We start from the raw sequence: 72,089 nt of genomic DNA on the forward strand, positions 1-72,089 counted from the left end.
TCTTGAGATACCATAGACACGTATACAATGTTTCGACCTATCATGTCGACACATCTATATATATTTCGGAACAACCATAGACACTCTATATGTGAATGTTGGAGTTAGCTATACAGGGTTGAGGTTGATTCCAAAATATATATAGTTTGAGTTGTGATCAATACTGAGATACGTATACACTGGGTCGTGGATTGATTCAAGATAATATTTATCGATTTATTTCTATACATCTAACTGTGGACAACTAGTTGTAGGTTACTAACGAGGACAGCTGACTTAATAAACTTAAAACATCAAAATATATTAAAAGTGTTGTAAATATATTTTGAACATACTTTGATATATATGTATATATTGTTATAGGTTCGTGAATCAACCAGTGGCCAAGTCTTACTTCCCGACGAAGTAAAAATCTGTGAAAGTGAGTTATAGTCCCACTTTTAAAATCTAATATTTTTGGGATGAGAATACATGCAGGTTTTATAAATGATTTACAAAATAGACACAAGTACGTGAAACTACATTCTATGGTTGAATTATCGAAATCGAATATGCCCCTTTTTATTAAGTCTGGTAATCTATGAATTAGGGAACAGACACCCTAATTGACGCGAATCCTAAAGATAGATCTATTGGGCCTAACAAACCCCATCCAAAGTACCGGATGCTTTAGTACTTCGAAATTTATATCATATCCGAAGGGTGTCCCGGAATGATGGGGATATTCTTATATATGCATCTTGTTAATGTCGGTTACCAGGTGTTCACCATATGAATGATTTTTATCTCTATGTATGGGATGTGTATTGAAATATGAAATCTTGTGGTCTATTATTATGATTTGATATATATAGGTTAAACCTATAACTCACCAACATTTTTGTTGACGTTTTAAGCATGTTTATTCTCAGGTGATTATTAAGAGCTTCCGCTGTCGCATACTTAAATAAGGACGAGATTTGGAGTCCATGCTTGTATGATATTGTGTAAAAACTGCATTCAAGAAACTTATTTTGTTGTAACATATTTGTATTGTAAACCATTATGTAATGGTCGTGTGTAAACAGGATATTTTAGATTATCATTATTTGATAATCTACGTAAAGCTTTTTAAACCTTTATTGATGAAATAAAGGTTATGGTTTGTTTTAAAATGAATGCAGTCTTTGAAAAACGTCTCATAAAGAGGTCAAAACCTCGCAACGAAATCAATTAATATGGAACGTTTTTAATCAATAAGAACGGGACATTTCAAGTAAGTCATAAAGCAAGCACGTATTAGGCCAACAGTTTAAATCATGTATAACAATAAGTAGCATGGCAATAATAACTAATCGTACAGAAGTAGCATGCAATCGAAAGCAAGTAATATCATACAGTAGTGAAATCATGTAGTAGCATACAGCATATAGCAGTAACAGTAAGCAGCAGCATGCAGTAAGTTCAGCGGAAACAAGTAAACTAGCAAGTTGTAGATTAGTCCTATTAGTGAATCCTACTCGGGTCGGTCTTAGACTCACTAATGCAACCTAATTCCCTACAACCAATGCTCTGATACTAAATGTGATGCCCCGTACAAAACCATCGTGTACGAATCATCAACAACATGATCATTACAAGGTTAAGTACTATATGCTGTAATAAAAGAAGTTGCATTCACGATAAAAAGGTGATGTCATAACCGACATCAAATGTTTTACACCAACAGTATGCTTCTACGAATAGCAAGCATGAATAAATGTATGTAACCCTTAGGTCGTTACAAAACATAGTTTCAAATGTATTAAAGTTTGAATGCAAGATAAACAGTTCATGCGGTGATAACACTAGAGCAGCGGGTGTCTACGGCAAGACTAGCACGACAGCGGAAGCAAATAACCTTAAGCACCTGAGAAAAACATGCTTAAAAACATCAACACAAAGGTTGGTGAGCTATAGTTTAAGTATAACAGTAAGTAAGGTAGGCCACGAGATTTCAGTGCTACAAAGAGCGTTTCAAAATAGTATGATAAAGTATATGTTAACCGTGGGCACTTGGTAACTAACTTAATGTTTATACCCCCTGAAAGTACACTTGGAAAGTGCGTATGTTTACGAAGTATTAAACACTCGTTAAATGCTAGCGCTACTAGCCCGAGTGGGGATGTCAAACCCTATGGATCCATATCTAAGATTCGCGTTCACCGGTTCAAAAACCAATGACTAAACGTTACCGAGCTAAAGGGAATGTTTCTGCCGTTATATAACCCACACATATATGAAGTTTAAGTACTCGTGCCTAGTATGTAAAACATAAAATCCGCATGTATTCTCAGTTCCCAAAATAAGTTAAAGTAAAAAGGGAATGCTATAACTCACAATGATAAAGTAGCGGTAAAGTATGACTCGGAAAGTAAGCAAGTAATGAAGGTTGTCCAAACGGGTCCTAAACCTAAGTCAAATAGTACTAAGTCAGTAAATCGGCCGAAAAGGTTTAAAAGTATGTAAATAAGGTCTTAAAGGTCATCATCATTCATCATTTAACAAAAGGTGTAAAGTAAGTTTCGTTCGTGAAAAGAGTTTAAAACAAAAGCTGACTTCGATCAGTCACCACGGCCTCTACCCTTACTGACTGAAGGTGAGACCAGTGGCCATGGCACCGTATATGAGTCCTTTAAGTGTGGTAAAATTTACAGAAGCAAACTCGCCTTCGTTTGACCGTGGCGACGGTCTAAGTGCGAGTAGGTCAGAAATTTCTGCACAACGTTAAAAGGACATAGTGACGATCGGAGGGCCATAAATCCTAAACCGTAACTCGGATTAAGACTAGTCCTATATGAAAAATTATCTACTCGAAAAGATCTATCTGAAAATCAAGGTTACAGTAGCCCAGGAGTACTGGTATGTTACAGGACCAAGAAAACAATAGGCAGAAGACAGAAAATAGAAAAATAGTGGGTTCCGGTGGTCTTGGTGCTCGATGCTTATCACGGTTCTCATCCTTGATGCATATAGCTTCAAGTGTACAACTCGTTGATGTGTTTTCATAATTTTCACCAAGGTTTGACCATCATAACCTAAGTGTAAGTCTAAGACATGAAGCGCAACTCACTTAAGAGTTGTATGAAGTTTGAGGAACCAAAGTTACATCAAAGTCTTAGATCTAACACATGCAAGAACTTTAAAACTAATAATAAGTTACAAACTTGAAAGTAAACTAACTAATCAAGATCTTAAGATGTAGAACATAGTTCTTAGTTAGATCTTGAAGATCCAAGACCCAAAAGTCTAGATCAAGCATAAGTATACAAAGTTATAATTATAGAAAGCTTACTTACATGTTCTTGAACTTTTAAAGTTAACTCTAGTTCAAGAAAGTATGAGATCAAGACTAACTTGTAGTACTTGACCATTTAACCAATAACATGAAATTAAAGTGCATAATATGAAGACATAAACTAAGTAAACAAGTAAATAAGTTCATGGGTTGCATACTTTAAAGATTCAAACCAAAGTTTGATCTTTAAGAAAGTAAACTTTAAAGTTTACTAACATGAATTACAAGTATGATTTACAACATATGAAACTTAAATCTTTTGAAACAATAAAAGTAGAATCATAAACTAGTAAGTTTATGTTCTTGAGTGTTCTTGTAAAACAAGATAAAAGAAGAATGAAACTAGTAAGTTTGATTCTTGAAACTAGTAAGTAAATAATAAATAACAACTAGTAAGTAAGTAACAACAACAAGTAAATAACAACAACAAAGTATGATGATGATTAAGGGAGGTATATGAATCGGTTTTTACAAGAAAAGAAGAAGAGAAAAGTTGCTCAAGTTACTTACAAGAAAGAGAGCAAAAGAGAGAAAGAAATGAGAGAAAAGTTGAGAGGATTTTTGCAAGTAAAGTGTGTGTGTAATGAATGAAGGATACAAGTGAACAAGTAATACAAAAACAAAAGAATGTTGAACACCCTCACCCATGCTAGCCCACGACCAGTAGAAAAAAAGAAGAGGGGGGATTAATTCAATGGTTTCTTGCATGTAATTGTCCTTAAAGGTGGTTACTTGAGGTGTTGGTGTTGGAACAAGGTGCAACTAGATTCTTTGTACATGAAACTAACTAGTTAAGTCATAATGTGGTACTTACAAGTGTAAATATGGGCTAGTTAATCCAATAAGGTGTAGGGTGGGCTTATAAGTCTATATTCTTGAGTCCATTAACATTAAACAAGCCCAAGTTCCAATAATTAACAAATAAGTCCAATTAAAGCCCAAGTAATTAACTAATAACCATAGTTAATTAAAATGATTAATAAAACTTAATCATGAATGTAAATAATACTTGAAAATATTATTCGTGTAATGTACGTGTGTCACAAAGACGTTTCGGGCACTTAAAGTCAAGTACGGGCAATCATGGTAACAAGTAAATGTAATAACATACATTCGTTTAATCACACGTATTAATAATAATAATTATTAATAAATAAACGTTGGAAAATCCAGGGTCGTTACATACCGTCATCATGTGCCATGTTACACGACTCTTACATTCTACCCAATCTCCAAACATATTAAGAACATATCTTCATGATAGTTCTATCTTTTTGGATATTCTAGTAATTTGATAAATCAAGATCGTGCCATTACGATTACCTTCTTAGAACATTAACTATGTTCATCCAAAACTCCATACCTACGAATTATGGACCATTATTCGCTTGACTTAAAGTCAGGAAGGAAAAATAAAAGCATGAAGCTCCAAAATATAATGGAGAATAAAAAGCCCGATAAAAACCCCGAAATTACAAACCGTGTATATCAATGCGTATAGCAATATAAAGACACGGGAGAATGAAAAACACTATAACCCCAAGGTAATAGTAGAAGAAAATAACCTCCTCTGGTGGCAGATGAAAAAGAAGAATGAAGGATACGATAGCCAATAAAATATCAAGAATCGGAACTGGATTAAGCATTTTCAAAATCTATTAGGAAGTATGAAATAAGAAAGAAGCTTATAGGAGTGGTGAAAATAAATGAAACGGAAGAGGTCAATTTATAGTAAAATATCAGACATAGCAATCGAGGCAGATTACGCATTTAATTAAAGAAGATCTTAATCTCCTTACTTTACGAAGAATCAAATCTTATTTAGATTATGAAGATTTTCTATTCCTTAAATTCTGGAAATTAATCGTTAATACGTCAAAAGTTAAGATGAATCTCTATTCCCTCATTTCACTTTATTACGATAACTTCTCTCGTACGCTTCGAATAGTCGGATTGTTTTATCCATATTATTCAACGGTGATAAAACTCTATTTATCAACACATATACGTCATGAAAACTTTTTTATTGTTAATCATGACGACCTCACTCAAATTTTGGGACGAAATTTCTTTAACGGGTAGGTACTGTAATGACCCGAAAATTTCTGACCAAATTTAAACATAATCTTTGTATGATTAACATTTCCGACACAATAAGCAAAGTCTGTAAAAATGAATCTCAAAATTTTTGAACTACTTTCATATATTCAAATACCTTTCGGTTGTTCTTGACGATTCACGAACAATTATATGTATATAGATACATATATATATACTATAACTTAAAAACATAACAATGTATTAATTGTTTGATACCGTACATTAAACTTATTGGTTTAAATATTTATTTGAATATATATGATAAGTTGGAATATTAATTATGTGAATAACTTGCGACGTATATTTAAAACGTGTTTATGAATGTTGAAAATATATATTAACTTGGTCATAAAACGATTTGTTATTATATATATATTAATAAATAGCGAGACAATGATTTATAGAAGTAAATGACCAAAACACTCGAAAGTTTAAGATACACTTTGAATGATATAGTTTATTGATAATTTAAGACTATATTTTGACAAAGGTACGAGTCACAAAACGTAAATTGCGAGTTTTCTAAGCGTACGAAAATGCGTTCGAGAAACCGGAACCGAGACATAAGTCGAGTGACAACGTATGAGACATCGGAACGAAAATTACAAGTCAACTATGCACATGAATTTAATATAATATATAATTAATTATTTAAATTATATATATTATATATATTATATAATAATATGTCGACAAACAAGAAAACAAAAACATTTTGAGCTGGATCAGGTAGCCATGCGATCGCATGGAAAATACACTAAAAACCCATACGATCGTATGGGCATCAGATTCCAAAAAGTTGCTTATAAAAGGCCAGTTTCTGCTCGAGTTTTGTTTACACATAAACTACTCCCTCTGTAATATTATTATTATTTATTATTTATATTAATATTATTAATATTAATATTATTATTATTATTATTATTATTATTATTATTATTATTATTATTATTATTATTATTATTATTATTATTATTATTATTATTATTATTATTAAGATTAAGATTATTATTTATTTTATTATTATTAGTAGTATTATATTATTATTATTACTAATTATATCACTTAAAATACTACGACGAGGTCATGAGCGTGTCACTTTCAAAATGGGTTTTCAAGCAGGATAGAGCTAAGGAAACTATGGGTTATTACTAAAGAGGTTTGGATATTGTTCAAGGGTTTTGCTCGTGAGTCAAACTAGTATTTACCATCTCCGTTGTGTCTACGTACTTTCCTACAATATTGAATCACAATATTGATACGTAAGCATTTATATCTTATCTATTATATATTAATAGTGTATCCCTGACTAGTGCTCGAGTATATAGGATTATGCATGCTAGTACGATTAATTTTGTTGTTAAATAGTTTATAATAGATCACGAATTTAATACATATATTACTGATATAAGGTATATGATATGCATGTTTTTGGAAAGCTGGCGAAAAATCAATAACTTTTCATTTAGAGATCGCGTAATTTCGATGAACGAATTAAAAGATATGGACAACTGAATTATGATTAACATTAATTGAAATTGCTTTTGAATCTGAAATTGATATTTAAACAACTTGTTTATAAGATTGATAATTTGGATTTTCAAATATTACTAGTCGAGTAAATGAATTTCTATATAAGGCACGTCTCAATTTGTTGAACAATTGTCAAAATTGTCTGTTTTATCATATTTTAAAGCTTTATAAAACTATAGTCTAATTATTCAAGAATTGGGAAACCATGTGAAATGTTAAACTATTTTCGATTACCATGATCATGCAAACTATAGTATAGATTTTAAAAGATCATATTGGGTCAGGTTGACTTTTTGAAATGACTTTTAATAACTTTTGTATGTCAATCTCGAGCATTAAGATTATGATACACTATGACCCAACCTAGCTTATTAGACATGTATTGATCAACATATGTTCAATAGGTTGAGATCTACGGTTAATTTTGCATTCCGAGTTTCGGTCACTTTTTGGTAAATGACCTTATGTGCTGGTAAGGTGAGTTTCATTTGCTCCCTTTTTAATTGCTTTTGCAATCTATATTTTTGGACTGAGAATACATGCACTTTATTTTAAACGCAATGGATACAAGTACATACTAAATCCTATACTGAGTTTGAACCGAAAATCCCTTAGCTTTGGTAACTAGTAACTGCCAGTTATAAGAACTGGTGGGCGCGAGTAGTAGTATATGGATCCATAGGGCTTGATATCCCCGTCCGAGCTAGACCACTAGCCTTTTAACGGACGTATGCTATTTGAGAAGCGTACACGTTAGTTTGCGTGTATTATTAAGATGATTATACAAAGGGTACAAATTATATATACGTTAAGTTTAGTTACCAGGGTGCTCTGTTACGTAGAATCATTTGATAAACGTTTCTGGAAGAAACAACTGAAATCTTGTGATCCACCTTTACATACGATTTATGTGCAATATTAAAACTATGAACTCACCAACCTTTGTGTTGACACTTTTAAGCATGTTTATTCTCAGGTTTCTAGAAGTCTTCCGCTGTTCGCTTATATGTTATACAAGCTATGTGCATGGAGTCATACATGCTTTATTCAAGAAAACTTTGCATTCACAAAATCATCACCGTGTATCTTATTTTGACTGCATTGTCAACGGATGTAGTATTGTAAACTATTATATACGGTAATTGCCTATATGTAGAAATCATCAGATGTCGAAAACCTTGGATTTATATATTCATTTATGGTGTGCCTTTTTAAAAGAATGCAATGTTTACAAAACGTATCATATAGAGGTCAAAACCTCATTATGAAATCAATGAATGATGTATTCGTCCAAAGTGGATTTGGAGCGATCACCACACATGGCACTCAACATATGATCAGTCCTATGCAATAGGTTTATGTTCGATCAAATGGCGTCATCTGTGGATCCATAAATAGAACTGCATAAGAAGTTTGTTTGTTACGAACGATTCACTTTCAAGCTTCTGATATTTTTATGGTTTGTTCCTGTAACAGGTACTAAGCTATGGGAGGTGGAAACAAGTCTGGTAAAGGTCAGTCCCATCATTAGGCATTCAGCCAGACCGGACCAAAAAACTAGGAGAAAACACCTACTTCATAAAAGAAACCTGATGCAGGGGTAGATAAGTCCTCTGAGAAAGCAAAAAAGTCGTCAGACACCGTCCCACCGGTATTTGAAGGGGTTCCGCCTAAGAAACCTATGTATTGGATGTTGGGTGATGAGGACGACGAAGAAGACGAAGAAGCTGGATATGAGAAGGGAACCCCAATTACAACGGTGGGGTCCATCCCGACATATTCAACGCCAAAGTCAATAGTTAACACTAGGCGGATCATGACATCTGTAAGTGCATGCGAGTGGTTTTACAAGGAAAATATCGAGCTCAGTGAGTCGACGAATGTTAAAACTCCACTTGATAACATGCGCTTCTCGCGAGATACCTCACCGATTCCGAAGCTTTCTACTTTGTTTACCCCAAGCAGCTCATCCGAGCGCGTCCACAATTCTGCGAGCGAGAATAGAAAGAAAAGTCAGGAAAGTCTGCTTAACATCTTGGCTAGAGCTGCGCCAGATGAGTATGCCCAGGCATTCAACGTGCCAAACTGGGGCTAAGAAATCTTAAACAAATTTTATACTGGGATGATGGGTCGTAAAGTTAAACCTTTTATGGAGGTCGAACCTGTTAATGAAAACTTCGCACCTCACATCGCTAATTATGTGCCCGCGTCCCCGCCATTTATCCTGTCAACTATGGGATGGTATGATGGCACGACAGATCCCGATGACTTTTTACAAAGATACGAAGGGACTGCCTGTGTGCAAGCATGGAATGATGAAATCAAGTGTCTTGAATTTCAAACTTTACTTCAAGTGGTTGCGAGGGAGTGGTTCAACAATTTGTCATCTCCTCTTGTCAGCTTGTATAGTGATCTTTGTGCACGTTTCCTGCTAAATTTCCATAACATCCGCGCTCAAAAGAGGACGCATGTAGAATGTCACGATATTAGGCGGGGGCAAGAGAATCTCTTGGTCAGTTTATTGATGCTATACAAAGGAAGTGTCTAAGATGGCGGGTTTGCCAGAAAGCCAAAAGGTGTCTGTGTTTATTCATGGGCTCTGCAGGGAAAGGCATCTTACCCTGTGGCAGCACCTGTGCATGAAGGTCCCCGACACTTTAGCAGAAGCAATTAAAGAAGCGCACGAGCATATGCGTGTGAGGGAAGATACCAATCGGCACGGTACAAAGTATCATGATGGGAAAAGTGGCAGAGATGACGATTCTCATTAGGGGTCCACCAATGGGTCAAAGTGTAAGAGTGACAATTCTGGCCAGGGTTCTGGCTCGTCAAAGAATAATAATAAGTTCCGAAGATCAAACGTTGGAGCCGATCAAGGGAAGGGGCACTTTCCAAACCAGAACTTCGCAATTATGCGTGAGTTGAATAAAACACCGAAAGAAATCTTGGCTACTGAACCTATTTGCTTAACGTTTTCTAAGCCTGGTAAGATGTCAGAGTACGCCAGGCGCGATAAGTCGAAGTTCTGTGAGTTCCATAATGATTATGGCCATGAAATTGATCGGTGTAAATCTTTCATTGAAAAGGATATAGAGTGCCTCAGGAGAGGCGAGCTCAATCATTTAAAACCTACAAAGAAGCAGGGATCTTCTTCGCAGAATCAAGCGCCTGATAAGGTCCCGCCAACTCCAAAAAAGAATACTGGCCAGAGCGCTGATAAAATGATCAACATGGTGCATGCATGGCACACGAAACAAAGGCGAAAATCCGAATAGTTAGAGGAGTTGGAGATAGAACCAATATCTTTCCCGCCCATGCAGACTGTAGATTCGTCACATGCACCGATTATTTCAAGGGGCACGTTGTTGACTGTGGATATAATGTTAAGAGATTAAATGTTGATACGGGGAGCAGCATTGATGTTATGTACGAGCACTGCTTCAGGCAGCTACCTGAGGAGACCAAATCAAAATTACACGCACTAACGACTGTGCTCTCTGGGTTTTCTGGGGAGTCGGCATGGCCGTTGGGGTGCATTGAACTCGAATTGGAATTAGCAGATGATAATGATCCCTCTCGCTCTCGAGCTGCGCCCATTAAATTTTGCGTGGTACGCTCTTATTCTTGTTACAATACGCTTTTGGGAAGAGTTACTTTGCAAAAGTTTGGTGCGGTGCCTTCAACAGTTCATGGTAAGATAAAATTCCCTACCAAGCAAGGAATAGAACCATCCGAACGGAGTCTGGAAGGGCGCTTTGTGCATCCATCGCACCACCGGAATCGCTTCCTACCAATGATGAACAAATGCGAAGCTGCTCTATTATCGTCAATCCAAAGCACCCAGAAAAGCGAATTCAAATTGGGGGTAGCTTATCCAACAACATTTAAGTCAAGTTGCAGAATATGCTGATAACCAATGTGGATGTTTTCTCATGGAGTAAAGAGGACATGACGGGATTACTTCACGAAATATCAGAGCACAAGTTAAATGCTAGCCCAAGTTTAACTCTGGTGCGACAGAAGAAAAGGCCTATGGCCCCGAAAAGAAACGAGTGGCTGCGAATGAAGGTAGAAAAGCCGGTGAATGCAAACATACTTAGGGAGGTGAACTATCAAACTTGGGTAGCAAATCATGTCTTAGTCAAGAAATCTGATGGTTCATGGCGCATGTGTATTGATTTCAAGGATATTAACAAAGCATTCCTTGTAATGCTAAAAACGAACATATATTTCATAGCATTATCCCTCAAGAAAGACAAGCTTTTAGTTGCAATTGTTCTATTTACAAGTGATATTCGTTTAAATAATAAAAGGTGAAGACAAAAGATAGATTCGACGTATTGAAGACGCAAATGACCAAAAAGCTAAAAAGTACAAAGTACAATTAAAGTGGTTCAAATTATTGGTGAGAAACGTCTCAAAATTACAAGAGTACAAGCCACAAAACGCAAAATACAAGATATTAAATTGTACGCAAGGACGTTCGAAAATCCGGAACCAGGACCAGAGTCAACTCTCAACTCGCGATGCAACGGACTAAAAATTACAAGTCAACTATGCACACAAATATAATATAATATTTAAATAATTCTTAAAATTATTTATATATTATATTATTATTTAAAAACCGTCGGCAAGAAGCAAACAACAACATGTGAACTCTCCCAGCTGGCCATGCGATCGCATGGCCAGAAAGAAGGAAAACCATGCGATCGCATGGCTCCTGTAGCAGGCCACACTCCTATAAATTTCGCGTGTTTTGGCCAGTTTTAATACATCTTTTTCTCTTCATCTATCAACGTACATATATATATATATATATATATATATATATATATATATATATATATATATATATATATATATATATATATATATATATATATATATATATATATATATATATATATATATATTAATTTTAATTTTAATTCTAATAATAAGGGAATGTTAGCGAATGTTGTAAGGGTGTAAGTCGAAATTCTGTCCGTGTAACGCTACGCTATTATTAATCATTGTAAGTTATGTTCAACCTTTTTAAATTAATGTCTCGTAGCTAAGTTATTATTATGCTTATTTAATGCCGAAGCAATCGCGATGTTGGGCTAAATATTAAAATTGGGTAATTGGGCTTTGGACCATAATTGGGGTTTGGATAAAAGAACGACACTTGTGGAAATTAGACTATGGGCTATTAATGGGCTTTATATTAACTAAACTATACCTCGTTAATTTAATATATAGACTTATAATTTGACGTATTTATATATAACCACATACGCTTGACTAGGTACGGTGGGCGAGATATCTATAAATACCAATAATTATTCATTTGACCGGACACGGAACTGGATTAATAGTTAATAGACTTGTTGAAACAGGGGTGAATTACATACAAGGGTAATTGGTGTAATTGTTAACAAAGTAATAAAACCTTGGATTACACGCAGTCGATAACCTGGTATATTCATTAAACAAAGTATTAAGACCTTGTTACAATTTGAATCCCTAATTAGTTGGAATATTTGACTTCAGGAATAAGAATAATTTGACGAAGACTTCCGCATTTTATGATTATGACTGATGGACTATTATGGACAAATCTGTATGAACATATTGAATAATCCAGGACAAAGGACAACTAACCCATGGTAATAAACTAAAATCAACACGTCAAACATCATGATTACGGAAGTTTAAATAAGCATAATTCCTTTACTTCATATTTAATTTCCTTTATTTCATATTTAATTGCACTTTTAATTATCACACTTCAATTTATTGTCATTTTAATTATCGTACTTTTTAATTATCGCAATTTTATTTACCATTATTTTATTTATCGCACTTTAATTATTGTCATTTACTTTACGCTTTAAATTAAGTTATATTTATTTTTAATATTTTACATTAGGTTTTAACTGCGACTAAAGTTTTAAAATCGAAAAACTGGTCATTAAACGGTAAAAACCCCCTTTTATAATAATAATACTACTTATATATTTATATATTTACAAATATAGTTTTAAAAAATATAACGTTAAACTTGGCTAGTTCCCTGTGGACGAACTGGACTTACTAAAAACTACACTACTGTACGATTAGGTGCACTGCCTATAAGTGTTGTAGCAAGGTTTAGGTATATCCACTCTATAAATAAATAAATAGCTTGTGTAAAATTGTATCGTATTTAATAGTATTTCCTTGTAAAAATATAACTATTTTGTATACACCTCTACGCACATCAAGTATTTTTGGCGCCGCTGCCGGGGAAATAACATCGCCGAAAGCGCAACGCTATATAAAAAAAAAAATTTATTAAGTTCTTTGTATAAAAATATACGTTTTAAATATTAAAAATACAAAAATATAAAAAGAAAAACAAAATCTATATATTTGTTTTTAAGAGTTGTTAAATATATATAAAGTTAAAAAGTATTTTTATTTTAGTTTTTAAAATTAAATTTTTATTTAAGTCATATATATATTTTATATAATCTAAAAACAGAAATATATATATATATATATATATATATATATATATATATATATATATATATATATATAAATCAATCAGGCCGAGAACTGTAGCAGTCCAATTTTTGAACCGGATCCGAGGCTCATGCGATCGCATGAGATTTTAACTATCAAACCATGCGATCGCATGGCTTGATTTGACCCGCCTGGTAACCTCAGCCGACAGTTTAGGATTTTAATTATATATTAATTATTAATAATAACCTAATTAGGGTTTAATTAATTTATAGTTTATTTTAGTTTTAGTATTTAATTTGTATTTTTAGTTTTAATTAGTTTTAATAAATTATAAAATTAATACTTTTATAAAATAAATAATATTAAAATAATATTTTTATAAAAATTGTACTTTTTACAACTTTAAGTTTATTTTTTATATTTTGTATCTTTTTATTTGTTTTAGCGTAATATCTTTATTTTTCGTTCATATTTAGTTTTAAGTCATAGTTTTTGCCGTAGTTATTTTTATTTCTAGATTTTTAGGATTTACCGTAAAATCCCTTAAGTACTCTTTCTTTAGACTAAGATTTAGGTGCTTTAGAATTTTGCGACGCCGTTTTTATATTTTAGTACCTTTTTAAGTTATTGCCATTTTGGATATAGTATTTTTTTAAGCTTTAATACTTTTAGACGCAACTTTTAATTCTTAGTTTTTAGACTTTTAAGTTTCGACGCGCTACGTTCTTTTTATTAATTTTTGACCTTTTATTTTTCGACGTTTTTTCGACGCGCTCTTTTTCTTTCTCATTTCTCGACGCTTTAGTTTTTAGGACTTAGAATTTTCTATTTCTTCTCTAAAATTTCTTTAAATTTCAATGAAAAATTATTTTAAGCGGTTAAATTGATAGACATCCAAAATTTTCTGCTTCGTAGTAATAGTTGAATTTGTTAGTGGCTGAGTTGTGAGCTTCCGATTTAAAGGGTTCTGGCTCCCTGCTACATCGTTTGGCTATTCGAAACGTGGGCAAAAGCAGAAAAGTCTATTAATTTGATAACTTATATAATTTTTATCTTTTATAACTAATAGGATATTCAGTGAATGCACCGAGCAAAACGTTCATCACCTTTTATACGTTCACCACCTGTAACTCGATCAAGACATCTAGCCAATATTGTTGCCGTTGATTTTTCTTTAGAATCGTCATCCAGTCAACCAAGTACTCCAATTCAAATTTTCGATAATCCATTTTTTGAACCCGACCTCACACTTGAGAATCCGGAAGATATTCAGGGACAATTCAGAGATCATGAACCATTAATCTTTCCTCCGGAACCACCAATCATTCAAACAGAGAATGTAGAGGAACAACCCATTAAATCAGAATCCTCTAGTGATTCAGATTCAACAAATTCAATAATGGAGAATCTGGAACCTCTAAGTATGGAAGACTGAATGAGAGCTAAACGCACTGGCCAAGGTCACGCAATTACTCAACCTGACATTAATGTTCCAGATTATGAAATCAAAGGACAAATCCTACACATGGTAACTAATCAATGCCAATTTAGTGGTGCGCCGAAGGAAGATCCAAACGAACATCTTCGTACATTTAATAGGATCTGTACTCTATTTAAAATAAGAAAAGTGGAGGATGAATAGATATATCTCATGTTATTTCCCTGGACTTTAAAGGGAGAAGCCAAATATTGGTTAGAATCATTACCTGAAGGGGCGATTGATACATGGGACGTTTTAGTTGAAAAATTTCTTAAACAATTCTTTCCGGCATCTAAAGTCATGAGACTTCAAGGAGAAATTGTTACATTCACACAAAAGCCAAACGAAACTCTATATGAAGCGTGGACAAGATTTGGAAAGTTATTAAGAGGATGTCCGCAACATGATTTAGACACTTGTCAAATAGTACAAATATTCTACCAAGGATGCGACATCACTACAAGAAAAGACATCGATATAGCAGCTGGTGGTTCCATTATGAAGAAAACCGCAACTGACACTTACAAAATTATTGATAACACTGCTTCCCACTCACATGAGTGGCACCAAGAAAAAGATATCATTAGATCATCTAAAGCAGCTAGAGCCGATTCTAGCCATGACTTTGATTCCATTTCTGCAAAGATAGATGCTGTCGAGAGACGAATGGAAAAGATGACTAAAGATATTCACTCAATACGAATTAGTTGTGAGCAGTGTGGAGGACCACATTTGACAAAAGATTGTCTCAGTATTGAACTAACAATGGAACAAAGAGAGAATGTTTCATACATAAACCAAAGGCCTGGAAATAATTATCAGAATAATTATCAACCGCCAAGACCAATCTACAATCAAAACCAGAATTATAACCGAAATGTTCCATACAACAACCAACAAGGTCCTAGCAATCAGCAAGTATCCAATAATACTTACAATCAGCAAAGACCTATTTTTCAAAATAAACCACCACAAATCGATGATAAAAAGCCAAATTTAGAAGATATGATGTCGAAGCTAGTTGAATCTCAAACGCAGTTTTTCACAGCTCAGAAACAAACTAATGAACAAAATGCTCAAGCATTTAGAAATCAACAAGCTTATATTCAAAATTTGGAACAAGAAGTAAGTAACCTAGCAAGGTTTATAGGTGAAAGAAAACCGGGAAGTCTACCTAATGATACAAATGCTAACCTCCGGAATGAAACAGCTGATGTGCGTAGAGGTGTATACAAAATAGTTATATTTTTACAAGGAAATACTATTAAATACGATACAATTTTACACAAGTTATTTATTTATTTATAGAGTGGATATACCTAAACCTTGCTAAAACACTTATAGGCAGTGTACCTAATCATACAGTAGTGTAGTTTTTAGTAAGTCCGGTTCGTTCCACAGGGATCTTAGCCAAGCTTAACACTATATTTTTTTAACTTATAATTGTAAAAATACAAAAATATATATAAATATAAGTAGTATTATTATTATAAAGAGGGGGTTTTTACCGTTTAATGACTGGTTTGTCGATTTTAAAACTTTTAGTCGCAGTTAAAACCTAATGTAAAATATTAAAAATAAATATAACTTAATTTTAAACGTAAAGTAAATAATGATAATGAAATTGCGATAAATAAAATGACGATAAATTGCGATAATTAAAAAGTATGATAATTAAAAGTGCAATTAAATACAATGACAGTAAATAAAAGTGCGATAATTAAAAGTGCAATTAAATATGAAATAAAGAAATTATGCTTATTTAAACTTCCGTAATCATGATGTTTGACATGTTGATTTTAGTTTATTTTCATGGGTTAATTGTTCTTTGTCCTGGATTATTTGATATGTCCATACGGTTTTGTCCATAATAGTCCATCAGTCATAATCATAATATGCAGAAGTCTTCGTCAAATTATTCTTATTCCGGAAGTCAAATATTCCAACTAATTGGGGATTCGAATTGTAACAAGGTCTTAATACTTTGTTTAATGAATACACCAGGTTATCGACTGCGTGTAGTCCAAGGTTTTACTACTTTGTTAACAATTACACCAATTACCCTTGAATGTAATCCACCCCTGTTTCAACAAGTCTATTAACTATTAATCCAGTTCTGTGTCCGGTTAAATGAACAATTATTGGTATTTATAGATATCCTACCCACTGTACCCAGTCAAGCGTATGTGGTTATATATAAATACGTCAAATTATAAGTCTATATATTAAATCAACGAGGTATCATTTAGTTAATATAAAGCCCATTAATAGCCCATAATATAATTTCCACAAGTGTCGTTCTTTTGTCCAAACCCCAATTATGGTACAAAGCCCAATTACCCAATTTTAATATTTAGCCCAACATCACGATTACTTCGGCATTAAATAAGCATAATAATAACTTAGCTACGAGACATTAATTTAAAAAGGTTGAACATAACTTACAATGATTAAAAATAGCGTAGCGTTACACGGACAGAATTTCAACTTACACCCTTACAACATTCGCTAACATACCCTTATTATTATTAAAATTAAAATTAAAATTAAAATTAATATATATATATATATATATATATATATATATATATATATATATATATATATATATATATATATATATATATATATATATATATATATATATATATATATATATACGTTGATAGATAGGAAGAGAAAAAGATGTGATGTTGTTCAACAAAACTGCAAAATTTATAGGGATGTGGCCAATTACTATTCACCATGCGATCGTATGGTTTTATAACTGCCAGGCCATGCGATTGCATGGCCTGCTTTTCCAGCTCACATGAGCTTGTTTGCTTCTTGCCGACGGTTTATAAATATATATATAATATATAAATAATTTTAATAATTATTTAAATATTATATTATATTTATGTGCATAGTTGACTCGTAATTTTTAGTCCGTTGCGTCGAGCGTTGAGAGTTGACTCTGGTCCCGGTTCTGGATTTTCGAACGTCCTTGCGTACAATTTAATATCTTGTATTTTGCGTTTTGCGGCTTGTACTCTTGTAATTTTGAGACGTTTCTCACCAATAATTTGAACCACTTTGATTGTACTTTGTACTTTTTAGCTTTTTGGTCGTTTGCGTCTTCAATTCATCGAATCTATCTTTTGTCTTCGCCTTTTATTATTTAAACGAATATCACTTGTAAATAGAACAATTGCAACTAAAAGCTTGTCTTTCTTGAGGGATAATGCTATGAAATATATGTTCATTTTTAGCATTATCAAATATTCCCACACTTGGGCGTTGCTTGTCCTCAAGCAATATAGTCTTGAAATAAAAATACTAGAATCACTTCTTTATTCTTCACGCTTTGTACATCAGTGATTTCTATACGGCGGTATGAACAATGGTAGTAACGATGTGGTTTGCAGTCCCACATGACTATGAAAATTTATATCCTTAAGAAAATTGGATTTTTATGAAAACATTTGATCTTTTGAAAATTTAATCTAGTTTTTACCCTAGATAAGTTTTCCGGAATAAGCCTTCACCGGTGTTTGCAAAATGTTTTTGTGGGTTTGTTGGGTTTCAGATTTGAAAATTTTAGCTCAAAACTTGCGGTTTAGTGTCACCCACTTGCTAACCTTGTATTGGGAAAGCAACACGTCCAGTTTACTTGCTCCGTATATTACCTTTCGTTAAACTACCGTCCGGTTGTAAAATAAAGCGTTGAACAAGCAACTGTTAAGGCAATGTCCCCTGACATGCTTTTAATTATGGTTTATAACGTGTCGGATGCAATTACTATCCTTGGTAGAAGCAATAGTAAAGCTCACCCTATAGTTTTTTGGTCTGGCACAAGGTCATGTCTTTGACCATGCTATGCAACCACCATTCTTACAGTTGACACCCGATTTGGTTCAGGTGACCTAATGAATTCCAGGTGAATTCCTAGGATTTTACGTTCAATGGTAATGATCGCATTGAAAATGGGTTTTTAGAAAACAAATCGGTTTGTAATTTTGATCAAAATATTTTCTCGTTCAAGCTCGAGTTTTGATATCATTGAATTCCATGAGTTTGTAATTCTCAATCTTTAAAAGTCAATCTCTAGGATTGAGTAATATCAGTCTTAAAAGCTGATTTTTAATCTTTTAAGGAGATTATCCTTTTCTGGGGGTCTGATTCATTAGTCTTATCAAGCTAATTTGCACGGCGCCCTCCCCATTTTACGAGACAGATCCTCTCATGGTTAGGATAAGTCTGACCACTTGTCGACCCTGTTTGATGCTGAGGTCCGTGGATTTCCAGCTGATTTTCGAGAAAACTTTTCAAGGTTTTTCGTAGACTCTACAACTGGTCTGGAATACAACTTCCTGACCTAAATCAAGAAGCGCGTGTCTTTTTCGGAAGACTTTACTTCCTTTTAATGATAGAATTGATTTATCGTGCAGATCCATCTTTCTTTCAAATATCTTACAATTTACCGGGTAAAACAGTTAATTTTGTCCAAAACAAAAGTATCTTCAATTATTTGTACAAAAATATGTGATATATGTTTTAAATAACTTGGTAAATTTTTCCCACACTTGCCTTTTATTTTCCTTTCTTTGCCTTTTTATTGTCCTCTATTCTATTTTAAATGAATTCTAACATTTTGGGTTGTTTCTCAATTTATGTCCTTTCCGAGGTAACAATAATTTCGGTGTTAACACCTAGTTTTATCATTCATAAATATGTATAAACATGATTTTGAATTCATTTAATTGAAAATTTTGAAAATTTTACTAGAATTGGGTAGTCAGTATATAAGACTAGGGTTGTTCTTTATTATCAGAGAGCACTAGATTCTAAGACAACTACTGTGTTACTAGTATTTTTAATGGTAACCAAGTGTTTAAGTCAGAATTTTTTTTTTTTTTTAATCCGAAAGAATTTAACCCCTTCTCACACTTAAGATCTTGCAATGCCCTCATTTGCAAGAAATCAGTAACAATTTAAATTATTGAGGGTGATTAGCGTAGAAAAATGATTAAATTTTACCAAAGTTTCCAAAAATATTGGCATTTGTTTGCTGAATGATAAATGGTGCACATCATTTGTTCATTCCGTCTTGTTGTTACATCACATTTGTTTTTCGTTTTGTCGTCAAAATTAGTAGCTTTTGCTGAACTTAATGCCAGTCTTTGAAAATGCGCTGTTTTACCCTGTTGTATACAATTGACAATATACATACATACAAATAACATGCATGGTAATTTGAAATGGGACTTAAAATCCCACTTTCAAATCAAATATGAAATATTAGTACAACATAATAAAAATATTAAACATTACAATAAAAGTATCAATATTTGTATGTTTAAACATAAATAAATAAAAATAATAAAAAGATAAAAATCATAAAAATAACCAACGGAACTATATCAATCTGGATAGGGGTTCCAGTTCATGTCATCGGTCGGGTTCCATGGTTGGTGATAGGTGTACTGGTAGGCCTGGTTAGGGTCGTAGAGAGTATATGGTAGTCTCATCTCGGGCTGATGTGGAGGATGGTAAACAGGTCGGGTCGGTACGTAGTGTTCCTGAGGTGATAGCCGACTCATGATCTGACGCTGATGATAGTCCCATCTATCATGCTGTCATTTCCTGGAATGCTCGTACTCATTCCGGGCTTGCCACTGCTCGTACCGTCTATGTCTCTCCTCGTTTGTCATTTCTACCTCATCTACACACTGGTAGACGTCAGTCATAGCCTCCCTAATGACATCCCTAATGTCATCCGCTTCCTCCATTTCCTCATCTGAACCTCTCTCTACCTGTGGATGACGAACAACATAGGGTATTGCCTGATTGCGTCTGCTCTTTAAAACCTTAGCACCCTGATAGACCCTCAATCCTAAAGGCTTAACCTGTTCCCTACATTCTAAAAGTGGACCCCCTTGATCCCTATCTACACCCAAATACTCTCCAATGAGAGTAACAAAAATACCTCCTCCTATTATTCCCCCTGCCTGTATTCCTTCTACCATCTTAGACAAATAAAAACCAACACAGTAAGGGATTTTAACAAAGCCTCTTGGGTCTCGAATACACTTTAGGTAAAATAAATCATGTAAGGTCATTTTCTCCTTGTTGTGACCTCTCTGTGTAATCGAGTTAGCCAGAAATTTATGAATTATACGAAGCTCGACTCTATTAATACGTAAGTAGGTATGTGTTCCTGCCCGCCCAAAAACATTAAAATCTGACATACGCCTCCAGACAGCGTTATCATCAAAATTCCTATCTACCCTTTCACCATGATAAATCAAATTCATACAATCAGGTAGTAGCAAATCAGCGGGCGTATATATCTGTAAAGCCCTGGCCATGTCCAGCATGGACATCATGTACATCCTACGGCCAAGTATAAATCAAAGAAAACTTCTATCATCTAACCTATCTACATCTGCATTAAGTGAAATAGTACTCATAAGCTCAATGCACCATTCCTTATATACAGGCCTACGAATGGTGAATAAACGTTCCCAATCGGGAAAAGAAGAGCTGCCATACCTTTGGATCAAATGCTGTCTAACTGAGTTAACTAGTTGGACCCTTTCCAAAGGCTCCCAATCGATTACCCTTGGCACTTCTACATTTTTCGGTATCAGTTTGAATTTGTTACTTTGATATGTTGGGTAATCTTTCCAGCTTCGATCAAATCTTAGATTGGGATGCAACTGTTCTTCATGAATCGTCGGATGTTGTACTATCAGATGCATCGAAAATACTACGAAGGCATCAACATATTCTTGATGCGGATGATAATAAGGTACGTGTTGATCAGGTTGTTGTTGTTGTTCCTGTTGTTACTCCGGTTCATATTGCATTTCAGGTTCAGGTTCTGGAGTAGGTTGTCTAGATGATGATGATGCACCATCAGTATTAGTAAATCTATGCAAAACACATTAAACACAAAATTTGTGCATCCAAATATGCATTAGTGTTAGCAAAATAACAACTTGAAATAATTACAATAACATGTTTAATCAAAATTAAACTTATACACATTTTCATAATTTTAACAATTCTACACTTTTTCAAATAAGTATATATGAAAATGTTTACAAAGTTCATAAGCATTCAACTCAAATAACATGTTAAAATAACCATTACTAGCAATTAAACAAGTTTCAAATGGCATTTATATCAATTTAGTCAAGTTCATGAATTTTATACCTAAAAAGTCCACTTTAATTCTCAAAAATCATATTTAGGATCAAAGTTTGGATCATTTAGCTTCCTAAACATGTTACACTACTTAATTTAGCAATAATTCATGAAAAAAATTGGCCATAACCTGTTTATATCAAAAAGCCCCAAATTGCTCAAGAACACAAACCCTAGATTTTTAAAAATTTTGAAGTTTTTGGCTTCAAATCATGTTAAATAGCATCAATCTAGGTTATACATGCATAATATACTAACAATTTAACTCTAATTACACTAGAAATTAACAAAATCAAATTAGAAAAAATATAGCTCAAGAACACTAAAAATCAATTTTAAAGAGGTTTAGGGATGAAATTGTTACCCTTCTTGATAAACTTCTTATCAAATTCATGATTAGAGCGGATTGTAGCAAGAAATTTGGTGAATTTTGGTGAAAGAATGAAGATTTTAAGGTGTATGTTCGTGTATTTGTGTGTGTTTTGTGTGCAGAGCAGAACTCGCTGGGTTTTATGATCCTGACCAGTTTTTTTATCCCCATTCGATCGCATGGCTTACAAGGTCTATTAACTATTAACTAGCAAAAATGTTTTGTGTGTTTTGAATGTAATCCACCCCTGTTTCAACAAGTCTATTAACTATTAATCCAGTTCCGTGTCCGGTTAAATGAACAATTATTGATATTTATAGATATCCCGCCCACCGTACCCAGTCAAGCGTATGTGGTTATATATAAACACGTCAAATTATAAGTCTATATATTAAATCAACGAGGTATCATTTAGTTAATATAAAGCCCATTAATAGCCCATAGTCTAATTTCTACAAGTGTCGTTCTTTTGTCCAAACCCCAATTATGGTACAAAGTCCAATTACCCAATTTTAATATTTAGCCCAACATCACGATCACTTCGGCATTAAATAAGCATAATAATAACTTAGCTATGAGACATTAATTTAAAAAGGTTGAACATAACTTATAATGATTAAAAATAGCGTAACGTTACACGGACAGAATTTCAACTTACACCCTCACAACATTCGCTAACATACCCTTATTATTATTAAAATTAAAATTAAAATTAAAATTATTATTAATATATATATATATATATATATATATATATATATATATATATATATATATATATATACGTTGATAGATAGGAAGAGAAAAAGATGTGACGTTGTTCAACCAAACAGAGAAATTTATAGGGATGTGGCCAGTTACTATTCACCATGCAATCGCATGGTTTTATAACTGCCAGGCCATGCGATCGCATGGCCTGCTTTTCCAGCTCACATGAGCTTGTTTGCTTTTTGCCGACGGTTTATAAATATATATATAATATATAAATAATTTTAATAATTATTTAAATATTATATTATATTTATGTGCATAGTTGACTCATAATTTTTAGTCCGTTGCGTCGAGCGTTGAGAGTTGACTCTGGTCCCGGTTCCGGATTTTCGAACGTCCTTGCATACAATTTAATATCTTATATTTTGCGTTTTGCGGCTTGTAATCTTGTAATTTTGAGACGTTTCTCACCAATAATTTGAACCACTTTGATTGTACTTTGTACTTTTTAGCTTTTTGGTCGTTTGCGTCTTCAATTCGTTGAATCTATCTTTTGTCTTCACCTTTTATTATTTAAACGAATATCACTTGTAAATAGAACAATTGCAACTAAAAGTTTGTCTTTCTTGAGGGATAATGCTATGAAATATATGTTCATTTTTAGCATTATCAACAGCTAAAGCCATTACCACAAGAAGTGGTATTACACTTAAACCACCTGAAATACCTGTAATTTTTAATGACACTATTCCTACTCCACAAGAACCAAAATCTGAGCAAGATAAGGAAACAGAACCGATAGTTGAAAAGGTTAATGAAGATAACACAGTTAAGGCAAAACCTTATGTTAAACCATACCAACCACCACTTCCTTACCCGAGTAAAATGAGAAAAGAGAGACTTGAAGCCGAGCAATCCAAATTCTTGGATATGTTTAAACAAATAAATGTCAATCTTCCTTTCATTGATGTGATTTCAGGAATGCCTAGATATGCTAAATTCTTGAAAGATCTAATCACAAATAGAAAGAAAATAGAAGAACTCTCGGTTGTTACTATGAATGCTAATTGCTCTGCAGTACTGTTGAATAAGATACCAGAAAAATTATCTGATCCAGGAAGTTTCACAATTCCATATTTTCTGGGTAGTCTTAGTTCAATAGAAGCATTGGCAAATTTAGGTGCTAGTATAAATCTAATGCCGTATTCACTATACGCTAAACTAGACCTTGGAGAATTGAAACCAACACGAATAAGCATATAACTAGCCGATAGATCAGTAAAATATCCTAGAGTGATAATGGAAAACATGCTAGTTAAAATTGGTACTTTAGTATTTCCAGTAGATTTTGTTATTCTGGACATGGAAGAAGATTCTCGAGTTCCTCTCATATTAGGAAGACCATTCTTAAACACGGCTAAAGCAATAATAGACGTGTTCGGTAAGAAACTGACCCTAAGTATAGAGGACGAGAGTGTTACCTTTTCTGTTGATAGAGCCATGCAACAACTGCAATCTGCAGATGATACATGTTATTATATTCAAACTATAGATTCACATGCAGAATTGTTAGAAGAATTTCCAGAATTACAAGGAACAGGAGAATGTTCTTTAGGAGAAGGAACTGAACCAATTGATGAAACTGAAATGTTAGCTACACTTATGGCTAATGGATATGAACCTACAACAGAAGAAATTCAAATGCTAAAAGAGGAAGACAGATATCGATATAAATCATCGATAGAAGAATCACCGACATTAGAATTAAAGCCACTTCCAAACCATTTGGAATACGCTTATTTACATGGTGAATCTGAATTACATGTAATAATATCGTCTTCTCTTACTGAAAATGAAAAATCTCAACTCATTTCTGTGCTAAAATCTCATAAACCAGCTATTGCATGGAAGATTCATGATATTAAAGGCATAAGTCCTTCATATTGCACACATAAAATTCTTATGGAAGAAGGTCATAAAACGTATGTGCAATACCAAAGAAGACTAAATCCTAATATACAAGATGTTATTAAGAAAGAAATTATTAAACTGCTTGATGCAGGTTTAATTTATCCAATCTCTGATAGTCCATGGGTAAGCCCAGTTCAATGTGTACCTAAGAAGGGTGGCATGACTGTCATCACAAATGAGAAAAATGAGCTTATTCCTACTAGGACTGTAACATGATGGCGTGTTTGTATTGATTATAGAAAATTAAATGACGCCACCAGAAAAGATCACTTTCCTTTACCTTTCATTGATCAAATGTTGGAAAGATTAGCCGAAAATAGTTACTATTGTTTTCTTGACGGTTTTTCCGGATATTTTCAAATTCCAATAGCACCCGAGGACTAAGAGAAAACCACATTTGTGTGCCCTTATGGTACTTTTGCTTACAAACGCATGCCATTTGGACTTTGCAACGCCACTGCAACCTTTCAAAGGTGCATGATGGCGATTTTTCATGACATGATAGAAGAATGCATGGAAGTTTTCATGGATGACTTTTCAGTCTTCGGTGATACTTTTGAAACATGTCTAGTTAATCTTGAACGAATGCTTATTAGATGCGAACAATCAAATCTAGTACTTAATTGGGAAAAATGCCATTTCATGGTTAAAGAAGGCATCGTTCTCGGTCATAAAATTTCAAAAGAAGGAATTGAAGTGGATAGAGCTAAAGTAGATGTAATTACTAAACTTTCACATCCTACCAATGTTAGAGAAGTTAGGAGTTTTCTAGGGCATGCCGATTTTTACTGACGTTTCATAAAATATTTTTCTAAAATTGCCACTCCTATGAATAAACTCCTAGAAAAGGATGCTCCATTCATCTTTTCAGATGAATGTATCAAATCTTTTAATATTCTTAAAAAAAACTCACTAATGCGCCGATCATGATAACTCCAAATTGAAATCTACCATTTGAACTAATGTGCGATGCAAGTGATTTTGCAATGGGAGCCGTTTTAGGACAAAGGATTGAAAAACGATTTCAACCTATTTATTATGCTAGTAAGACGTTACAAGGAGCACAAACAAATTACACAACTACTAAAAAAGAACTCCTTGCTATTGTTTTTGCTTTTGACAAATTTCGTTCATATCTCGTTCTAGCTAAAACGGTGGTCTATACCGACCATTCTGCTCTTAGATACCTATTTTCGAAACAAGATGCCAAACCAAGATTAATCCGTTGGATCTTACTCTTATAAGAGTTCGATATTGAAATCCGAGATAAAAAGGGAGCAGAAAATCTCGCCGCCGATCATCTTTCTCGTCTTGAAAATCCTGAATTAGAAGTTCTAAATGAATCAGCCATACAAGACAACTTTCCTGATGAATATCTATTGAAGATAGATTATAATGAAATTCCATGGTTTGCAGACTATGCAAACTACTTAGTATGTGGATTCCTTGAAAAAGGATTGTCGTACCAAAAACGAAAGAAATTCTTCAGTGATATAAAACACTATTTCTGGGAAGATCCACATTTATTTAAAAGTTGTCCTGATGGAATAATACACCGATGTGTATTCGAAGATGAAGCCAGTCAAATCTTAAACCATTGTCACACAGGACCAACAGGAGGGCATTATGGGCCTCAACTTACAGCAAGAAAAGTTTACGATGCTGGATTCTATTGGCCTACAATTTTCAAAGACGCACACCTTCTTTGCAAATCCTATGATGCATGTCAAAGAGCCGGAAAAATAAGTCAACGTGATGAAATGCCACACAATGTCATTCAAGTATGTGAAGTATTTGACATTTGGGGTATTGACTTTATGGGTCCATTTCCAAAATCTCATAATAATCTCTACATTCTCGTTGCCATTGATTATGTATCTAAATGGGCGGAAGCACAAGCTCTCTCGACTAACGATGCACGAGTTGTAGTCAACTTTTTAAAACGTCTTTTTTCAAGGTTCGGAACACCGAAAGCTTTAATAAGTGATCGGGGTACTCATTTTTGTAACAATCAACTTGAGAAAGTTCTCAAAAGATATGGAGTAACTCATAAAATCTCAACCGCTTATCATCCACAAACAAGTGGACAACTTGAAAATACCAACCGAGCTTTAAAACGTATTCTAGAGAAAACCGTAGGATCAAATCCGAAGAAATGGTCCATGAAATTGGAGGATGCACTCTGGGCTTTTAGAACAGCCTACAAAACTCCAATTGGAACCACACCTTTTAGACTCATTTACGGAAAAGCATGTCATCTTCCAGTAGAAATTGAACACAAAGCATTTTGGGCTTTGAATACATGTAATCTTGATTTGCATGAAGCCGGTGGTCTACGGTTAAGTCAACTAAATGAATTAGAAGAATTAAGACATGAAGCATATGAAAATTCATTAATCTATAAGGAAAGAACGAAGAAATGGCATGATAAAAGAATCAGAAGTTCAAAAGAATTTAAGGAAGGAGACAGAGTTCTTCTTTTCAATTCACGATTCAAGCTATTTCTTGGAAAATTGAAATCAAGATGGTCTGGACCATTCATAGTCAAAAGAGTTTTCCCGTACGAAACAGTTGAATTAATAAATTCAAATGGGATTGAATTTAAGGTTAATGGTCACAGAATTAAACATTACATACATGGTCCGATGGAAGTTGACAATGAAGTCAATCATAATTTCACCACTCAAGAAAACCCTCAAAATGAAAACATAAATATGTTATCAACAACATATGAAAAATCAAAATTGGTAAATAGGGAGGATTTAAATTGGAGTGATGAAGAAGAATTCCTATATAAACCTCCCATTCCAAGAAATGAAGAAAAAGAAGTTCAAATAGAAGTGAAAGAACCAAGAAAAGAACATCCGAAAAAGGTTAACAAACCAACTCGACTTACTAAAGTAGGAGAACCGGGTGAATTTATCATTTCTTGCTTGCTTAATGATGGTGCTACATATAATGGACTCGCAGATTTAGGAGCAAGCGCAAATATTATGCCTCTTTCCTTATACAAAAGATTAGGTATGGGTAAATTAAAACCAACTAAAATAGGTGTTCAATCATTTGACCTAACCATTAAACACCCGGTTGGAATAACAAATAATTTACTTGTTAACGTGGGAAGTTTGACCTTTGTTGCAAACTTCATAGTGATTAATATGGAGGAAAACCTTGATATTCCTCTAATTTTAGGTCGCCCATTTTTAGCAACCACCGAGGCGTTCATTGATGTAAGAGAAGGTAGAATGACACTTAGGGATGGTGATAAATCGATCACCTTTGTTAACCGAAAGTTTAGATCTCCACCAACCAAAACTATTAGACCAATAAAAACACATAAGTGTAGGGAAGATGAAGAAACACTTAATGATGATCCGATCACAAAGAACCCCATTGATGATACGAAATTAAATGAACCCGTTTTTAACAGTTCAACGAAGAAACTTTATAAACGGATTCACGATGCTAGGATTAAGGGAAACTTTAAGTTATGTAACCGATTAGTATCCAATTTATCGCCAAAAGAAAAGGCAATGTTAGTTGAATTTGTGAAAGTTACAGAGGAAATCAACAAATGGATTGAAGCAAAAGTCAGAGATATACAAGTTATTGATGATCCAATTGAAAATAACGTTAATCACAATTTCAACACCACATCTAACTAAGTGTGGGGAGGTTCGAATCTTTTTAGGGTAATATGTATTTCTGTTAGAGTTAGATATTCTATTTTCGTGTAGTTCTCGAGAATGGAATCCGAATGGTCTTTCCCTAGCAGACCCTAAAGAACTAGTCTTCTCCCCCCATTCTGAAATTTTTATTTTTTTAGGTTTTACGAGATGAAGAATTCCTTTGATCTGAACCATGGTCTAATGCTACATGCTATGATAACTAAACGTAATAATGACACACTTCCGAGTGAACTGATATCATTCATAAGAGCCAAAATGGACGGAGTAAGAAAAGAACTCAGAAAAGATCATCATAAGATACATTTTGGAAAAGGAAAATCAAAATCCGCAACAAAAAGAAGAGCACGACACCTTGAAAGATGTTATAAATGCGGAAAATGGTCACACGAAGGTAAATGTTCAAATAATCAAACATATCAAATACCGAATTTGTTACTCTATGCAGAGAAGGACCGTTTATATGTTTAGAAGAAAAGATATTGAAGATTCGAGGTTATGCTTACGTAGCTATGGAGAACCAAATCACACGACTCTCCTATGAGTAAGCTAAAGCAGGTCTCTGAGAATTCTTTCTCACAGGTAAGTATGTACATTTTTTTTTATTGCTTTTAACCTTTTGATAATAAACGCTGAATCATTCGCTATAAAGTATTAAATTGATATTCAATAAAATTAGGTATGCGTAACCAAAATTATTGATATCATACAAAAATTTATTACATCACTGCGAAATTTACCGTTTATTCTTAAGGTATAAATACCTTTAATCAATCAACCCAAAATATTTCAAAAATTCGCTAGGAGTAAAACTAGGTCGTTGAACCGAAATTACTTTACCGAAAAGAGGGGCGTATATTTTTGATAATATTTGATTGATTAAAGTGGGATAAAAGACCAAAAAGATTTTTAATTTTTAATTTTTACCATGTTTTTAAAACTAGTATATAAATATTAAATTAATATTGTAAACTTTTTAAAATCAATATATTTAAGTTTGTAAATATTTGAAAAATTAATATTTTTAATATAAGTTTGTATGTATAAAAACAAAAATATAATATAAATTTGGTGTGAATTTTTAATTTTAATAATATGATTTTTTTATTTTATGTATTTTAAATTTAAGTTTGGTGTGAATTTAAAAATAAAAATTTACTTTATTTTATTAAGTTAAAAATATGATTTTTAAAATTCGTCGTGAGTTGAAAACTAGGTCGTTGAACCGAAATTGCTCTACCCAAGGGAGGGACGAGAACTTTTATTATCATTATTTTTAATCATATTGAATTAAAGTATGCCAAAAACATTAAAAAAACCCAAAAATCTTTACTTTTAAAACCGCGCTTAAAAATGACAAATTTTAAAATTTTTTCGAGAGACGAACTAGGACAATGATCCGAAACGCTCTCACTCCTAAAAAGAAACAAATTTTTAAAATTTAATTAATTATTTGTTTTAAAAAGTATAAGGTTTTTATAAAAAAAACAAAAAACAAAAAAACAACAGTACCCGGACCCCATGCGATCGCATGGGGTTTGGCCTGTATATCCATGCGATCGCATGGGAGGAAAATACTGGGCAGATCAAAAAGGCCACGAGCTCTCTGCTCTTCACACCACCACACACACAAACACCCGAAAATTCTCCCAAATCACCTCTAAAATTCGCATTTTTTACCATAATTCGTCAAATTTCTCGCTCTAATCATGAATTTGATAAGAAGTTTATCAAGAAGGGTAACAATTTCACCCCTAAACCTCTTTAAATTTGATTTTTAGTGTTCTTGAGCTATAATTTACCTAATTTGATTTTGTTAATTTCTAGTGTAATTAGAGTTAAATTGTTAGTATATTATGAATGTATAACCTAGATTGATGCTATTTAACATGATTTGAAGCCAAAAACTTCAAAATTTTTAGAAATCTAGGGTTTGTGTTCTTGAGCAATTTGGAGCTTTTTGATAAAAACAGGTTATGGCCGATTTTTGTCATGAATTATTGCTAAATTAAGTAGTGTAACATGTTTAGGTAGCTAAATGATCCAAACTTTGATCCTAAACATGATTTTTGATAATTAAAGTGGACTTTTTAGGTATAAAATTTATGAACTTGATTAAATTGATATAAATGCCATTTGAAACTTGTTTAGTTGCTAGTAATGGTTGTTTTAACATGTTATTTGAGTTACATGCTTATGAACTTTGTAAACATTTTCATATATGCATATTTGAAAAAGTGTAGAATTGTAAAAATTGTGAAAATGTGTATAAGTGTAATTTTGATTAAACATGTTATTGTGATTGTGTTAATTAGTTATTTTGCCAACACTAATGCATATTTGGATGCACAAAATTTGTGTTTAATGTGTTTTGCAGAGATTTACTAATACTGATGGTGCATCATCATCATCTAGACAACCTGCTCCAGAGCCTGAACCAGAAATGCAATATGAACCTGAACCGGAGCAACAAAAGGAACAACAACAACAACCTGATCAACACGTACCTTATTATGATCTGCATCAAGAATATGTTGATGCTTACGTAGTATTTCCGATGCATCCGATAGTAGCTCACCCAACGATTCATGAAGAATAGTTGCATCCTAATCTAAGATTTGATCGAAGCTGGAAAGATTACCCAACATATCAAAGTAACAAATTCAAACTGGTACCGAAAAATGTAGAAGTGCCAAGGGTAATCGATTGGGAGCCTTTGGAAAGGGTCCAACTTGCTAACTCAGTTAGACAGCATTTGATCCAAAGGTATGGCAGCTCTTTTTTCACGATTGGGAACGTTTATTCACCATTCGTAGACCTGTATATAAGGAATGGTGCATTGAGCTTATGAGTACTATAGCGTTAAATGCGGATGTAGATAGGTTAGATGATAGAAGTTTTCTTAGATTTATACTTGGCCGTAGGATGTACAGGATGTCCATGCTGGACATGGCCAGGGCTTTACAGATATATACGTCCGCTGAATTACTACTACCCGATTGTATGAATTTGATTTATCATGGTGAAAGGGTAGATAGGAATTTTGATGCTAACGCCGTCTGGAGGCGTATGTCAGATTTTAATGTTTTTGGGTGGGCCGGAACACATACCTACTTGCATATTCACAGAGCCGAGCTTCGTATAATTCATAGATTTCTGGCTAACTCGATTACACAGAGAGGTCACAACAAGGAGAAAATGACCTTACATGATTTATTTTACCTAAAGTGTATTCGAGACCCAAGAGGCTTTGTTAATATCCTTTACTGTGTTGGTTTTTGTTTGTCTAAAATGGTAGAAGGAATACAGGAAGGGGGAATAATAGGAGGAGGTATTTTTGTTACTCTCATTGGAGAGTATTTGGGTGTAGATAGGGATCAAGGGGGTCCAGTTTTGGAATGAAGGGAACAGGTTGAGCCTTTAGGATTGAGGGTCTATCAGGGTGCTAAGATATTAAAAAGCAGACGAAATCAGGCAATACCCTATGTTGGTAATCATCCTCAGGTAGAGAGAGGTTCAGATGAGGAAATGGAGGAAGCAGATGACATTAGGGATGTCATTAGGGAGGCTATGACTGACGTCTACCAGCGTGTAGATGAGGTAGATATGAAATACGAGGAGAGACATAGACGATACGAGCAGTGGCAAGCCCGGAATGAGTACGAGCATTCCAGGCAATGACAGCATGATAGATGGGACTATCATCAGCGTCAGATCATGAGTCGGCTATCACCTCAGGATCACTATGTACCGACCCGACCTGCTTACTATCCTCCACACCAACCCGAGATGAGACCACCATATACTCTCTATGACCCTAACCAGGCCTACCAGTACACCTATCACCAACCATGGAACCTGACCGGTGACATGAACTGGAACCCCTATCCAGATTGATATAGTTCTGTTCGTGATTTTTATGATTTTTATCTTTTTATTATTTTTATTTATTTATGTTTAAGCATACAAATATTGATACTTTTATGAAATATTTAATATTTTTATTATGTTGTACTAATATTTCATATTTGATTTGAAAGTGGGATTTTAAGTCCAATTTCAAATTACCATGCATGTTTACATTTGTATGTATGTATATTGTCAATTGTATACAATAGGGTAAAACAGCGCATTTTCAAAGACTGGCATTAAGTTCAGCAAAAGCTACTAATTTTGACGACAAAACAAAAAACAAATGTGATGTAACAACAAGACAGAATGAACAAATGATGTGCTCTATTTATCATTCAACAAACAAACGCCAATATGTTTGGAAACTTTGGTAAAATTTAATCATTTTCCTACGCTAATTGAAATGCCCCGTTCTTATTGATTAAAAACGTTCCATATTAATTGATTTCGTTGCGAGGTTTTGACCTCTATATGAGACGTTCTTCAAAGACTGCATTCATTTTAAAATAAACCATATCCTTTATTTCATCAATAAAGGTTTAAAAAAACTTTATGTAGATTATCAAATAATGATAATCTAAAATATCATGTTTACACACGACTATTACATAATGGTTTACAATACAAATATGTTACAACGAAATAAGTTTCTTGAATGCAGTTTTTACACAATATCATACAAGCATGGACTCCAAATCTTGTCCTTATTTAAGTATGCGACAGCGGATGCTCTTAATAATCACCTGAGAATAAACATGCTTAAAACGTCAACAAAAATTGTTGGTGAGTTATAGGTTTAACCTATATATATCAAATTGTAACAATAGACCACAAGATTTCATATTTCAATATACATCCCATACATAGAGATAAAAATCATTCATATGGTGAACACCTGGTAACCGACATTAACAAGATGCATATATAAGAATATCCCCATCATTCCGGGACACCCTTCAGATATGATATAAATTTCGAAGTACTAAAGCATCCGGTACTTTGGATGGGGTTTGTTAGGCCCAATAGATCTATCTTTAGGATTCGCGTCAATTATGGTGTCTGTTCCCTAATTCTTAGATTACCAGACTTAATAAAAAGGGGCATATTCAATTTCGATAATTCAACCATAGAATGTAGTTTCACGTACTTGTGTCTATTTTGTAAATCATTTATAAAACCTGCATGTATTCTCATCCCAAAAATATTAGATTTTAAAAGTGAGACTATAACTCACTTTCACAGATTTTTACTTCGTGGGGAAGTAAGACTTGGCCACTGGTCGATTCACGAACCTATAACAAATATGTACATATATATCAAAGTATGTTCAAAATATATTTACAACACTTTTAATACATTTTGATGTTTTAAGTTTATTAAGTCAGCTGTCCTCGTTAGTAACCTACAACTAGTTGTCCACAGTTAGATGTACAGAAATAAATCGATATATATTATCTTGAATCAATCCACGACCCAGTGTATACATGTCTCAGGCTAGATCACAACTCAAAGTATATATATTTTTGGAATCAACCTCAACCCTGTATAGCTAACTCCAACATTACTGCATATAGAGTGTCTATGGTTGTTCCAAATAATATATATATACATGGGTCGATATGATATGTCAAAACATTTGCATACGTGTCTATGGTATCCCAAGATTACCTAATATATTTGAATACATGTATAATACAATATAAGTTAGCTAGGATATGATTTGTATAGATTTGTTAAACATTTCCCGTAGCTAAAAAGATCAAAAATATCCAATCTTGTTTTACCCATAACTTCTTCATTTTAAATCCGTTTTGAGTGAGTCAAATTGCTATGGTTTCATATTGAACTCTATTTTATGAATCTAAAAATAAAAAAGTATAGGTTTATAGTCGGAAATATAAGTTACAAGTTTTTTTGTAAGAGGTAGTCATTTCAGTCGAAAGAACGACGTCTTGATGACCATTTTGAAAAACATACTTCCACTTTGAGTTTAACCATGATTTTTGGATATAGTTTCATGTTCATAAGAAAAATCATTTTCCCAGAAGAACAACTTTTAAATCAAAGTTTATCAAAGTTTTTAATTATCAAACCCAAAACAGCCCGCGGTGTTACTACGACGGCGTATGTCCAGTTTTACGGTGTTTTTCGTGTTTCCAGGTTTTAAATCATTAAGTTAGAATATCATATAGATATAGAACATGTGTTTAGTTGATTTTAAAAGTCAAGTTAGAAGGATTAACTTTTGTTTGTGAACAAGTTTAGAATTAACTAAACTATGTTCTAGTGATTTCAAGTTTAAACCTTCGAATAAGATAGCTTTATATGTATAAATCGAATGATGTTATGAACATCATTACTACCTCAAGTTTTGTGGATAAACCTAATGGAAAAGAGACAAATGGATCTAGCTTCAAAGGATCTTGGATGGCTTGAAAGTTCTTGAAGTAAAATCATGACACGAAAACAAGTTCAAGTAAGATTTCCACTCGAAATAAGATTGTTATAGTTATAGAAATTGAATCAAAGTTTGAATATGAGTATTACCTTATATTAGAAAGATATCTTACTGTAATTAAGAAAGATTTCTTGAGGTTGGATGATCACTCTACAAGATTGGAAGTAAGCTAGCAAACTTGGAAGTATTCTTGATTTTATGAAACTAGAACTTGTAGAATTTATGAAGAACACTTAGAACTTGAAGATAGAACTTGAGAGAGATCAATTAGATGAATAAAATTGAAGAATTAAAGTTTTGTAGGTGTTTTTGGTCGTTGGTGTATGGATTAGATATAAAGGATATGTAATTTTGTTTTTATGTAAATAAGTCAAGAATGATTACTCATATTTTTGTAATTTTATGAGATATTTCATGCTAGTTGCCAAATGATGGTTCCCACATGTGTTAGGTGACTCACATGGGCTGCTAAGAGCTGATTATTGGAGTGTATATACCAATAGTACATACATCTAAAAGCTGTGTATTGTACGAGTACGAATACGGGTGCATATGAGTAGAATTGTTGATGAAACTAAACGAGGATGTAATTGTAAGCATTTTTGTTAAGTAGAAGTATTTTGATAAGTGTATTGAAGTCTTTCAAAAGTGTATGAATACATATTAAAACACTACATGTATATACATTTTAACTGAGTCGTTAAGTCATCGTTAGTCGTTACATGTAAGTGTTGTTTTGAAACCTTTAGGTTAACGATCTTGTTAAATGTTGTTAACCCAATTTTTATAATATCAAATGAGATTTTAAATTATTATATTATCATGATATTATGATGTACGAATATCTCTTAATATGATATATATACATTAAATGTCGTTACAACGATAATCGTTACATATATGTCTCGTTTCAAAATCATTAAGTTAGTAGTCTTGTTTTTACTTATGTAGTTCATTGTTAATATACTTAATGATATGTTTACTTATCATAATATTATGTTAACTATATATTTAACCATATATATGTCATCATATATTTTTTACAAGTTTTAACGTTCGTGAATCACCGGTCAACTTGGGTGGTCAATTGTCTATATGAAACCTATTTCAATTAATCAAGTCTTAACAAGTATGATTGTTTAACATGTTAGAAACACTTAATCATGTAAATAACAATTTCATTTAATATATATATAAACATGGAAAAGTTCAGGTCACTACAGTACCTACCCGTTAAATAAATTTCGTCCCGAAATTTTAAGCAGTTGGAGGTGTTGACGTATCTTCTGGAAATAAATGCAGGTATTTCTTCTTCATCTGATCTTCTCATTCCCAGGTGAACTCAGCTCCTCTACGAGCATTCCATCAAACCTTAACAATTGGTATCTTGTTTTGCTTAAGTCTTTTAACCTCACGATCCATTATTTCGACGGGTTCTTCGATGAATTGAAGTTTTTCGTTGATTTGGATTTCATCTTACGGAATAGTGAGATCTTCTTTAGCAAAATATTTCTTCAAATTCGAGACGTGGAAAGTGTTATGTACAGCCGCGAGTTGTTGAGGTAACTCAAGTCGGTAAGCTACTGGTCCGACACGATCAATAATCTTGAATGGTCCGATATACCTTGGATTTAATTTCCCTCGTTTACCAAATCGAACAAAGCCTTTCCAAGGTGTAACTTTAAGCATGACCATCTCTCCAATTTCAAATTCTATATCTTTTTTTTTAATGTCAGCGTAGCTCTTTTGTCGACTTTGGGCGGTTTTCAACCGTTGTTGAATTTGGATGATCTTCTCGGTAGTTTTTTGTATTATCTCCGGACCCGTAATCTGTCTATCCCCCACTTCACTCTAACAAATTGGAGAACTGCACTTTCTACCATAAAGTTCTTCAAACGACGCCATCTCAATGCTTGAATGGTAGCTGTTGTTGTAGGAAAATTCTGCTAACGGTAGATGTCGATCCCAACTGTTTCCGAAATCAATAACACATGCTCGTAGCATGTCTTCAAGCGTTTGTATCATCCTTTCGCTCTGCCCATCAGTTTGTGGATGATAGGTAGTACTCATGTCTAGACGAGTTCCTAATGCTTACTGTAATGTCTGCCAGAATCTTGAAATAAATCTGCCATAATAGAGATTGGTATTCCATGTCTGGAGATGACTTCCTTCAAATACAGTCGTGCTAACTTCTCCATCTTGTCATCTTCTCTTATTGGCAGGAAGTGTGCTGATTTGGTGAGACGATCAACTATTACCCAAATAGTATCAAAACCACTTGCAGTCCTTGGCAATTTAGTGATGAAATCCATGGTAATGTTTTCCCATTTCCATTCCGGGATTTCGGGTTGTTGAAGTAGACCTGATGGTTTCTGATGCTCAGCTTTGACCTTAGAACACGTCAAACATTCTCCTACATATTTAGCAACATCGGCTTTCATACCCGGCCACCAAAAATGTTTCTTGAGATCCTTGTACATCTTCCCCGTTCCAGGATTTATTGAGTATCTAATTTTATGAGCTTCTCTAAGTACCATTTCTCTCATATCTCCAAATTTTGGTACCCAAATCCATTCAGCCCTATACCGGGTTCCGTCTTCCCGAATATTAAGATGCTTCTCCGATCCTTTGGGTATTTCATCCTTTAAATTTCCCTCTTTTAAAACTCCTTGTTGCGCCTCCTTTATTTGAGTAGTAAGGTTATTGTGAATCATTATATTCATAGATTTTACTCGAATGGGTTCTCTGTCCTTCCTGCTCAAGGCGTCGGCTACCACATTTGCCTTTCTCGGGTGGTAACGAATCTCAAAGTCGTAATCATTCAACAATTCAATCCACCTACGCTGCCTCATATTTAGTTGTTTCTGCTTAAATATGTGTTGAAGACTTTTTTGGTCGGTATATATAATACTTTTGACCCCATATAAGTAGTGCCTCCAAGTCTTTAATGCAAAAACAACCGCGCCTAATTCCAAATCATGCGTCGTATAATTTTGTTCGTGAATCTTCAATTGTCTAGACGCATAAGCAATCACCTTCGTTCGTTGCATTAATACACAATCGAGACCTTGCTTTGATGCGTCACAATAAATTACAACATCATCATTCCCTTCAGGAAATGACAATATAGGTGCCGTAGTTAGCTTTTTCTTCAATAACTGAAACACTTTCTCTTGTTCATCCTTCCATTCAAATTTCTTCCCTTTATGCGTTAATGCAGTCAAGGGTTTTGCTATTCTGGAAAAGTCTTGGATGAACCTTCTGTAGTAACCAGCTAGTCCTAAAAACTGGCGTATGTGTTTCAGAGTTTTCGGGGTTTCCCACTTTTCAATAGTTTCTATCTTTGCCAGATCCACCTTAATACCTTCTTTGTTCACTATGTGACCGAGGAATTGAACTTCTTCCAACCAAAATGCACACTTTGAAAACTTAGCGTACAATTCTTTCTTCCTCAATACTTCTAACACCTTTCTCAAATGTTCACCGTGTTCTTGGTCATTCTTTGAGTAAATAAGTATGTCATCAATGAAAACAATGACAAACTTGTCAAGGAATGGTCCACACACTCGGTTTATAAGGTCCATGAACATAGCTGGTGCATTAGTTAAACCAAACAGCATGACCATAAACTCGTAATGACCGTAACGTGTTCTGAAAGCAGTCTTTGGAATATCATCTTCTTTCACCCGCATTTGATGATATCCGGAACGTAAGTCAATCTTTGAATAAACAGACGAGCCTTGTAGTTGATCAAATAAGTCGTCGATTCTCGGTAGTGGGTAGCGGTTCTTGATGGTAAGTTTGTTCAACTCTCGGTAGTCGATACACAATCTGAATGTACTATCTTTCTTCTTGACAAACAAAACAGGAGCTCCCCACGGTGATGTGCTTGGTCGAATGAAACCATGCTCTAAAAGTTCTTGTAATTAGCTTTGCAGTTCTTTCATCTCGCTGGGTGCGAGTCTGTAAGGAGCACGAGCTATTGGTGCAGCTCCTGGTACAAGATCTATTTGAAATTCAACGGATCGATGTGGTGGTAATCCCGGTAATTCTTTCGGAAATACATCGGGAAATTCTTTTGCGACGGGAACATCATTGATGCTCTTTTCTTCAGTTTGTACTTTCTCAACGTGTGCTAGAACAGCATAGCAACCTTTTCTTATTAGTTTTTGTGCCTTCAAATTACTAATAAGATGTAGCTTCGTGTTGCCCTTTTCTCCGTACACCATTAAGGGTTTTCCTTTTTCTCATATAATGCGAATTGCATTTTTGTAACAAACAATCTCTGCTTTCACTTCTTTCAACTAGTCCATACCGATTATCACATCAAAACTCCCTAACTCTACTGGTATCAAGTCAATCTTAAAGGTTTCGCTAACCAGTTTAATTTCTCGATTCTGACATATATTATCAGCTGAAATTAATTTATCATTTTCTAATTCGAGTAAAAATTTACTATCAAAAGGCGTCAATGGACAACTTAATTTAGCACAAAAATCTCTACTCATATAGCTTCTATCCGCACCCGAATCAAATAAAACGTAAGAAGATTTATTGTCAATAAGAAACGTACCCGTAACAAGCTCCGGGTCTTCCTGTGCCTCTGCCGCATTAATATTGAAAATTCTTCTGCGGCCTTGTCCATTCTTGTTCTCCTGGTTCAGGCAATTTCTAATAATGTGGCCCGGTTTTCCACATTTATAACAAACTACATTGGCATAACTTGCTCCGACACTACTTGCTCCGCCATTACTCATTCCGACACCATTTGTTCCTTTCGTTCTGTTAACCCATGGTCCGTAGACCTCACACTTCACCGCGCTATGACCATTTCTTTTACACTTGTTGCAAAATTTGGTGCAGAACCCCGAGTGATACTTTTCACACCTTTGGCATAGCTGCTTCTGATTGTTGTTGTTGTTGTTGCGGTTGTTATTGTTATTGGAATGATTGTTGTAGTTGTTGTTGTTGTTGTTCTGCTATTTGTTGTAGTTGCAATTGATGTTGCGATTGTTGGGACAGTTGTTGTTGTTTTGGTGACTCTTATCACCGTTTTCCTCCCACTTTCTTTTGACTAGCTTCACGTTAGCCTCTTCGGCTGCCTGTTCTTTAATTCTTCCCTTAATCTGGTTCACTAGTTTGTGAGCCATTCTACATGCCTTTTGTATGGAGGCAGGCTCGTGTGAACTTATATCTTCTTGGATTCTCTCCGGTAACCCTTTCACAAACACGTCGATCTTCTCTTCCTCATCTTCGAACTCTCTCAGACACAATAGGCACAATTCTGTGAATCGTCTTTCGTACGAAGTAATATCGAATCCCTGTGTTCGTAACCCTCTAAGTTCTGACTTGAGCTTATTGACCTTGGTTCTAGGACGGTACTTCTCGTTCATCAAGTGCTTGAATGCTGACCACGGTAGCGCGTAAGCAGCATCTTGTCCTACTTGTTCTAGATAGGTATTCCACCATGTTAACGCAATACCTGTGAAGGTATGCGTAGCGTACTTCACTTTGTCTCCTTCAGCACACTTACTTATGGCAAAGACCGATTCAACTTTCTCGGTCCATCGTTTCAATTCGATTGGTCCTTCGGTCCCATCAAATTCTGAAGGTTTGCAGGTAGTGAATTCCTTGTAGGAGCATCCTACACGATTTCTTGCACCGTTAGCTGTATTGCTGGATTCAGAGTTATTGTTGGTATGTAGCGCGGCATGTACTGCGGCTATGTTTGAAGCAACAAAGGCACGAAATTCCTCTTCGCTCATATTCAAGGTGTGTCGAGTAGTCGGTGCCATTTCCTTCAAAATAGTTAAATGAAACGAGTTAATCATATAGAATATCAAGAGTAGTCAATAGTATTTTGTAGCGTAATATGAACTTATTTATAAAAGCTCTTTCTTCATATTAGCGTTTTATACTCTTTAATTCGGGTAGTACCTACCCGTTAAGTTCATACATAGTAGCTAACATACCATTTCAACTACTACAATTCTATATGAAAAACTAATCACAAAAAAATATATATCATATTCAAACCTTTATACAATAACTTGCAAACTTACAATACCGCTATTTTACATATAGCATGAAATATAGCACATAAAACTTTGATACAAAGTAGTTGCGAAGATAATTCTAGTTAATAAATAAGGCGTTCAGCAAAGGCAATAAATAAACGTAATTCATACGTCCAGAAAAAAGTCATGCATTCTGGTTTTACTAATACCACTTCCCATTCTTGGTTTTGTGGAACATAACCGTTGTGACCGATAGTAAGACAATGTGTTGTAACGTCGTCAAAAGGATGAAGGTTACGTAATGTCCAACAGTCTCATAATAACCTAAAAACCTCATTTCTTACCCCAATTACTGACTTCGTCACTTGTGGGAACGTTTTGTTTAATAGTTGTAGCCCGATGTTCTTGTTCTCACTTTGGTGAAAAGCAAACATTACTAACCCATAAGCATAACATGCTTCTTTATGTTGCATGTTAGCCACTTTTTCTAAATCACGAAGTTCTATATTCGGATATATTGAGTCAAAATAATTTCTTAACCCGTTGTGTAAAATAGCATTTGAGTTCCCCGCAATATATGCGTCAAAGTAAACACATCGTAACTTATGGATTTCCCAATGTGATATCCCCCATCTTTCGAACGAAAGCCTTTTATAAGCCAAGGCATTCTTGGAACGTTCTTCGAATGTCTTACAAACTGATCTCGCCTTAAATAGTTGTGTCGAGGAATTCTGACCGACTCTAGACAAGATTTCATCAATCATGTCTCTGGGTAGGTCTCTTAAAATATTAGGTTTTCTATCCATTTTGTGTTTTTATACTGTAAAATAGACAAGAGTTAGATTCATAAAAAAAATACTTATTAATACAAGAAATTTTTACATATATCATAAAGCATAAGCACACTATATTACATATATTATACCACACGAATACAACTATCTTATTCCGACTAGCTCATTTCTTCTTCTTCGGTTTTGGTTCGTTTTGCCAAGTTTCTAGGGATATATGATGTTCCCCTAATACGAGCCGTCGTTTTCCACATTGGTTTAGAAAAACCTGGTGGTTTAGAGGTTCCCAGGTTATTGTCACAACTTAAGAAATACGGGTGTTGACGATACATATAAAGTTCATCGGGTTTGGAATCAATTTTCTCTATTTTTATGTCCTTTCCCTTATTGTTCTCTTTTGCCTTATTAAATTGTGTTGGGGTAATTTCTATAACATCATCGGAATCCTTGTCGGGATCCGATTCATCGGAGAATTGGTAATCCTCCCAATACTTTGCTTCCTTGGCGAAAACACCATTGACCATAATTAACTTTGGTCGGTTGGTTGAGGATTTTCTTCTACTTAACCATTTTATTATTTCCCCCACTGGTTCTATTTCTTCTCCCGATTCCGATTCTTCTTCCGGTTCCGATTATTCTTCCGGTTCCGACTCTTCTTCCGGTTCCTCTTCGGGAACATGTGAATTAGTCCACGAATCATTCCAATTTACATTTGACTCTTCATTATTATTAGGTGATTCAATGGGACTTGTTCTAGAGGTAGATATCTATCACATAATATCAAACACGTTAAGAGATTAATATATCACATAATATTCACATGTTAAAAATATATAGTTTCCAACAAAATTTGTTAAGCAATCATTTTTCAAGTAAACATGGTCGAAGTCCAGACTCACTAATGCATCCTAACAAACTCGATAAGACACACTAATGCAAAATTCTGGTTCTCTAAGACCAACGCTCTGATACCAACTGAAATGTCCCGTTCTTATTGATTAAAAACGTTCCATATTAATTGATTTCGTTGCGAGGTTTTGACCTCTATATGAAACGTTTTTCAAAGACTGCATTCATTTTAAAACAAACCATAACCTTTATTTCATCAATAAAGATTTAAAAAAACTTTACGTAGATTATCAAATAATGATAATCTAAAATATCCTGTTTACACATGACTATTACATAATGGTTTACAATACAAATATGTTACAACAAAATAAGTTTCTTGAATGCAGTTTTTACACAATATCATACAAGCATGGACTCCAAATCTTGTCCTTATTTAAGTATGCGACAGCGGAAGCTCTTAATAATCACCTGAGAATAAACATGCTTAAAACGTCAACAAAAATTGTTGGTGAGTTATAGGTTTAACCTATATATATCAAATCGTAACAATAGACCACAAGATTTCATATTTCAATATACATCCCATACATAGAGATAAAAATCATTCATATGGTGAACACCTGGTAACTGACATTAACAAAATGCATATATAAGAATATCCCCATCATTCTGGGACACCCTTCGGATATGATATAAATTTCGAAGTACTAAAGCATCTGGTACTTTGGATGGGGTTTGTTAGGCCCAATAGATCTATCTTTAGGATTCGCGTCAATTAGGGTGTCTGTTCCCTAATTCTTAGATTACCAGACTTAATAAAAAGGGGCATATTCGATTTCGATAATTCAACCATAGAATGTAGTTTCACGTACTTGTGTCTATTTTGTAAATCATTTATAAAACCTGAATGTATTATCATTCCAAAAATATTAGATTTTAAAAGTGGGACTATAACTCACTTTCACAGATTTTTACTTCGTCGGGAAGTAAGACTTGGCCACTGGTTGATTCACGAACCTATAACAAATATGTACATATATATCAAAGTATGTTCAAAATATATTTACAACACTTTTAATACATTTTGATGTTTTAAGTTTATTAAGTCAGCTGTCCTCGTTAGTAACCTACAACTAGTTGTCCACAGTTAGATGTACAGAAATAAATCAATATATATTATCTTGAATCAATCCACGACCCAGTGTATACACGTCTCAGGCTAGATCACAACTCAAAGTATATATATTTTTGGAATCAACCTCAACCCTGTATAGCTAACTCCAATATTACTGCATATAGAGTGTCTATGGTTGTTCCAAATAATATATATACATGGGTCGATATGATATGTCAAAACATTTGCGTACGTGTCTATGGTATCCCAAGATTACATAATATATTAGAATACATGTATAATACAATATAAGTTAGCTAGGATATGATTTGTATAGAATTGTTAATATTTCCCGTAGCTACAAAAATAAAAATATTCAATCTTGTTTTACCCATAACTTCTTCATTTTAAATCCGTTTTGAGTGAATCAAATTGCTATGGTTTCATATTGAACTCTATTTTTGAATATAAACATAAAAAGTGTAGGTTTATAGTCAGAAATATAAGTTACAAGTCATTTTTGTAAGCGGTAGTCATTTCAGTCGAATGAACGACGTCTTGATGACCATTTTGAAAACATACTTCCACTTTGAGTTTAACCATGATTTTTGGATATAGTTTCATGTTCATAAGAAAAATCATTTTCCCAGAAGAACAAATTTTAAATCAAAGTTTATCATAGTTTTTAATTATCAAACCCAAAACAGCCCGCGGTGTTACTACGACGGCGTATGTCCAGTTTTACGGTGTTTTTCGTGTTTCCGGGTTTTAAATCATTAAGTTAGCATATAATATAGATATAGAACATGTGTTTAGTTGATTTTAAAAGTCAAGTTAGAAGGATTAACTTTTGTTTGCGAACAAGTTTAGAATTAACTAAACTATGTTCTAGTGATTTCAAGTTTAAACCTTCGAATAAGATAGCTTTATATGTATGAATCGAATGATGTTATGAACATCATTACTACCTCAAGTTTTGTGGATAAACCTACTGGAAAAGAGACAAATTGATCTAGCTTCAAAGGATTTTGGATGGCTTGAAAGTTCTTGAAGTAGAATCATGACACGAAAACAAGTTCAAGTAAGATTTCCACTCGAAATAAGATTGTTATAGTTATAGAAATTGAATCAAAATTTGAATATGAGTATTACCTTATATTAGAAAGATATCTTTCTATAAATAAGAAAGATTTCTTGAGGTTGGATGATCACTCTACAAGATTGGAAGTAAGCTAGCAAACTTGGAAGTATTCTAGATTTTATGAAACTAAAACTTGTAGAATTTATGAAGAACACTTAGAGCTTGAAGATAGAACTTGAGAGAGATCAATTAGATGAAGAAAATTGAAGAATGAAAGTGTTTGTAGGTGTTTTTGGTCGTTGGTGTATGGATTAGATATAAAGGATATGTAATTTTGTTTTCATGTAAATAAGTCATGAATGATTACTCATATTTTTGTAATTTTATGAGATATTTCATGCTAGTTGCCAAATGATGGTTCCCACATGTGTTAGGTGACTCACATGGGCTGCTAAGAGTTGATTATTGGAGTGTATATACCAATAGCACATACATCTAAAAGCTGTGTATTGTACGAGTACGAATACGGGTGCATACGAGTAGAATTGTTGATGAAACTAAACGAGGATGTAATTGTAAGCATTTTTATTAAGTAGAAGTATTTTGATAAGTGTCTTGAAGTCCTTCAAAAGTGTATGAATACATATTAAAACACTACATGTATCTACATTTTAACTGAGTCGTTAATTCATCGTTAGTCGTTACACGTAAGTGTTGTTTTGAAACCTTTAGGTTAACGATCTTGTTAAATGTTGTTAACCCAATGTTTATAATATCAAATGAGATTTTAAATTATTATATTATCATGATATTATGATGTACAAATATCTCTTAATATGATATATATACATTAAATGTCGTTACAACGATAATCGTTACATATATATCTCGTTTCAAAATCATTAAGTTAGTAGTCTTGTTTTTACATATGTAGTTCATTGTTAATATACTTAATGATATGTTTACTTATCATAATATCATGTTAACTATATATATAACCATATATATGTCATCATATTGTTTTTACAAGTTTTAACGTTCGTGAATCACCAGTCAACTTGGGTGGTCAATTGTCTATATGAAACCTATTTCAATTAATCAAGTCTTAACAAGTTTGATTGCTTAACATGTTGGAAACACTTAATCATGTAAATAACAATTTCATTTAATATATATATATATAAACATGGAAAAGTTCGGGTCACTACGCTAATCACCCTCAATAATTTAAAATGTTACTGATTTCTTGCAAATGAGGGCATTGCAAGATCTTAAGTGTGGGAAGGGGTTAAATTCTTTCGGATTTTTAAAAAAAATTTAATTTAAACACTTGGTTATCATTAAAAATACTAGTAACGCAGTAGTTGTATTAGAATCTAGTGCTCTCTGATAATAAAGAACAGCCCTAGTCTTATATACTGACTACCCAATTCTAGTAAAATTTTTAAAATTTTCAATTAAATAAATTCAAAATCATGTTTATACATATTAATGAACGATAGAACTAGGTGTTAACACCGAAATTATTGTTACCTCGGAAAGGACATAAATTGAGAAACAACCCAAAATATTAGAATTCATTTAAAATGGAATAGAGGACAACAAAAAGGCAAAGAAAGAAAAATAAAAGCCAAGTGTGGGAAAAATTTACCAAGTTATTTAAAACATATATCACATATTTCTGTACAAATAACTGAAGATACTTTTGTTTTGGACAATTTTATCAGTTTTACCCAATTTCTTATAATATATTTGAAAGAAAAGATGGATCTACACGATGAATCAATTCCATCATTAAAAGGAAGTAAAGTCTTCCGAAAAAGACACGCGCTTCTTGATTTAGGTCAGGAAGTTGTCGTCCAGACCAGTTGTAGAGTCTACGAAAAACCTTGAAAAGTTTTCTCGAAAATCAGCTGGAAATCCACGGACCTCGGCATCAAACAGGGTCGCCAAGTGGTCAGACTTATCCTAATCATGAGAGGATCTGTCTTGTAAAATGGGGAGGGCGCCGTGCAAATTAGCTTGATAAAACTAATGAATCAGATCCCCAGAAAGGATAATCTCCTTAAAAAATCAAAAATCAGCTTTTAAGACTGATATGTCTCAATCCTTGAGATTGAATTTTAAAGATTGAGAATTACAAACTCATGGAATTCGATGATATCTAAACTCGAGCTTGAACGAGAAAATATTTTGATCAAAATTACAAACCGATTTGTTTTCTGAAAAACTCATTTTTAATGCGTTCATTACCATTGAACGTAAAATCCTAGAAATTCACCTGGAATTCATTAGGTCACCTGAACTAAAATCGGGTGTCAACCGTAAGAACGGTGGTTGCATAGCATGGTCAAAGACAGGACCTTGTGCCAGACCAAAAAACCATTGGGTGAGCTTTACTATTGCTCCTACAAACGATAGTAATTGCATCCGACACATTTTAGACCATGAACAAAAGCATGTCAGGGGACATTGCCTTAACGGTTGCTTGTTCAACGCTTTCCTTTACAACCGGACGGTAGTTTACCAAAAGGTATTATACGGAGCAAGTAAAATGGACGTGTGGTTTTCCTAATACAAGGTTTTTCTAAAGGATCTAATTTTTCATAGTCATGTGGGACTGTAAACCACATCGTTACTACCATTGTTCATACCTCCATATAGAAATCACTGATGTACAAAGTGTGAAGAATAAAGAAGTAATTCTATTATTTTTATTTCAAAACAATATTGCTTGATGACAAGCAACGCTCAAGTGTGCAAATATTTGATAATGCTAAAAACGAACATATATTTCATAGCATTATCCCTCAAGAAAGACAAGCTTTTAGTTGCAATTGTTCTATTTACAAGTGATATTCGTTTAAATAATAAAAGGTGAAGACAAAAGATAGATTCGACGAATTGAAGATGCAAACGACCAAAAAGCTAAAAAGTACAAAGTACAATCAAAGTGGTTCAAATTATTGGTGAGAAACGTCTCAAAATTACAAGAGTACAAGCCGCAAAACGCAAAATACAAGATATTAAATTGTACGCAAAGACGTTCGAAAATCCGGAACCGGGACCAGAGTCAACTCTCAACGCGCGACTCAACGAACTAAAAATTACAAGTCAACTATGCACACAAATATAATATAATATTTAAATAATTCTTAAAATTATTTATATATTATATTATTATTTAAAAATCGTCGGCAAGAAGCAAACAACAACTTGTGAACTCTCTCAACTGGTCATGCGATCGCATGGCCAGGAAGAAGGAAAACCATGTGATCGCATGGCTCCTGTAGCAGGCCACACTCCTATAAATTTCGCGTGTTTTGGCCAGTTTTAATACATCTTTTTCTCTTCATCTATCAACGTATATATATATATATATATATATATATATATATATATATATATATATATATATATATATATATATATATATATATATATATATTAATTTTAATTTTAATTCTAATAATAAGGGAATGTTAGCGGATGTTGTAAGGGTGTAAGTCGAAATTCTGTCCGTGTAATGCTACGCTATTATTAATCATTGTAAGTTATGTTCAACCTTTTTAAATTAATGTCTCGTAGCTAAGTTATTATTATGCTTATTTAATGCCGAAGTAATCGTGATGTTGGGCTAAATATTAAAATTGGGTAATTGGGCTTTGGACCATAATTGGGGTTTGGATAAAAGAACGACACTTGTGAAAATTAGACTATGGGCTATTAATGGGCTTTATATTAACTAAATGATACCTCGTTAATTTAATATATAGACTTATAATTTGACGTATTTATATATAACCACATACGCTTGACTGGGTACGGTGGGCGGGATATCTATAAATACTAATAATTATTCATTTGACCGGACACGGAACTGGATTAATAGTTAATAGACTTATTGAAACAGGGGTGAATTACATACAAGGGTAATTGGTGTAATTGTTAACAAAGTAATAAAACCTTGGATTACACGCAGTCGATAACCTGGTGTATTCATTAAACAAAGTATTAAGACCTTGTTACAATTCGAATCCCCAATTAGTTGGAATATTTGACTTCAGAAATAAGAATAATTTGACGAAGACTTTCGCATTTTATGATTATGACTGATGGACTATTATGGACAAATCCGTATGGACATATTGAATAATCCAGGACAAAGGACAATTAACCCATGGTAATAAACTAAAATCAACACGTCAAACATCATGATTACGGAAGTTTAAATAAGCATAATTCCTTTATTTCATATTTAATTTCCTTTATTTCATATTTAATTGCACTTTTAATTATCGCACTTCAATTTATTGTCATTTTAATTATTGTACTTTTTAATTATCGCAATTTTATTTACCGTTATTTTATTTATCGCACTTTAATTATTGTCATTTACTTTACGCTTTAAATTAAGTTATATTTATTTTTAATATTTTACATTAGGTTTTAACTGCGACTAAAGTTTTAAAATCGACAAACCGGTCATTAAACGGTAAAAACTCCCTTTTATAATAATAATACTACTTATATATTTATATATTTACAAAAATAGTTTTAAAAAATATAGCGTTAAACTTGGCGAGTTCCCTGTGGACGAACCGGACTTACTAAAAACTACACTACTATACGATTAGGTGGACTGCCTATAAGTGTTGTAACAAGGTTTAGGTATATCCACTCTATAAATAAATAAATAACTTGTGTAAAATTGTATCGTATTTAATAGTATTTTCTTGTAAAAATATAACAATTTTGTATACACCTCTACGCACATCAATTCCCCAAAGACAACTATCCTCTTTCGGAGATAGATTGGAAACTTGAATCATCATCTGGGTTCAGATATAAATATTTCTTGGATGCGTATAAGGGGTATCATCAGATTCAGATGGCAAAGGCTGATGTAGATAAGACTGTGTTCCATACAGATCAAGGGATCTATTGTTACAATGAAAAATGCAGGCGCGACTTATCAGCGGGTGGTCGATGCTGCGTTTAATGATTAACGTAGGAACCTTGAAGCTTATGTTGATGATTTTGTTATCAAAAGCAATACGGAAGTGCAACTGCTGGATGACATCCTTGAAACGTTCAACTCCCTGCGTAAAATCAACATGAAACTTAACCCTGTAAAGTGCAGCTTCGAAGAAGAAGAGGGAAAACTTTTGGGGTACATAGTAACCCCAAGAGGAATCTGTGCGAATCTCAGGAAAATTGAAGTGGTGGAACTGATGTAGTCACTGAAGTCCAGAAAAGAAGTTCAAAGTCTGACAGGAAAATTAGCAGCGCTAACACGCTTCCTGTCAAAAGCAGTAGAGAGGTCTTTGCCATTCTTCCAGACTTTAAAGAACTCATTAAAAAAGTCAGACTTCAAATGGATAGAGGAGGACGAGAAAGCTTTTCTAGAGATGAAGGCGCTATTGAAAGAACTGCCCACTTTAACCGCAACAGTGGCAAGAGAGACATTGATGATGTATCTCGCGACTTCGAAGGAAGCCAAAAGCTCTGTTCTTGTCGTAGATAGGGGGCAGGTATGTATCATGCTTTGTTTATTTTTTATACATAGAGAATTATATGTTTATGTGTATGTGCAACCCATTCGTTAAAATGCAGGTACAGATGCATGTATACTTTGTCAGTAACACTCTTAGTGGTAGTGAGGTCAATTACACTCCAATTGAAAAGCTGGTATACGTGCTTGTGTACACAGCTTTAGGTTGCGTCAATATTTCCAACCGCATCGGATAGTGATATTGACCGATTAACCAATAAGACAGGTACAAGTCGCGGGACGCGCTACCTATGTATAATGCAATCTTATAACTCACTTTTAGCATGCATAGATTAAATGCAGCGTACTGACAACGATTGTATTATCACATGTGATGTACAAACTTGAGTTTTGAGGCGATTGGCTAAATGGGCCATAGAATTGCGGGAGCACGAAATAAACTTCTCTCCGCAAACAGCGGTCAAAGGACAGATATTGGCATATTACTTGACTGAAACTGCGGTTGAGATAGAAGCGTCAAAGGAAAGTATCGCAACCGAACCTCTGGAAAGTCAATCTTGGGAGTTGTATACTGATGGAGCTTGTGGCCCAAAGGGTTCAGGCGCAGGGTTAGTTCTGACAAGTCCGGAGGGGGAAGAGCACATTTATGTGTTTCGATTCGCATTCACAGCCACGAACAATGAATTAGAGTATGAAGCACTGCTGTCAGGAATGCGTATAGTGCAGCAGTTGGGTATTAAGTATTTGGATGCATATGTTGACTCGCAACTCGTAGCAAATCAAGTTAATGGGTTATTTGAGGCACATGATGCCTCTATGCAAAGCTACCTGGAACTTGTACAAAAGATGATAGAAGAGTTTGACGTGTTCTGACTAACGCATGTACCTAGGGGTCAGAATAAGAAAGTGGATGCGCTTAGCAAATTGGCTGCTCTAGCCTTTGATCACTTACACAAAAATGTATGGGTATAAGAATTGACGCAGAAATCTATTGATGAGAAGTCTACTATCGTATCTATAGAGGAGGAAAGCCCAAACTGGATGACACTTATACTTAAATTTTTAGTAGAGGGAATGCTCCCTATAGACGAAAAGGAAGCAAGAAAGGTACACATGAAAGCACCCATGTACACTTTGGTGGATGGAGGTCTTTACAGAAAGTTGTTCCTTGGACCAAGCCTGTTATGTATTGGTCCAAATCAAGCGAAAGAAGTGCCCAGAGAAGTTCATGAAGGGTATTGCGCTTTGCACTCCGACTATTGGACTATAGCCGCAAAGGTTATACGCATTGGGTATTACTGGCCTACCATTCACAAATATGCAACTGAGGTCGTGAGAACATGTCAATCATGTCAACAACATGTGCCCATCAGCAGAGCACCGCGACATCCTATGATAATATTAACGGCAGCTTGGCCATTCTGCAAGTGGGCCATCGACATTGTCGGTCCAATTACCGCGTGCTCAGGTACGCGTGGAATAATTTATCTAAATAATACTATGCTAACTACGTGCTTTCACAGTATTAATGCAATCATTGTTTACTCAGGGGGAATCAAATTCTTGGTGGTAGCAATTGATTACTTCACGAGTGGAGGCGAAGGCATTGGTAAAAATTACTAGCAGGCGCATTCGCAACTTCTTTTGAGAAGATATTGTGTGCAGGTTTGGTATTCCTAATGAAATCGTCAGCGATAATGGAACCCAATTCAAAGGAGAACCATTCCGGTCCTAGTGTAAAGACCTGAACATTAAGCAATCTTTCACTTCGGTCGCACACTCTCAGGCGAATGGGCAATGTGAAGTAACCTACCAGGATAATGTAAAGGGGGTAAAGGTACGCTTGGGCTTATATGGAAATGAATGGGTCAATGAGCTTCGAAGTGTATTGTGGGCGTGATGTGCGTAGAGGTGTATACGAAATAGCTTATATTTTACTACGAAATACTATTAAATACGATACAATTTTACACAAGTTATTTATTTATTTATAGAGTGGATATACCTAAACCTTGCTACAACACTTATAGGCAGTGTACCTAATCGTACAGTAGTGTAGTTTTTAGTAAGTCTGGTTCGTTCCACAAGGAGCTAGCCAAGTTTAACGCTATATTTTAAAAACTGTATTTGTAAAAATATAAATATATATATATATAAGTAGTTTTATTATTATAAAAGGGGGGGTTTTTTACCGTTTAATGACCGGTTTGTCGATTTTAAAATTTAAGTCGCAGTTAAAACCTAATGTAAAATATTAAAAATAAATATAACTTAATTTTAAGCGTAAAGTAAATAACGATAATGAAATTGCGATAAATAAAAGTGCGATAAATAAAATGACGATAAATAAAATTGCGATAATTAAAAAGTACGATAATTAAAATGACAATAAATTAAAGTGCGATAATTAAAAGTGCAATTAAATATGAAATAAAGGAATTATGCTTATTTAAACTTCCGTAATCATGATGTTTGACGTGTTGATTTTAGTTTATTACCATGGATTAATTGTCCTTTGTCCTGGATTATTCAATATGTCCATCTGGGTTTTTTTCCATAACAGTCCATCAGTCATAAATATAAAATGCGAGTGTCCTCGTCAAATTATTCTTATATCTGAAGTCAAATATTCCAACTAATTGGGGACTTAAACTATAATTACACCAATTTTCCTTGTATATAATTCACCCCTGTTTTAATAAGTCCATTGACTATTAATCCATTCTCGTGTCCGGTTAAATGAACGATTATTAGTACTTATAAATATCCTGCCCATCGTGTCCGATCGAGTGTATATGGTTATTTATAGGTACGTCCAATTGTAAATCTTTATATTATGTTAACAAACTATCATTTAATTAAACAAATATAAAGCCCATTAATAGCCCATAGTCTAATTTCCACAAGTGTCGTTCTTTTGTCCAAACCCCAATTATGGTACAAAGCCCAATAACCCCGTCTTTAATATTTTAGCCCAACATCACGATTACTTTTGCATTAAATAAGCATAATAATAACTTAGTTACGAAACATTAATTTAAAAAGGTTGAACATAACTTACAATGATTAATAATAGCGTAGCGTTACACGGACAGAATTTCGACTTACACCCTTACAACATTCGCTAACATACCCTTATTATTATTAAAATTAAAATTAAAATTAAAATTATAATATATATATATATATATATATATATATATATATATATATATATATATATATATATATATATATATATATATATATATATGTATATATATAACGTTGAGATAGAGAGATAGATGGTATGATAAACTCGAGCACCAGACTGCCTTTTATAGGGATGTGGCCAGAAAAAGTGGCCCATGCGATCGCATGGCATTTGGTCTTGCTGGCCATGTGATCGCATGGCCTGGGATTCCAGCTCACATTTGATTGTCACCTAGTTTGCCGACGGTTTTATATATAATATAATATATATATAATTTTAAGAATTAATTATATATTATATTATATTCATGTGCATAGTTGACTTGTAATTTTTAGTCCATTGCGTCGAGCGTTGAGAGTTGACTCTGGTCCCGGTTTCGGATTTTCGAACGTCCTTGCGTGCAAATTAATATCTTGTACTTTGCGTTTTGCGTCTTGTACTCTTGTAATTTTGAGACGTTTCTCATGAATAATTTGAACCACTTTGATTGTACTTTGTACTTTTTAGCTTTTTGGTCGTTTGCGTCTTCAATTCGTCGAATCTGTCTTTTGTCTTCACCTTTTATTATTTAAACGAATATCACTTGTAAATAGAACAATTGCAACTAAAAGATTGTCTTTCTTGAGGGATAATGTTATGAAATATATGTTCGTTTTTAGCATTATCAAATATTCCCACAGTTGAGCGGTGCTTGTCCTCAAGCAATATAGTCTTGAAATAAAAAAACAAGAATCACTTCTTTATTCTTCACACTTTGTACATCAGTGATTTCGATTTGGCGGTATAAACAATGATAGTAACGTTGTGGTTTACAGTCCCACATGACTATGAAAATTTAGATCCTTTAGGAAATTGGATCTTTATGAAAACATTTGATCTTTTAAAAATTTAATCTAGCTTTTACCCTAGATAAGTTTTCCGGAATAACCCTTCACCGGTGTTTGCAAATTATTTTTGTGGGTTTAGTGGGTTTCAGATTTGAAAATTTTAGCTCAAAACTTGAGGTTTTGTGTCACCCACTTGCTAACATTGTATTAGGAAAGCAACACGTCCAGTATACTTACTCCGTATATTACCTTTTGGTAAACTACCGTCCGGTTGTAAAGGAAAGCGTTGAACAAGCAACTGTTGAGGCAATGTCTAGTGACATGCTTTTAATTATGGTCTATATCGTGTCGGATGCAATTACTATCCTTTGTAGGAGCAATAGTAAAGCTCACCCTATAGTTTTTTTGGTCTGGCACAAGGTCCTGTCTTTGACCATGCTATAGAACCACCGTTCTTACGGTTGACACCCAATTTGGTTCAGGTGACCTAATGAATTCCAGGTGAATTCCTAGGATTTTACGTTCAATGGTAATGAACGCATTGAAAATGGGTTTTCAGAAAACAAATCGGTTTGTAATATGATCAAAATATTTTCTCGTTCAAGCTCGAGTTTAGATATCATCGAATTCCATGAGTTTGAATTCTCAATCTTTAAGGTCAATCTCAAGGATTGCGTAATATCAGTCTTAAAAGCTGATTTTTGATCTTTAAGGAGATTATCCTTTCTGGGAATCTGATTCATTAGTCTTATCAAGCTAGTTTGCACGGCGCCCTCCCCATTTTACGAGACAGATCCTCTCATGGTTAGGATAAGTCTGACCACTTGGCGACCCTGTTTGATGCTGAGGTCCGTGGATTTCCAGCTGATTTTCGAGAAAACTTTTCAAGGTTTTTCGTAGACTCTACAACTGGTCTGGACGACAACTTTCTGACCTAAATCAAGAAGCGCGTTTCTTTTTCGGAAGACTTTACTTCCATTAAATGATGGAATTGATTCATCGTGTAGATCCATCTTTCTTTCAAATATATTACAATTTACCGGGTAAAACGGTTAATTTTGTCCAAAAGAAAAGTATCTTCAATTATTTGTAAAAAATATGTGATATATGTTTTAAATAACTTGGTAAATTTTTCCCACACTTGGCTTTTATTTTCCTTTCTTTGCCTTTTTATTGTCCTCTATTCCATTTTAAATAAATTCTAACATTTTGGGTTGTTTCTCCATTTAAGTCCTTTCCGAAGTAACAATAATTTCGGTGTTAACACCTAGTTGTATCGTTCATAAATATGTATAAACATGATTTTGAATTCATTTATTTGAAAATTTTGAAAAATTTTACTAGAATTGGGTAGTCAGTATATAAGACTAGGGCTGTTCTTTATTATCAGAGAGCACTAGATTCTAATACAACTACTGCGTTACTAGTATTGTAAGTAGTTTGTAAAAATACTATTAAATAGTGATTCTAATGGTAACCAAGTGTATAAGTCAAAAATTTTAAAAATCCGAAAAAATTTAACCCCTTCCCACACTTAAGATCTTGCAATGCCCTCATTTGCAAGAAATCAGTAACAATTTAAATTATTGAGGGTGATTAGCGTAGAAAAATGATTAAATTGTACCAAAGTTTCCAAACATATTGGCGTTTGTTTGCTGAATGATTAATGGTGCACATCATTTGTTCATTCCGTCTTGTTGTTACATCACATTTGTTTTTCGTTTTGTCGTCAAAATTAGTAGCTTTTGCTGAACTTAATGCCAGTCTTTGAAAATGCGCTGTTTTACCCTGTTGTGTACAATTGACAAAATACATACATACAAATAATAACATGCATGGTAATTTGAAATGGGACTTAACATCCCACTTTCAAATCAAATATGAAATATTGGTACAAAATAATAAAAATATTAAACATTACATTAAAGTATCACAATATAATATGTTTAAACATAAATAAATAAAAATAATAAAAAGATAAAAATCACCAACGGGAACTATATCAATCTGGATAGGGGTTCCAGTTCATGTCGTTGGGCGGGTTCCATGGTTGGTTATAGGTGTACTGATAGGCCTGGTTAGGGTCGTAGAGAGTAAATGGTGGTTGCATATGGGCTGGTGTGGAGGATAGTAAGCAGGTCGGGTCGGTACGTAGTGATCCTGAGGTGATAGTTGGCTCATGATCTGATGCTGATGATAGTGCCATCTATCATGCTGTCGTTGCCTAGAATGCTCGTACACATCCTAGGCGTGCCACTGCTCGTATCGACTATGTCTATCCTCGTTTGTCAATTCTACCTCATCTATACGATGGTAGACGTCAGTCATAGCCTCCCTAATGACATCCCTAATGTCATCCGCTTCCTCTATTTCCTCATCTGAACCTCTCTCTACCTGTGGATGATTACCATCATATGGTACTGCCTGATTGCGTCTGCTCTTTAATACCTTAGCACCTTGATAGACCTTCAATCCTAAAGTATCATCATGTTCCCTACATACCAAAAGTGGACCCCCTTGGTCCCTATCTACACCCAAATACTCTCCAATGAGAGTAACAAAAATACCTCCTCCTATTATTCCCCCGTCATGTATTCCTGCTACCACTTTGGATGGATAAAAACCAACACAGTAGGGGATATTAACAAAGCTTCTAGTGTTTCGAATACACTTAAGGTAAAATAAGTCGTGTAAGGTCATATTCTCCTTGTTTTTACCTCTTTGTGTAATCGAATTAGCTAAAAATCTATGTATAATATGTAGCTCTGCTTTGTTAATATCTAAGCAGGAGTGTCTTCCTCCCAGTGAAAAAACATTATAACCTGACATACGACTCCAGACGGCGTTCGCGTCAAAATTCCTATCTACCCGCTCCCCATGATAAATCAAATTTGTACAATCGGGTAGTTGTAATTCATCAGGAGTGTAAATCTGTAAAGCCCTGGCCATGTCCAGCATGGACATTCTATACATCCTACGGCCAAGTATAAATCTAAGAAAACTTCTATCATCTAACCTATCTACATCCGCATTAAGTAAAATAGTACTCATAAGCTCAACGCACCACTCTTTATATACAGGCCTACGAATGGTGAATAAACGTTCCCAATCGGGAAAAGAAGAGTTGCCATACCTTTGGATCAGATGCAGTCTAACTGAGTTAACTAGGTGGACCCTTTCCAAAGGCTCCCAATCAATTACCCTCGGCACTTCTACATTTTTCGTTACCAATTTGAATTTGTTACTTTGATACGTCGGGTAATCTCTCCAACTTCGATCAAATCTCAAATTGGGATGCAACGGTTCTTCATGAATCGTCGGATGTACTACTATAGGATGAATTGGAAAAATTACGTAGGCATTAACATATTCTTGCTGCGGATCATAATATGGTATGTGTTGATCAGGTTGTTGTTGTTCCTGTTGTTGCTCCGGTTCATATTGCATTTCTGGTTCAGGTTCTGGAGCAGGTTGTCTAGATGATGATGATGCACCATCATTATCAGTATTTTTCTGCAAAACACATTAAACACAAAATTTGTGCATCCAAATATGCATTAGTGTTAGCAAAATAACAACTTGAAACAATTACAGTAACATGTTCAATCAAAATTAAACTTATACACATTTTCACGATTTTCACAATTCTACACTTTTTCAAATAAGCATATATGAAAATGTTTACAAAGTACATAAGTATTCAACTCAAATAACATGTTAAAACAACCATTACTAGTAATTAAACAAGTTTCAAATGGCACTTACATTAATTTAATCAAGTTCATGAATTTTAGACCTAAAAAGTCCACTTTAATTCTCAAAAATCATGTTTAGGATCAAAGTTTGGATCATTTAGCTACCTAAACATGTTACACTACTTAATTTATCAATAATTCATGACAAAAATCGGCCATAACCTGTTTATATCAAAAAGCCCCAAATTGCTCAAGAACACAAACCCTAGATTCCTTAAATTTTTGAAGTTTTTGGCTTCAAATCATGTTAAATACCATCAATCTAGGTTATACATGCATAATATACTAACAATTTAACTCTAATTACACTAGAAATTAACAAAATTAAATTAGGTAAAATATTGGTAATTATCACAAAAACTAAGAAATTTAAGAGTTTGGGGGTGTAATTTTTACCTTCTTGCTAAAAAATCCGAACCTAGGCATGATTAGAGCGGATTGTAGGACGAAATTTTGTTGATTTTGGTGAAAAATGGCGATTTTAGGGTGATATGTGTGTGTGTTTGTGGAGAGTAGCAGCAGCTCGCTGCTCTTTTTGTTTCTGGCCTGAAATTGGTTCCCATGCGACTGCATGGAAATGAAGGCCAAACCCCATGTGATCGCATGGAGGTCTGGATTTTTTTTTTTTTTTTTTATAAAAATCTTATACTTTTAAAATATAGATTAATAAATTTTTAAAAAAATTGTTTCTTTTTAGGAGTGAGGGTGGTTCGGATCGTTGTCCTAGTCCGTCTCTCAACAAAGTTTTAAAATTTGTTACTTTTTAAGCGTCATTTTAAAAGCAAAGATTTTTGGGTTTTTTAAATGTTTTTGGCATACTTTAATTCAATAAGATTAAAAATAATGATAATAAAAGTTCTCGTCCCGCCCTCGGGTAAAGCAATTTCGGTTCAACGACCTAGTTTTCAACTCACGACGAATTTTAAATATCAAATTTTTAACTTAATGAAATAAAGTAAATTTTTGTTTTTAAATTCACACCAAACTTAAATTTAAAATGCATAAAATTAAAAATTCATATTAATATTATTAAAAATTCACACCAAATTCATATTATATTTTTGTTTTTAAGCATACAAACTTATATTAAAAATATTAATTTTTCAAATATTTACTAACTTAAAAATATTGATTTTAAAAAGTTAACAATATTAGTTTAATATTTATATATTAATTTTAAAAATAAAGTAAAAATTAAAAATCTATTTGGTCTTTTATGCCACTTTAATCAATCAAATATTATCAAAAATATACGCCCCTCTTTTCGGTAAAGTAATTTCGGTTCCATAACCTAGTTTTACTCCTGACGAATTTTTGAAATATTTTTGGGTTGATTGATTAAAGATATTTATACCTTAAGAATAAACGGTAAATTTCGCAGTGATGTAATAAATTTTTGTATGATATCAATAATTTTGGTTACGCATACCTAATTTTATTGAATACCAATTTAATACTTTATAGCGAACGATTCAACGTTTATTATCAAAAGGTTAAAAGCAATAAAAATAAAAATAAAAATAAAAACTGTACATACTTACCTGTGAGAAAGAATTCTCAGAGACCTGCTTTAGCCGACTCATAGGAGAGTCGTGTTATTTGGTTCTCCATAGCTACATAATCATAACCTCGATTCTTCAATATCTTTTCTTCTAAACATATGAACGGTCCTTCTCTGCATAGAGTAACAAATTCGGTATTTGAATCTGTTTGATTATTTGAACATTTACCTTCGTGTGACCATTTTCCACATTTATAGCATCTTTCAAGGCGTCGTGCTCTTCTTTTTGTTGCGGATTTTGATTTTCCTTTACCAAAATGTATCTTATGATGATCTTTCCTGAGTTTTTTTCTTACTCCGTCCATTTTGCCTCTTATGAATGATACCAGTACACTCGAAAGTGTGTCATTATTACGTTTAGTAATCATAGTGTATAGCATTAGACCATGGTTCAGATCAAAGGAATTCTTCATATCGTAAAACCTAATAAAAATAAAAATTCAGAATGGGGGGAGAAGACTAGTTCTTTAGGGTCTGCTAGGGAAAGACCATTCGGATTCCATTTTCGGTAACTACACGAAAACAGAATATCTAACTCTAACAGAAATATATATTACCCTAAAAAGATTCGAACCTTCCCACACTTAGTTAGCTGTGGTGTCGAAATTGTGATTAACTTCATCTTCAACTTCCATCGGACTATCTATGTAATGTTTAACTCTGTGTCCATTAACCTTAAATTCAATTCCATTTGAATTTATTAATTCTACTGTTCCATATGGGAAAACTCTTTTGACTATGAATGGTACAGACCATCTTGATTTCAATTTTCCAGGAAATAGCTTGAATCGTGAATTGAAAAGATGAATTCTGTCTCCTTCTTTAAATTCTTTTGAACTTCTGATTCTTTTATCATGCCATTTCTCCGTTCTTTCTTTATAGATTAACGAATTTTCGTATGCTTCATTTCTTAATTCTTCTAATTCATTTAGTTGACTCAACCGTAGACGTCCGGCTTCATGTAAATCAAGATTACATGTCTTCAAAGCCCAAAATGCTTTTTGTTCAATTTCTACTGGAAGGTGACATGTTTTTCCGTAAACGAGTCTAAAAGGTGTGGTTCCAATTGGAGTTTTGTAGGCTGTTCTAAAAGCCCAGAGTGCATCCTCCAATTTCATGGACCATTCCTTCGGATCTGATCCTACGGTTTTCTCTAGAATACGTTTTAAAGCTAGGTTGGTATTTTCAACTTGTCCACTTGTTTGTAGATGATAAGCGGTTGAGATTTTATGAGTTACTCCATATATTTTGAGAACTTTTTCAAGTTGATTATTACAAAAATGAGTACCCCGATCACTTATTAAAGCTTTCGGCGTTGTTTTTCCCCGGCAGCGGCACCAAAAATACTTGATGTGCGTAGAGGTGTATACGAAATAGCTTATATTTTACTACAAAATACTATTAAATACGATACAATTTTACACAAGTTATTTATTTATTTATAGAGTGGATATACCTAAACCTTGCTACAACACTTATAGGCAGTGTACCTAATCGTACAGTAGTGTAGTTTTTAGTAAGTCCGATTCGTTCCACAGGGAGCTAGCCAAGTTTAATGCTATATTTTAAAAACTGTATTTGTAAAAATATAAATATATATAAGTAGTTTTATTATTATAAAAGGGGGTTTTTACCGTTAAATGACCGGTTTGTCGATTTTAAAATTTAAGTCGCAGTTAAACCTAATGTAAAATATTAAAAAATATATAACTTAATTTTAAGCGTAAAGTAAATAACGATAATGAAATTGCGATAAATAAAAGTGCGATAAATAAAATGACGATAAATAAAATTGCGATAATTAAAAAGTACGATAATTAAAATGACAATAAATTAAAGTGCGATAATTAAAAGTGCAATTAAATATGAAATAAAGGATTATGCTTATTTAAACTTCCGTAATCATGATGTTTGATGTGTTGATTTTAGTTTATTACCATGGGTTAATTGTCCTTTGTCCTGGATTATTCAATATATCCATCTGGGTTTTTTTCCATAACAGTCCATCAGTCATAAATATAAAGTGCGAGTGTCCTCGTCAAATTATCCTTATATCCGAAGTCAAATATTCCAACTAATTGGGGACTTAAACTATAATTACACCAATTTTCCTTGTATATAATTCACCCATGTTTTAATAAGCCCATTAACTATTAATCCATTCACGTGTCCGGTTAAATGAACGATTATTAGTACTTATAAATATCCCGCCCATCGTGTCCGATCGAGTATATATGGTTATTTATAGGTGCATCCAATTGTAAATCTTTATATTAAATTAACAAACTATCATTTAATTAAACAAATATAAAGCCCATTAATCGCCCATAGTCTAATTTCCACAAGTGTCGTTCTTTTGTCCAAACCCCAATTATGGTACAAAGCCCAATAACCCCGTCTTTAATATTTTAGCCCAACATCACGATTACTTTGGAATTAAATAAGCATAATAATAACTTAGCTGCCAGACATTAATTTAAAAAGGTTGAACATAACTTACAATGATTAATAATAGCGTAGCGTTACACGGACAGAATTTCGACTTACACCCTTACAACATTCGCTAACATACCCTTATTATTATTAAAATTATAATTATAATATATATATATATATATATATATATATATATATATATATATATATATTACGTTGAGATAGAGAGATAGATGGTATGATAAACTCGAGCACCGGACTGCCTTTTATAGGGATGTGGCCAGAAAAAGTGGCACATGCGATCGCATGGCATTTGGTCTTGCTGGCCATGCGATCGCATGGCCTGGGATTCCAGCTCACAATCGATTGTCACCTAGTTTGCTGACGGTTTTATATATATATATATATATATATATATATATATATATATATATATATATATATATATATATATAATTTTAAGAATTAATTATATATTATATTATATTCATGTGCATAGTTGACTTGTAATTTTTAGTCCGTTGCGTCGAGCGTTGAGAGTTGACTCTGGTCCCGGTTCCGGATTTTCGAACGTCCTTGCGTACAATTTAAAATCTTGTACTTTGCATTTTGCGTCTTGTACTCTTGTAATTTCGAGACGTTTCTCATCAATAATTTGAACCACTTTGATTGTACTTTGTACTTTTTAGCTTTTTGGTCGTTTGCATCTTCAATTCCTCAAATCTGTCTTTTGTCTTCACCTTTTATTATTTAAACGAATATCACTTGTAAATAGAACAATTGCAACTAAAAGCTTGTCTTTCTTGAGGGATAATTCTATGAAATATATGTTCGTTTTTAGCATTATCAGGGCGCATCGAACTACTAATAAGAATAACATAGGTGAAACTCCTCTCAGCTTGGTTTATGGGACTGAAGCTATTATTCCTGCAGAAATATTGGTGCCCACAAAGAGAGTTCAAAGCTTTGATGAGTCAATCAATGGTGACGGCTTGCGTGCTAACTTAGATATGCTAGAGGAGCGCAGAGAAATTGCAGCTATACGAGAAGCCATGAACAAGCAGAAAATCTCTAAGTATTATGATAAGCGCGTCAAGCCATTGTCATTCAGAGTAGGAGAGTATGTATGGCGCAATAACGAGGCAAGCTGACCAGAGAATACTGGAAAGCTTAGACCCAATTGGGAGGGTCCCTATGAAATAATTGGCACAAGTGCTACAGGATCTTATATCCTAGCTGAAATAACTGGAGAACGAGTACCTCATACTTGGCATGCAACTAATTTGAAAATATTCTATATATAATTGTCAGGCTGCAGCACATGGGATTGATCACCCCGCACTATGAGCACTTGCGTTTTTTAGTTTACTTAAAATGTTGCTTTATTTCCAGAGACAATTAGTATTTCTTTTTGGTTGTAATGGTTTGTCATTTGGTTATGACTTTTGGATTTTATTTATTTTGTCATAAATAAATTTAATTTATGTATGGAAATATTTGGTTATGTTTCAATGCACATTTTGATAGCCGTTACGTGCATCCTGCCTTTTAAGGGATGATCTCTAGCTCCCGCGTGGCAGAAGCCTGTTTGGTTACATGGCTCGACTTTAGGTTGGGTAACAGACATTGGTTTGTCTAGACCAACACACTCTCGCAGACTAGAAGACTGCAAGTCATGACTATAAACGACAAGCATTGGAGTTGCTTACCCACTAACCTAAGTGTTGGTTCACTTGGAAGACTCTAAGTACTTTACTTAGTAACGCAATGAAAAGCGCTTGCTATGTGCGCAATACTTTGGCGTCGGTTAGCATTATTAAAATTTGAGTATAAACAAAGTATACATTGGTTTGTATGCATCACAATTATGATATTCGTTAAGAGTAATAAAGACTTGAAACAATAAAGTTAGCAAAAGAAATGTCATTAATGTTGCACTAAGTTACAATAGTGCCAAAAGAAAACATTAAGCGTAAGAGTACCAGGGGCACGCAGTCCTAAGCTTTAACGATTGGCACACAGGCCTAGTAATAAAAAAAAGAAAGGAAAATCTAAACTACGTGGCATTATTTGGAACGCTGCCCTACACTAATGGAAATGATCCTTCAAACCCTTGCCCGCAACAATCAGGCGGATCACCTGAGATGACCCGTCCTAATCCATAAGGACGAATACAATAACATATGATTACATTGTGAGGTTCTTACCTCTATATGATACATTTTACTAACATTGCATTCGTTTTTAAAAGACAAACTTTCATTACATCGAAAATTGACAGGCATGCATACCATTTCATAATATATCAAACTATACTTGACTTAATAATAATCTTGATGAACTCAACGACTCGAATGCAACGTCTTTTGAAATATGTCATGAATGACTCCAAGTAATATCTCTAAAATGAGCAAATGCACAGCGGAAGATTTCTTTCATACCTGAGAATAAACATGCTTTCAAGTGTCAACTAAAATGTTGGTGAGTTCATTAGTTTATCATAAACAATCATTTCCATTAATTTAATAGACCACAAGATTTTCATTTCATTTCTCATAAATATCATGCATCTGCATAAAAATCATTCATATGGATTGAACACCTGGTAACCGACCTTAACAAGATGCATATAGAATATCCCCATCATTCCAGGACTCTCATCGGACATGATAATCGAAGTACTAAAGCATTCGTAACCTGAATGGGACTTGTCGAGGTCCATAGATCTATCTTTAGGATTCGTGTCAATTGGTGGCAATTATAATAAACACCAATTCTTAGGCTACCAAGCTAAAAAGAGGCATATTCGATTCGATAATTCAACCATAGAATGTAGTTTCGATTACTTGTGTCTATTTCGTAAAACATTTATAAAAGCAGCGCATGTATTCTCAGTCCCAAAAATATATATTGCAAAAGCATTTAAAAATGGAGCAAATGAAACTCATGATAATGTATTTTGTAGTAAAAATACATATGATGAAACTGAACAATGCAGGGTTGGCCTCGGATTCACGAACCTATATATTCATTAATATATATAATCGTAATTGAACAAATTTATATATTTTATTATTAATAATATACTAGTTATATTATATGTTATTTAAATAATTTTAATATATTTAATTTATATATTTTATATAACTAATATTTATCATTCTTTATATCATGTTAACAATAAAAAATTATATTAGGATTTATATATGATGACAACATATATATATATATATATATATATATATATATATATATATATATATTAATTGTTACATTTTATATATAGCTTAGTTACTATCATTTTAATAAAAATATAGTGATATGTAATATTAATATTATTGTAATATATTTTTATGTAAAACATCTATTTGTAATAATACTAATAATGATAAGCATGATAATAATAATAATGATGGTAATAACAGTAATAATAATAGTCGTAATAATGTTTATTTTAGTATGAATGGTAGTTTTAATAAAAAGATAATTTACTTTAATAATATAATGATAATAATAGCAGTGTTAATAATAATAATCAGATTTATCATAAGCTTCGTGTTTAATTTCTAACTTATAACTATAGTTCCTAAAATTTAATTTCATAGTCATATTCATAATTGTACATGTGTTCATATAATTTCATAACTATTTTCTAGAATTTTAACACTACAACTTTTATTATTATCTTTATAATATATATGTTATTAACATGTTCGTAATCATACTAATAATAGTAACGGTAATACTACTATAATCATAATACTAATAATATTAATGTTAATAATGTTAATACTAATAATTTTTAAATGATAATACTAGTACTAATGCTAATAACAATAATAAAAATGATATTAATATTTATATAATGATATTAATCTGATAATAATACTTGTATTATGATAGTAATAATAATGATATTTTTGCAATAATAATAATAACCAATAATAATAATAATAATAATAATAATAATAATAATAATAATAATAATCATCATCATCATCATAATCATAATAATCATCATCATCATCATAATCATAATATAATAATAATAATAATAATAATATTAATAATAATAATGATAATAATAATAATAATAATAATAATAATAATAATAATAATAATAATAATAATAATAATAATAATCATATAATAATAATAATAATAATAATAATAATGATAATAATAATAATAATAATAATAATAATAATAATAATAATACTAATAATAATAACAATAATAATATTGGTAATGAAAAAAAACTACCTCAAAAGCTTTCTTTAAAAAAAAATGGCCCAACCCAGGCTCGAACCCAAGACCTCTCGCTAATCCGAATCACACCTTAACCACTCCTCTGTCCCATTTAATCTGCCTAAACCCAGACTCACAATTTATTAAACCTCCTTTTCTGTTTCCCTTATTCTTCTTCTTCTTTAAAATTTAATTGGCCAAACAAAGATTCAAATCCTCACAACAATGATTTTTGATATCTTAATATAATATCAGTTAATCCAAATCAAATGTTTATATTAATTGGAAAAAAAAATAACAGTAACAGAGGTACTGCTGCTGCTTCGTCGACTTTGAAAAGAAAAAAAATTTTGATTTCAATTTATAGATTGTTTTAAACAAAAATTTCAACAAGAATTTGATCGTAAATCGTTCCTAGAAACATTCGAAATCATCAATTGAAATTAAAACATTCAAACGATTTTGAATTTGAAAGTTTACAATTTAGTTGACTTTTGGGTTTGAAATTTGACTCTTCGAATTCGAGTTTGATATAACAAATTAAGACCTGAGAATTTGAGGAAACATTCATGACCTGATTTAGAACACTTCTACTTCTTGTCAATTCGTTTTGAATCAATTCAAAGGTTAAATGGGTTTGAGAAGAAAAAAATAAAAACGAAGTCTGTTATTCTTCATTTAAATTTCTGTTCGAATTCTTTTGTAATTGCAGTAGAGAAATTAAAGTGCACAATTGAATGATTAATGCTGTGATAATAAATAAATCGGAGGTTTATTTTGTAGCGTTTGATTGAGGTCGACCATACATCACGGGTAGAGGAAGAACAGGAAATAAATAAAAAAACAAATTTGATTTCTAACTGATTTCGTACATATATTTGATTATATATATATATATATATATATATATATATATATATATATATATATATATATATATATATATATATATATATATATATTATATTTAATATTAATAATTCATAAATATAAATATATTAATAATAAAATACTGTTAATATTAAAAGAAAATAATAATAATAATAATAGTAATAATAATTATAATAATAATAAATTGTATTATACTTTATAATAATAATAATAATAAGGATAAGTATAATAATAATATTGATAACCATAATAGTAACTAAAATCATAACTCTTCTACTAATTATAATAACAATGATATTAGTATTAATAATATTATAACAATTAAAATGCATCAAATTTCATATCTACATATTATATATAGTAATATTAATAATAGTGATATTATTATTAACATTAATATTACTATTAAATAATGATGTAATAATAATGTTATTAGTATAACAACTATATTTTTTTTCTTCTTATAATTACCTTTAATATATTAACATTATAATTTATTACTTATGTAATGTCCTTCTGATTATATATGTTTGAATATTTATACATAGAAATCACATATATTCAATATACTTTCTGTATATAGATTTATTTTAATAATAATCTTTATTATATCGTCTATTATTTTATAATCTTAATTCCAACAATTAATAAATTATTAATATATTATTATATATAATTATTTATATCTAATTATTTATATATACATATTTATTTACAAACAATTGTTCGTGAATCATCGGGTAATGTCCAACAGATAGTTAAGTGTATGAAATTATATAAAACTTTGATTTACTTACCTTGTCGATACTCATCTTCTAAGTTTTCTACATTTCATAATTTCACCTTTTCATTAAATAATAAGAATATTAAATAATTACCTTATTAAAAGTCACGTGTAATTTATTGTAAAGCATGTATTGGGAATCAAACATGAATCTCCACTAACTTTTGTCTAACTATCGTTAATTGACACTTTGTTCTCACATATAGATTACTTTACAATTTATTCCGAATATTATTAAAAAGAAAAGATTTCTCAAATCAACGTGGACCTCACAATAATATCACAATACTTATAGAATTGATAATTGTTAACCAGAATATCCGGTAATTAAATTGTTTGATACTATCTTTTAATTCTGTAGTTAAATATATCAAATAGATATTGAAACAAATAAATTTAATGTACGGTATCATTCACTTAATACTTTGTTAACGTTTTCAATTAATATATATATATATATATATATATATATATATATATATATATATATATATATATATATATATATATATATATATATATATATATATATACGTATAATTGTTCATGGATCGTTGGGAATAGTCGAAAGGTAATTGAATACATGAACATAGTTCCAAAAATTTTGAGACTTAACATAATAGTCTTTCCTTATCGTGTCAGAATTATATAAAGATTAAGTTTAAATTTGGTCGGAAATTTTCAGGTTGTCACAGTACCTACCCGTTAAAGAAATTTTGTTCCGAAATTTAATTGGGATGGTCATGGTTGACAACAAGTATGTTTTCATGACGCATACAAGCTGTAAATTAGAGTTTTATCGTCATTGAATAATATGGATAAAACAATTTAATTTTGTGAAGAGTACGAGTGAAGTTATCACAAAAGAGTGAAATGAGTAAATGTAGGTTAGTTTTAACCGGTGACTGAGTCACGGTTGATTTCCGGAATTCAGGGGATTTAGAGAAAAATCTTCGTAATAAGATTTGGTTCTTCGGTAATTAAGGAAATTAAGATCCGCTTTGATTAAATGTGATAATCTGTTCTGATTGCTCTGTCGGATTTTTTGCTATAAATCTACCCCCTTCATTTCCTTATTTCCACAACTCACACCTTCTATTCTTTCTCCTTTAATTCATACTTTGAATCATTCGTCAATATGCTCCATCCAGTTCTGGTTCTCAATATACTTCTAACTTTCATATATGTCATTATTCTTTTTCACTTGCCGCCGGAAGAATCTATCTACTTCTACTATACTCTGGGTTTTATAGTGTTCTTAGTTCTCCCTTGTCTTTATATTGCTATATGCATCGATATATACGGTTTGTAATTTCTGCGTTGTTGTTGGGTTTTATATCTTCCCTTATATTTCGATGTCCCTGCTTCTGTCTCCTATAATTATTGTCATCCATAGTTAACGCTCTTTCCAATTTGCTGCGATTTATACCCCCATTTACACTTCGAAGCCTTATGCTCTGTTTTCTCTTCTATCCATTAAGCACCTCGAGTAATGGTCCAGAATTTGTGGGTATGGAGTTTCGAATGAACATGACTAATGTTCTAAGAAGGAAATCGTAATGGCACGATCTTGAATTTTCAAAATACCAGAATACCTCTGGAAAGACCGAATCATCAAGAAAAATATTTTCTTGATATGTTTAGAGGTTAAGTAGAATACAAGAGTCGTGTAACATGGCACATGATGACGTTATGATCTGTGAATCATCACGTTCCATTTAGAAACTCAGCATGACATACTGTAATATAATCACGTTGATCAAGTGTCATTATATTATACTAACTCATGCTTCAGTTCCCAACACTACTTCAATAACATTCATATTTTAAGTTCGAATTTTTCAGAATTTAGAAACTAAAACAGTTTCTTTTCTGATGTAACATTGATATCGCGAAGAGATAAATGATTTCAGATAAGAATAGTTATGAAAAATATCTTCAGAAATATCGAGGATATTTATAATGAAAGATATGATGATATCTTAGAATTTCTAATATCGATGGATGATGTTGAAGATTTGTCCGTAAAGGTTTAGAGTTAGGAGCAAGGTATTCATTAATGACTTCAGCAGATATTGAATCATTTGGATTCTTTGAAGGCAAGTTTAGTCTTTGTGATTTGTTCACAGCCTCCTTCACGGTTTGCTCAATCCATTTTCCAGTTCCAACATTTATGAGCTTTGCCAACATACTATTCGTTATCATTAAACTTTTGGCTGTTAAGGTCGTTTACAGTTTTTGCTGCTTCATTAGCAATTTTTCAAAATTTGGAGTATTGATTCGTAGACTGGGTGCTTTTCAGAGTTTCAGAATAGAAGATCATAATTCTAAGAGATAAATGTTATATGTATACATATAACTGTTGATATAGTAGCGCTGCAAGATTCAAAATACTGATTGCTAATTCCCGATAATTGGTATGGCAATTCTCGTTACAATATGCGGATGAGTATATGTTAGGGTTTTAATGAAAAAATATACTGGTTTTTCGGAGAGACTTAAGTCAGTGAGTAATGAAATTGCTGGTAAGTTTACTGCTAATGTGGTGGAATATATACGATTCCCCGGTAACGATAATGAAAGGTAAACTTATATATCAAGGTTATAATAAGGCTAATCCAAATGAATGTCGAAGTTGATTTGCTGGAGCTGTGACAAAATTGGCTATTTTGAAAAGGAATTGCAAAGTTATTTTCGGTAATAATAACGCTAAAGGAATTAGCACAGCTACATGTTAAACATTTACTCAGGTTCAGAGTGTTTTCAGGTGCATAACTATATGCATCAATCTTTTCTTCCATAGATGAAGTGCGGTTGGTTCATCCTCTCGATTGAGGTGTTTTCAAGAATTATGAAAGGTTTGAACGTAGATTGTAATCGTCAAGATACAAATGAGGTTTAAGATGAAATTAAGTGGCAAACTTGAAGAAATGTTTAGTTTCATATGTTATAATCAATATTTTAATTCATTTTAATTGTCCAATGTTGGTAGTCCATAGCTAATAGTCCACAGTTAGTAGTTTCATAATTCATATGTAGTTTAATATATAATATTTGAATTAATTAATATGTATCGTGACCCATTGTATACATGTCTCAGACTCGATCACAACTCAAAGTATATATTATTTTAGAATCAACCTCAACCCTGTATAGCTAACTCTATCATTACCGCATATAGAGTGTCTATGGTTATTCCAAATAATATATATAGATGCATCGATATGATATGTCAAAACCTTGTATACGTGTCCCAATATTTAAAATGCGTAAATAACAATATTTAAATGACGATAAATAAAGTGCGTAAAATAAATAACAGAAATTAAATGACGATAAATAAAATTGCGAGAATTAAAATTGCGATAAATAAATTGCGATAATTAAATGTAATAAGGAATTAACAGTTATCTAGGAACAGTTAGCTAAGATTTTGTTAGAGTGGTTTCTTAACAAAATTTCTCATAGTTAATTTGTTTGTTTCTAACAAATTTTATTTTGTCCAATGTTTTCTTCATTATGCCACTTGTTGGATTCTGATAAGTCAAAATCCAAATATGAAATTGAATGAAAATGGTTATTCTGTGGTGAACGGATTCGTATATCTGTGGATGTAAGTAAAATAGTAAATGACTGTTAAATTAGATTCGAAGAATATACAGTGTAACTTATTAATGTGAAATTTAAATATTCCTCGGGTATTACCTACCCATTAAAATATTTTCACCATTAACAGTTTGTACAAAAGAATTTTTAATTACCATCTTTATGAAAACATATATTCATATATATTTTCTTCAG

The 72,089-nt window shown here is 32.9% G+C and overlaps 1 protein-coding gene across 1 annotated transcript; it reads left to right on the forward strand.

Annotated features, from left to right (window-relative positions):
- The first annotated feature begins 10,852 nt into the window (after positions 1 to 10,852).
- LOC139849893 (uncharacterized) lies at positions 10,853 to 52,216 on the forward strand. Its single transcript, XM_071839508.1, has 6 exons — positions 10,853 to 11,053; positions 50,319 to 50,612; positions 50,695 to 50,783; positions 50,989 to 51,430; positions 51,578 to 52,061; positions 52,143 to 52,216. The coding sequence occupies exons 1-6, from the start codon at positions 10,853 to 10,855 to the stop codon at positions 52,214 to 52,216; spliced, it is 1,584 nt and encodes a 527-aa protein (XP_071695609.1).
- The last annotated feature ends 19,873 nt before the right edge of the window (positions 52,217 to 72,089 follow it).

The sequence above is a fragment of the Rutidosis leptorrhynchoides genome, chromosome 5 (genome assembly GCF_046630445.1).
Source record: "Rutidosis leptorrhynchoides isolate AG116_Rl617_1_P2 chromosome 5, CSIRO_AGI_Rlap_v1, whole genome shotgun sequence".
In the NCBI taxonomy this organism is placed as follows: domain Eukaryota; kingdom Viridiplantae; phylum Streptophyta; class Magnoliopsida; order Asterales; family Asteraceae; genus Rutidosis; species Rutidosis leptorrhynchoides.

Bases quoted from the DNA above. Each gene is read 5' to 3' on its own strand.
- LOC139849893 (XM_071839508.1), top strand. From the start codon at position 10,853: ATGCTGATAACCAATGTGGATGTTTTCTCATGGAGTAAAGAGGACATG. The intron at 50,784-50,988 runs GTACACAGCTTT...TTGAGTTTTGAG, and splicing joins AAGCTGGTATACGTGCTTGT to GCGATTGGCTAAATGGGCCA. The intron at 51,431-51,577 runs GTACAAAAGATG...GAATTGACGCAG, and splicing joins TGCAAAGCTACCTGGAACTT to AAATCTATTGATGAGAAGTC.